This window comes from Indicator indicator, chromosome 8 (assembly GCF_027791375.1).
Source record: "Indicator indicator isolate 239-I01 chromosome 8, UM_Iind_1.1, whole genome shotgun sequence".
In the NCBI taxonomy this organism is placed as follows: Eukaryota; Metazoa; Chordata; class Aves; order Piciformes; family Indicatoridae; genus Indicator; species Indicator indicator.
Window position 1 is genome coordinate 34,747,997 of NC_072017.1, and position 65,698 is coordinate 34,813,694.

Consider the following 65,698-nt stretch of genomic DNA (forward strand, 5'->3'; position numbering starts at 1 on the left):
CTGTGAAGTATCAACTTTTGAAATAGTATTTCAGTCAAAGCATTTTCCATATTTTAAAAGAGACTATAGGAAATTCCCATTATAGGAAAGCTTTAGCCAGGGCGTCATTCTAAGACGTCATCCTATCTAGTGTTTTGTAATCTGCAGAAATGACTACAGCTTAATCGAGAAAATGAAAGAGGAAAAAAGCAGTCTGTAACTCTCAAGAGGCAGATTGTCTGTTTTGTAAATTTCCCTGGCTCAAGAGTTTAGCTGACAGTTATGCTGAAATATTATTGTCAGGATCTGCTGCAGAGTGTGGAGATTTCAAAGAACCTTAGTGCTCCAATAGCACAAGATCTATTAAATAATTTAAGCTGCAATATTAAACAGAAGGAGGGAGAAGCCCTTTTCTTCCCACCCTTTGTCCTTTTTTTAAAGTCAAAAATGTCAATCAGTGGTAGACTCTGCTAAAAATCAGATTACTTTCTCATAGAAGTAATAAATACACTTTGAGTAGAGGTAAGGTTGTAAAGCAGAATGGTTTGGATCACTTTGTGTCTTGTGCGTTTTTTAATAATAATGTTGTAGCAGATAAATTTCATACCTGTATTGACTTAGTTCAATCAGCACCTTGGTAATGTTTTTCTAGTGTGTATTTTTAAATCAGGAAAGTTGGTTGAAGAAAGAGTGTGCTGGGAGAGACACTGAGGAAAACTTGGGAGAGAGCAAGAAGGTAGAAAGGAAAACAATGATTGATTGAAAAACAGCAGTTTATTTCTCTGTTGCTATGTGTTTGACTCTTTAAATCAATTTTAATAATATTGAAATGTACTTTTTTTTTGCATTGGGTGGCACAGTGTGAATTCAGTAATGGATACCTGCAAATAAATATCTCTGTGGCAAATTTGCTAGATTGATAGATTATTTTTTGTAGTTATATATGTGTGTGTGTGTATACATATACGTATATTTTTTTTGTTTGCTTGCTTTAATGAAAACAATACTCCTTCTTTTCATCCTCACTTTTTTCCAAAATCTTTCCATGACCCTGTGTCATGAATATGTGCAAACTCCTGAAATAAGTGCAGTTAGGAGTTCATGTTACTGTGGTTATCATCGGTGAGTCTAGAAGGACAGGAACCAAGTTTGAAGGCATGCTGACTAGAAAGTTCAAGTCTCTCTCAGCAGTTAAATTTGTGCAAAATTATTGTTTTGAAGCTGGAAAGATACAACGAAAGACAATATATTTTTTATTACCAACTTACAGATGGCTTTCTGGTGTAGCTAGTGATGAGAAAATTCTGCAGTCTGTGGAGAGTCTAGTTAATTATTCTGTGTTTTCACAGATCACTTCAAAATGTACTTGTTAAAATCTCAGCTTTTGGTGTTGTGAATGTATACTAACTCTAAATTCAGAAGTGTTAGTCTTAAAATTGCTACTGATTTCCTGAAGCAAGTAAAGCAAACTCTTAAGTTAGTTTAATTTTTTTCCCCAACATGCTGGTATCTTTTCTTTAGTTTTTGGACACAAAATAACACAACTACTCTAAAAGAGAAGAGAGAATGTTTCAGGCAAGTAATGAAAAAGAAATTCCTGGTCTTGATCACTTTTAGTTCTGACGTAGGTATTTTAGAAGTGGAAGTTGTTATTTGATGTCCTTTAAATAACGTTTTATGAAGTTCTACATTGATAAGATCATAATTATGGTTATCATTAACTGTGCCCTTAAGTTGGGCACTAAGCTTACCTCTAATTTTGAGCATAAAAATAATTCAATGAGTCTTCATCAGGGCTTCCATTTAAACATATATATTTTGCTGAAGCACTATTGACCATTTCATGAGTAAGGTCTTAAAAGATTTTCAAAGTCTTAAGATAAAATCCTTTGTTTAGGTGGAATTGCAAACTGTGACTGGGGAGGAAGCTGCTATTGCTACTACAAGCTATTTCCCCCCTCCTGCCTTGCAACTTCTATGTTATTTTGAAAAGCAGTGCCAGATACATGCTAGTTTTGGGTTATTTTTCCTTCACCTTCTCCAAAATACAGAATTAGCAAAACTGAAGTATCTCTGTATTTGATTGCATCTTCCAAGCAAACTAGACTGGTATCAACCAATCAAGAGCAGAGTAGGTCTTGAGTTGTGTGGTGCTGGGGCTTGTTTTGTTTCTTTTAAAGATCATATTTCTCTCTGTTTAAACATGGACAGATTTTATGCACAAGTGAACTAAAACCAGAGTGTTCAGATGTTGTTTGGATCTCATTTTGTTGTGGGTTTTGTTGTGTCATAGCTTATTGTGGAAAAATAAACCTTAGTAACCACTTTGCACCTGTAGATTTAAAACCTAGGTGCTGTACTCAGTTCTGCCTGCTTGGTTCCATGTACTGGTGTTATTTAATTGACTCTTCCTGCCATGTTGCATTTTCAGTGGCTGTTAGAAACCAAAATGACACTGAGAATCCCTTAGCTCATTTCTGTGATGGCAATGGCAACAGCCTTTGCTATTTTCTGAGCCCACTTCTGGCATTGTTGTTCATGAAATGAGGGATAGTGTCTTCAGTAAGATGCCAGAACCTAGATGAAAGTACTCGGTGATAAAGCAAAAACCTTACGTGAAATCTTGGGTTTGCTTGTGATTTGGCTTCTCAGAAATGCTTTCTTTCCCTTCCTAAAAGGCTTACAAAATGGATATCCATGGTTTTTTAAACTTAAAATTTTACTTTGATGAATAACTTTGTATGAAGTAGAACTGTTTCTAAAGAACACTTGGCAAATCTTTTTAATGTTTAGGAAAAAAGTAACTGTTTGAACATAATACTCAGGTTAGTTCAAGTAACTTTTCCACCCCAGGTGGCTGAATACAGTGTAGTTACTATAGTTGTTTTTGCTATGTTGAACCTCAGTAATTTTACATATCCTTAGCATTACATATACACCCGAATATGCTTGCCATATATTTGAATGCTGTTTGTTACTTTGGTTTAAGTTGGCTTTGAATGTGTTTTAACGAAAACATTCTGACTTTTTTGTAACAATATCCTGGAAAAACAGTTTGCATGTTTATGGTATCTTAGTGTTTCCTCTTGTTATATTCATTCACTAGTTTGTCATTTGGAAAAAGAATAAAAGAAAAATTCTGTTTATGAAGATACTTAATAAAGCAGGGAGTTCAGTTATTCTCCACCAAGTGAGTTTCTTCATGTTGTGAATTTTTCTTCAAATGTAGCTGCTAGCTGGTGTAATAAATTTGAGTCCAGGTTGCCTGCACACAACCATTCCAATTCAGAGCATCACACTTAGGAAATCTCTTTAATACCTGTGATTGGTTTAATTTCCTAAATGCTCTGTAGTTTTTATACTGTTGTGCAATAATGCATCTACTCGTGGCTGAAAATATTAGAAAATTTTAACTTAAACAGTTGTGTTGGGGTTTGTTGTTCTGTTTTGGTTTGGTTTGTTTTTTTTTAAATTTAATTTTAAAAGTACACAGCCAAATCTCCCAGGTCCCACCCAACAGGAAATAATAAGCAGACTTAATTAATAACAAGAGGAGGCAATTTGTGTTGTTATATTAGAAAAACAAACAGTGTCATTTGGGGTTATGCAGTGTTGGTGCAGCTGCAGCAACTACGGGAAAGAAATGTCTGCAGAAGTAGTATCACTGATAAAAACACCTCTCTGCACAGACCTTTTCTCACTTGTACACTGAGAATCTATACTCAGATCCTTATGCGGAGAATAGATGTCTTTGTAATGGCTGAAGGGAAGTAAAAAATACTTTTTCCATATGCTGCTTTTCTGGAAATTGAACATGATTGAGTTTTATACTGAGAATGCAGTTTCCTTAAAATAAGCCCATTATATCCTGAGGTATAGAAGTCATGAATGGGAGAAGAAATCATAGTAGACATTTTGAAATTTGCCTTTAAATGTTAAATTTTAGTTTGTTTCATTACTGAGTTAAAATCCTTTCTAAAAAAGCCTCTAGTTGATGGGGCTCCTTGTCAATTTGAGCAACTTAGCAATCACATGGCTTTTAAAATGATTTTTCTTTTCCTGTTTGTGCTAAAGAGATCTCTGCCAATAATGTGAGTGGAAGTGTGCTTGATCTTCCCTTGATGTTTTGGTTCTGTTTACTTTGCATATTTCAGAATACTGTAGTTGTTTAGCAACTCTTATTTCGAATGATCCTGGGATTTACTGTCTGTAGCACCTATTTCTCTTTTCCTCTTTAAAAAGAAAAGCACGTGTGTATGTGTATATATAGCTTGTGCTTTCCCAGTTTTTTCAAACTCTCCATCAAGATAGCATTCATCCAAATGATAAACATTTGGTCCAGTCTTAACCTTTGCCCAGGGACTTCAGAAACAGTACAATTTATTTAAATGATTGCAATCAAAATGAGCAGTTGAGAACAATGTAAATAAAATAACCATTGATAAAACCTTTTCTGTGTTCAAAACACCAGCAACTGTTTGGAATCCTGCCTGTACAATGTTTCCACTGTTGTTATGTTTCTTTTAGCCAACCTGAGATTTGTTTTTCTTGAGTATCTTTTAATTAATAAAAAATTAAAGTAGTTGGAAGGACATGCACAACTTAAACTAAGGAGTTGCCCATATAACTACTATAGGTTCATGACCCAACTTGTGTGTGTCGTCTGAAGCAGCAGAAGACCTGAGCTTGTGTACATGTATCACCTGATGTTTTGTGCAGAGGTAGAAAACAGAAGTTCTCAGACTTCCCTCCCCCTGCTTCTCTAAGAATATGTTCTGTAACAAAGATTTTTTCTCTGGGGCTATGCTTCTGGTGCTTTGGGAAAAATAAGTAGGTTACAAAGGAAATGGAGTGCTGGATGAAGTTGAGAGAAGGTGGCCCAAGCTAATGTGAAAAGGCCAGGCATTGAAAAGGATGGGCAACACCTTCATTTTGAAGGCCCTCCAGTGATAAAGGCTTGAGATTAAACATCTTGGACAAGTATCTGTCTTCCGTCAGAGCGGCCCTCTCTGTCCTCTAGCCAAAATCTCAGCAGCTCTTGTCCTGCTTCCAGCCCTGACCTAGTAACTCACAGCATCTATTGCACAATACATTTCCCAGCATCTCCATTTGGGAAATGCTGATCTCTAAAACAATTGTCTCTGTATGGATACAGTTTATGTTCTGCAAAGGATGGAAGGGTGAGGCTCAAGGATAGATAGTTGCCATGAAAAGCAGTAAACAATACCAAGTAAAACATATTGTAGAGAGTGTAGGGTACAGCAGTTACTGTTCCTTCCTCAGCATTTCATTGCTGCCACAGGATTTGAGAGAGCTTGATGCCATTCCTAAAAACATAGTTCTCTGTAATCATATAGCAAAAATATAGTTAAATAAAACACAAATGTCTTTTCCTGTCTTTCGTCCTTATGCCTATCTATTTTAATAACCAAAATGAACAGGCTAAGAGCATAATCACATTGAATGGCATTACTTTCATTCTGTGTCCAGTTACAGAAGTTTGCTTTTAATAGGTGAATTCCACTGAAAGCCAAGTTAAAAAGAAAAACACACTCCACTAGAAAACTTAAATGAAGAACTCTGCTTTCAGTATATCAAGTCAGCTGAAGTCTAGTAGTGAAGTGTGGCAGTGGAGTTTCTTATCTTGAAGCTTGCTTTCTGAATCCCAGCCTTGAAAGATGAGAACAGGTTGATAGGAAATGTCTCATAAAGACAGAGATGCATGTTCTTCAACACAGAATCTTATTTGAAACATCAGACTGATTCCAGTTCACTCTGGGTAATGAAAGATATTGTCAGTATATCTTTTACAGAATATGTCTTAATTTCCATCCTGTTAAACTGATCTGTGCTATAACCAAACCTTCCATCAAATATTAATCTGTCTTTAACTCAGACTTCCTACTGAACTAATTAAAAAAGAGCAGACAAATTTTGGAAAACATGAGTTGATTCTCTGTACTGTGAAACACAATAGTCTGCATATAACCTGATACTAGTCTTTTGCATCCATTTTCTGAGGATATTATGTGCATCTTGTCATGTCAGTTTTTTATGCTTTTATTTTGTTCAGTTGGCTTGAAGTACAGAAAGAGATGAGTAATTGATAGGAGTTTCTACCTGGCATCACTCTCTTATGATGAGGTAGATCTTTGTGGGATAGAAAAGTTAGTGATACTGTTCATTCTTCATCTCTATGAATTGTTTGGGGTTTTTAAAAAAAAAATTAAAATCAAAGAATGTAGATGAAAAGTAGAACCCTGCTTACCATGTCTCTTTGAAGGTCTGGGAAAGGAAGTATATGTCATGTTTCATTGTTTTTTTTTTTTCTATAGTCTTACATGAAATGTTAACTTCATCAGTAAGCACACTGTAGCATTTAAAAACATGATTAAATAGACTTGAGGTACTGAAGATCTTTTTTTTTTAAAGGCATGCAGCTGCTGGATGAGATGTCTCAAGTGTTTTCAGAAGTCACTTGATTATTAGTATATGAATTAAACATTAAAGCTTGATTCCTCCTAGGTGACAACATTTGTATGGAGTTATGATTGTCTGTAGAAGGGTAACAGGAAGAAGTCCCATTGCCTGTTTGTAGGTATTGGCTTGGATACTGCTATCAGAGAGGAAAATGGTTTACATTATTTTTAGAATTCCATCTGGCAAGTTGAAGAACAACAACAGAAGTAAGGATCTGGACCCCAAAAAATCAAGGGACTTAAAAAAAAATTGGTTAGAGAAACCTATCTTTGTTTTTGGAAGGTAGTTAGGTATAGTGGATAGTAGAGAACAGCAGGACAGAGATCTGAAATCAAAGGATCAAGATAACAAGAAATGGGGATTCTTGTTCCAGGATGAGAGCATTCCTACATTAATTATGTTGTTTCCATTTAAAATGCCTGATCCTTTAGAGGCTTTGAAACAATTACTCTGAACACAGTAAATGAATTCAAGTTCTCCCAGCTGTGTCTACTTGTACCTGGTATTATTTGGTTATTAAGGAGGAGTAGTGCAGTAACTGACATTGTTTGCTTGGTTGGCTGGTGCAACCCCATCATCTTCCATATATGTGTACATATCTGTATCTTCCTAGATTATTTCTTTTTCTCCTTTTTTAAACCTTTTTCCCAGTGGCAGCTGAACCTGTGGAGAGAGAAAGGAATGCTGCATGCATGCGCGTAAGCACACACCAGCACACTTGTAGTCCCTCAGTAGGCACAGCTGTGTGGTTTAGGACATGTTTAGCTGCATTGGATGTCTTCCCATTGTGCTATCAGCTAAATGACATTTCTTCACTCACTTTTAAATTTTCACACTGAAAATAATACCTTAAGTTAAAATGCTTAGTTTCCTATGCCCCATTATCTTAAAGACTCCAGACATCTCCAGTATGGAGACTGCCATGGATGATTGTTGCCTGTAGGTGGATTGTTGATGCAAGTTTGGAGTACAGTTTGTGGGAATCAGAGGTTATGTGGGAAGCAGGCATGTGTGGTAACACAAACTTCCATAAAACACTAATAATCCCAGTCATCCTCAAATGAGAGAGAAGGGCTTTGACTTGACTTCTCTAAGATGCATACAGCAGCAAATACAGCTTGGACAAAACCAGTATCTGCCCCAAAATATGAGTCATGTAAGGAGAGAATGAACAAAGCTACTCGTGGTAGATGCTAATCTTACCACTTAATGCATGTAGGAAAGGTGCTTAGAAACTCAAGCAATAAGGGAAGAAGCCAATTAAAAGTAATACAATTAATGCTAGGGTCTGATTTTATGCAAGTGTCTTTCTGATGTTTTAATTGTGTTACTGACTCTCTGGCTTTGTCCGTGTTTTCTTGTAAGAAGAGGATGCTTAGGGATTTGTTGACTAAATAAATCCTAAGAAAACAGTTTAGCAGGTAGGGCTCCTGGTTTGTCATTGGTTTGGCTTTGAAAGAGAACAAAACATATAGTGAAACCGAGAGTGTTTTCAGTCTGGGTTAAGTTTTGTCTAGGCTCTGAATCAAGTGTCAGTTTACATACACAAAGGCATATGTTTGCACATCTAAAGCATCATGTGTTTGTAATGAACTGGCTTGGCGCTCAAGACAGCAAGAGTGCCTTTAACCTCTCCCACAAACACTGCAGGTGACTGGAACACAAAAGATCTCAAGTAAGAGACACTTGTACTGCTGTGAGAAAGATTGTGTTTAATACCTGGTTAGAAATTCATTAGTACAGACCCACAGCAACTGGTTGGTATATGGGTAATGAGCTTGCTTCTGAGTATAACATTCATCTTTAGTGACTCCTGGTTTGGTCTTGTGACATTGTTCATTGCATCAGCCAAAAAGCCAGAAGTGACCAATTTGATTACATGAAATCAAAGGACTGATTGAGAGATACATAGGTTTTATTTCTATATGGGTTCTAATTTTTGTACTTTGTAGTAATTTTATTACTTTAAATGACAAGTTTTCAGTAATTCTGCCTCTGTGGTATTTTTCCACTTGGTTGAAGTCATAGATTGTAGATTGTAGAGCTGTAAATGTGTCCAAGATGTATAGCAGGTGTGAAAAATGCCGTTCTTCCACAGAGCTCTGTTGGAGTGAGGGTGATGCAGTCTGAGAAACTAGAGTCAGGAAAGATGATAGAACATGCTGCTAAACCTATCCTCTTGGGCTTACAGAAAAAGCTGTGAGATGCTTTGAAAGTTTTGCAAATAAGTATACATCTAGCTAAAAGGCAGGTGGGCAGATGCAATTCAGAATCTTTTTTATTTTGAACAAGTTTTATTCCAAACAAGGATGAACTTTGTTCAGAAGGTTGGACTAAATGTTCTTGCTTTCTAGCCCCTGTCATTCTGTGATACACCATGTTATCTGGGTGCTTTAGGAGTTTTGGAATGCAGTTTTGTGTATGGCTCATGAAATACTAAGTGATTAAATATGAGAGATGAGAAAACAAGACTTTTATGAGCGGTTTTTGCTCTGTTTATGCAGAAGTCTGGCATTTTGCACTTGCAGTTACCTAATTGGTGTGCATCAGCAGGGTGGGTATGTTTTCTGACACTTCTTAAAAAATACTGGCTGTTGAGATCTTCAGATTCTTTTCTGTAATATCTCACCTTTAGCTGGGAAGTGTTTGCCAAAAACTGAATTACTATGATTCAGTGATTTCAGTAACTTGTCAATTGATGTTATTATTTCTATGGAATGTCAAATGGAAACATTTTAGTGAAGTTTATTATGTGCTGCAGGTTTAGTTATACCTTGTATGTTGATTCCCCCCCCCCCCCCAATAAAAATTAATATCGTTATTGTTGAAAATAATGCTTTGCAGAATGTGCCTGTGAGATAATGTCATTTACTAGCACTTTTTATATTGCTGACATCCTGATGTGTTAGGTAATGAAGTACAGCATGGGTGACTGTGGCTGCTTCTTACATCTGTTACTCAATTTTGGCCAAAATGCTATGACCAGGTACTTGATATTTGCTTAAATATTACAAATAAATATTATCCAGTAAACATTTTTCTAAAATAGAATTACAAACAGGTGACTACTTCGATTTTCTACTTTAAAAAATACTTTTATCAACATGGACCTCCTTTTCCTGGAAATCATCTGTCTTAAGTGTCTCATTCCACTGCTTTCAATTTTCTTTCATTTTCTATTTGTCTGGGATGGATGGCTATTATGCTGTCTTTGGAGCTTGTTAACAAGATGAGCTGAGCCTCCATCGAAGTGAAGTACCCAAGTACTTCCAATTTTTAAGTATTCCAGGGTTGTTTTTGATATTTGCCTTTCTTGTTTCTGTAGAAGCTACACAGTGACTCAGTTTTTCTTTACAGGTTTACTGGTTGCTTGTCACTCTTTCATCAGGCATCAGGTTTTCACAAGGCACTTTACTGGGAAACATGGCTCATCTTTATTGTGGTGGCATATGAGGGCCAGTGGCATGTTTCTATCTATTTTTAGTTATCAACCATATTTAAAGGGTCTGCTTGTGTGCAGACATGAGTCTCTTGAAATAGTCGCTGTAGTTATTTTCCCTTGGAGTTGTGTTTCCTGGGAGAGCCTTTTTTTAGTAAGAGCAGCATAAGTAAAATTGCAGTGCTTTCAATAACATCTAGATGAAAGGAAATAACACCAGATTTTTATAACAGACCCAATAAATTCCTAAGAAAATTTCCAAGCTCTGCTACTGACTCCATTAAAACTAAGCCAGGATAAACTTTCCTATTGTTGAACATTACATGTAGACATGTGATAGAGGATTCGGTATGTTGTAGATCCCTAATTGTTGTTATCAGCAGTGAGTTGCTGTGGGTAGCAACCATTTGTGGACCTCTGGAAATAAAGTTGTCCAGAATTACTCAATGTTTGGCTCCTGGTTTTATGTAAATAAAAAATATGGCGTGTTCATGCTTGGGCATCTTTATCTTGCATTTAGCAATACTTGACGAAAAAGCCATTAGGGTTCATTCATGAATGCTCAGAAGTCTTTCTATTGTATAAAAATGCAATGTTCTGTGCGTGCAAAACTTTGATAATTGTTTTGTCTAAACTCTAACAGCAGAATAGTCAGAACAAATGAAGGAACAAATTAATTGCTGATTTATTAAATTATAACATCAAGACTTCAAATGTAATTTTTAGTTTTTTGGGAGCAGACACTGAAAAAAAATCTTAGCTGTAGCCTATCCTGTCCTTATCCTACCCCTTCGAAATATTAAGAAATTTTAAGAGTACTTTAGAAAGCATTATTAGGAGTAAAATAAGAAAGGTCTAAGATGGGGTTGTAACTTTAATATTTTTCAAGTTTTCTTTTGCTGCACATTAAAAAAAAAAAAAAAAGGAAAGAAAAGAGTTCTGATCATGTTTTTGTGTTTCAGGATTTAAAATGGCAGGAGAAGACTCCTATATTATGGGAGTGCCTGATCCCCAAGTAAGTAAATTTGTGTATTTTCAGTATCCCAATATTCTCTCCTAGCTCTCCGTTTTGACGTCCTCTCACTTTGTAGGCTTAGCAACATGGAGATGTAAAAGCGTTCTAGCTATTGGAGAAAATCAGTTTGGGGGAAATCTAGGGTGATCTTTTTTTCTCTAAGGTGTTTTTATGTGATCTGCAAAGTGCCTTGCTACTGGTGAAATGGCGGAGAAGAAAGGAAAGCTAGACCTGACGAAAGAAGCCGTTGAAAAAAATACTCATTTTTATGCCATCTTTCTCTGACTCTTGTTCCAAAATGACTTCTGTAATGGACACTGGACTTTATATCCAAGTAAAGCTGATTATGCCCTAAAAGGCCCCTTTGTATCACCTTTTGTGAAATTTACAATGAAATTGATGACTAAAATGTTCCCTCCCTCACAGAGGTCAAAAGGCCTAGTTCTTCAAAAGCTCTTCCTGACCTCATTACGCTATTTCACAATTCATTTGAATTGTGAGACTGATGCGTGAGTGAAGAACAGATCATTTCTACTCATTTTAATTTCCAAAAAGAAGCTATTTTCTCCTTTATCCTTGCTCCACTTTGGAAGAAGATAGGTTTAAACCTGACAACAATTACAGTGAGTAAAAACATGTCAGTATTCAAAAAAACCCCAAACAATTAAACTTTAACCTGGGTACACTGTTTTCTTGCATTAAAGCTTGTAAGTGTATTTACATAAAGAATGTAGTCTGGTGGGGTTTAATCACGGAAGTGGAAATGAGAACTCACAGGTTCTCTGTGAGGTGTTGGGCAAGACATCTATGGTCAGATTGTCAGAATTTACTCTGTAAGCTCCTTTGACTATATATCTGTTAGTGCACGTAAGCAAAGCGTGTGCTTAGAAACTGTGCTGAGCTCATGATACTGCTGGAACTTGGTCATCACTATTGGCTTTGCTTTTACATTTTGCCAGCAAAATTAAAGTAACTATAACATGTTTGCATACTGCAGCAAAGTGTTTGTAGTCTCAATATTTGCAGACAACTTTCACATTCTTTGCTGATAGATGTTTTATGAAATAATGCCTATCTGTAGTAATAAAGTGTGTTTTCTTTCACTATAGATGTTTGCAATGGATCAGCTTATAGGAATGAACACATTATTTAATAACACAAATTACATCACTTCAGACATACCACTACGAACAGGTAGGAGCCATTGCTGCTGGATTGTACTCTTGTCTTGCTCTTTTTTCCAGTTCATATTTTTGTGGAGTTCTTTTTGTTTGCACTTATTTCATTATACTAGATTCCAAAGCTGTCAGCTAGACTTTTTATTACACCTTTAGGCATGTCTTTATTACCTTTGTGAAACTTCTCAGTTGTGAGGCAGATCTGATTTTCTCTTGGCTTGTACAGAAATGGAGTTTCAACTAGTTAAGCGGTTTCAATGACCAAAGAGCTCTGAGTGACCTCTTTTTAGAAATTATTTCATATTTTTTTGTAAACATACAGCTTCAGTGACCTTCATGTTTCTATTGCCAGATTGCAGAGTGCAGTATGTGTTTGTTTTTTTTTTTTTCTCCTTTTCAGCAGTGTTTCATTTGTTGTAGTAATTCTCAAGGCAGTTGTTTCTCACTAATAAAATGCAGAGTATATTCAACTTCCTGTATCATTCGAATCTGTTTTTCCTTTTTGGTGGCTTCTCTGCTTCCTGTAAAGTGTCAGTCTGGTATTAAAAGTACCTGACAATTTCCTTAATAATAACACTAGCTTGGGAAGTTCAGAGTCAAATTTTGCAGCCAACTGCTGAAATTAGGCAAATGGTATTTTGCAAATGTCTGATATGCATTTCTTCCAGTGTGGTTCTAGAAGAGGAATGCCAAACAGAAATGTGTTGTATCTCAGCCAGTATCAAAACCTTGATCTGGTTTTGCTTATCAGATTTCTTGATAAGTGTTCATTCTTGCTTGAATTTAGAATACTATTCTCCTGTTTTGTTTATTAAAATAGCTGCTATGAAAGGAGAAAGGAAATAAAAATTTATGGAGGTGTAAAGGTTTTTTTTTTCCTCAATATATATCTCCAATAATATTTCTTCACTATAGCTAATAATGTCTTTTACCATGACAACTTTCTGTTGTTGATCTGGTTGAGTATTATAGCTGGTTGAGTATTATAGCTGATATGTTCTGTATTGTGATTGCTTGCTTTTGTTGAAAAAGCAAATCACTTTTATTTGCAATATGTGATACAATTGACAGCAGTGAGAGTGTGAAGGATAAAATGAAATAAGTGATTAGCTTTTTACTTCATAGGTAAAATTCCAGCCTAAAGTAACAATAAATGCTGGTTGAAAAAAATAAAAATTAGGTCATGCTTATTGTTTCAGTGTTTAAAACATAAATTCAGTTTTCTTGACTGAATGAATAGTAGTGAAGAAGGCTCAAGAAACACACATGGTACCGATAATTTTGTTTCAAGATAAAATGTTCTGATGAGCAAAGCTTTTGACAAACATGGACAAGCATCCAACAAATTAATAATTTTTTTGCAGTGTACTTTTATTAAGGCAGATAGAATTGTTCAGTAAGATTCATCTGTGTAGGCTTAAAAGGCTTCTGCATTGTGCAACAAGAGGTTTTTTTTCTTGCCATCGTTCTTCCAGAATTTCTGTGGAACAAATAAACTTCTTGGAATTTTGATTTCCCCATAATCTCTCTTACATGTGTCTGTTCATCTTACTCTGTACTCCTTATGCCAGATTCATTCCATACAATTTGTTCAAATATATAAACCTGATTTTCAGATATCTGTGTCCTGTCTAAACTAGAAAACAGCTGCTTTTAAAACCATGTAGGGGAGGCAAGAATTCACTGAGTTCTGCATTCACAAAACCCCCTCACTCAGATAATCTGAGCTCTATCCTTAATTTGCAAACGTGCTTAGGAAAGGACTCTGTTTTAGTGGCACTGCTCTTGTCTATTGCTCCACTTACAGGTGGCAAGTTCTCTGTGTACAAAATGGGATTTAATACAGGACCATGGATCTCAGGTTATCACAAAAAGTCTGGTGATGCCATAGTGACTTTGTTTCTTGAGCAGTATAACGCTGACTTTCCCCTTTGCTTGAAACTGTTGTCATTCCTATGGACTAGCTCTTCAGTTATAAGGTAATATAATAATGTATATATTACACTATGCTTGTTTCTACACAGCAAGGCCAGCTAAAAGTTCATGCAGGATTTTCCAAAAGTACTTCCATCTGAGGTAAGAGGGTGAAAGAAGTGTTCTAAAGAGTACTTTTCTGTAGGACAGTTGGCTCATTTAAACAGAAAGAACCAGAGACTTCAGTTGTTCTACATGATTTGATGTGGTGCATACATCTTTCGGTGTCTGCATTCATAAATGCACAATGTCAGACTTACTACGTTGGTAGGCAGGTTTAATATGTAACTTTGGATTGCCATATCATGCCAGAATAGCTGAGTCAACAAATAGCTGGGGAATTTGGGGACTTTCTGATGATAGGTGTCCTGCTGTTATGTTAATATTTACAGTAATAGTAGAAAACCTTTTGAGACGTCAGGGAAGGGATTTTTCTCAGTGAGGTTGTCAGTGCTCATGTAGCTTTGCTTGCTTTTTCTTTCTCATGTATTTCAGGTGTAAGTAAGCTTGGTTATTTTGTCTCTAAAGCTGTAGTAGATGGTTCAAGTTTTATGTTCCCATCTAAATGTAGAAAGAGAAGTAGCTTCTGTGTGCCTTTGGTGAGAAAGGGATGTATCTACAGCAAGTGCCATAACAGTGCAATATGCAGGACTGAGCTGTGTGTTTAGAACACCATCAGCAGCAAAGGAAGTATGTCACAAAGTCAGCCTCTTCTTTGGCTCTTTGGGAAATATCCTGCCTTTGAGAGTTAGGCGTTGGGGATGGAGGGAGCATTATCAATGGCACATATTTAGGCAGTGTAAAATCGGATACCTGTTAGTGTCATGTCCTTTGTGTAGTGGAGGGACAAAGTGATGCCTTAAATTGGAGAGGAAATAGGCAGAACTCTGAGCAAAGCATTTTATAATTTTGTGTGTGTTTCTTACTTCCTCCTGGTTATACAAGGCCATGTCACTTAGCAATCTGTGTTCTACTTAGAGATGGTTTGGGGAACTGGTTAATTGTTTTGGGCTTTAGGGGGCTCTGGTCTAACTAGCTGTTGGCATGAAGGTGGTATGGTTTTAAGCCTGTGAAGCTTAAGCAGGGCCATCAGCAGCTGAATAATATTACCTGGAGACTGCTAAAATTCCAGTTTTCTCATGTTTCTTTAACCTCTGCCTAACTCTCTGTGATGCTTGTTGTTAAGAAATGAGAAGGGCATAGAGGGAAAAAGGCCCTTACAAAAAAACTTTATTTCTTGCTTTTTCCAGAGAGAGAAAATGTTAGAGATTAAGGAAGCCTGATCATCACCAAAAATTAGTTGTTTGTTTTCCCTGTCCCATAGCAGTGGTCCTAATCCTCAGAAGCATGAGAAGCCTTGCATATACTGCTTGTGGTGGTTTCTCTAGATCTTCCATGTTTTTATTTTGAAGAGTGAACCAAGGGAAGAGAGAGGTTATGCACAGCCCATGTGCTGCCTGCTTTGAACACTGCAAGAGATAAGATGCAAGAAAGTGTTCTGTGCAGGTGAATCTCTGAGGGGGAGGACATATGAATGCCCCTTTTGGGAAGGATAAGACACTAGATTTAAAGTTTGGGTGTTTAGCAACAAGGTACCACTGCCAGGATAGAAATAAGGGTTGGTGGTGGATTTAGCAGTCGAAACCTAGATAACATGAATGAAAACATTCACATCCACAGAGCAAGCTAGCACACAGTGAAAAGGGTAAGATGCCTGTTTTGGGGACCCACTAACAGGAGGTAAGGCAAAGACTTCACAACAGCTGGTGGCAAGTTAAATTGAATGGTTTCAGGTACTATGGAAGCTCTTAAAGCACCTTTCTAGTCCTATGGTGCTGCCAGGCTTGCAGGGATATCCCACCAACCTCACAGACCTTCTCTTTTTTCTTGGCTTTGTTTTAATGGAAAGAAAGAACCACGAGGGAGCCTAAGATGGGTGCTTCTTTACGTGTGTGCAGGGTAAGGCCTGTCAAGAGGAAGAAAGAATCTAAGTGGTGGGAGTGTCAAGATACAGGAGGGCCTGTGACTCAGGCAGGAAGGAAAATGAAGAAATGTAGCACTTGAAGAAGATGGGGGAAGTGGGACTGTGACTCAGGCTGGAGGGGAGGCAGTGGGATGCAAGTTGGCCTGTGGCAAGCGAGGCAAGAAGGCATAAAAGGAAGCACTGAAGCATACCCAGGATGTGGCAGTCTGCACCAAACCCCCTCCAAGGCCAGAGGACTGCATATTTTAGTTACGGTCTTAGCCCTCCTGACTGCAGCAGTGCCACACAAACTACGAACAGTGCTCCTGTCAAAACTTGGTTCTTGGCAGCCGTGAGAGTCATCCTGTGTAGAGGCCAGCTCCATGGCTGTCTGCTGCTTCAGCCTGTCTGTAGGGCAGAAGTGAAAGCTAAGCTACGCATTCAGCAGCTTCCCAGCCTAGAAGAGAGGTGCAAAAGATCACAAATCTCATCATTATTAGTTCTTCTTAGGAGGTGCACACCTTAAGGTTCCTGCAGTTTGATTCTTTAGACCAGGCATGCAAGTGATAGAAACTAAATATTAAAAAAGCTTCTCTGTGCAGAACACTAAACATCTTTTCTGCGTGGGAGAGGATGAGAGAAAAAGAAGGACCCACATGTAGCCAGTGTTAGGATGTCTGTCTAATGCACCTCAGGGAAGTATTCAATTTAGTGAAAAGAGTTGTGTGAGACCTTTCACTAAGTAAAATCTTTCTTATAGTCAAAATAATATGGCCTTTATGCTTGGAGGTTATCTTGACTATTAATGCTTTATTTTAAAATAGCATTTCAGATGTAATTAAGTGGCTTCTCTGTACTATTATTTGGATCTGATTCAGATGCTGTACCAGAGAATTTGTTAGTCATTGTAAAAGAGAAAAAATGCTTAGTCACAAAACCCCAAAGGTTGAATTAAGACCTGGTTTAAATATGTTGGGTATGATTTATATAATCTGGATTAAGGATAACTGACATATAATTTGCTTTTATACACTTATACTGCATGGTTTTTATACTTTCCTAGTATTAGTGTGTAAGGCACTTCGTTGGTTTGGTTTGGCTTGGGGTTTTTTTTTGTCTGCATATTTATATGCTTTTTATAAGCTTATTCAAAGGGGGCATAAGAACCACAGTCCCAAATTTCCCATTTCCCTGAGTTTTCACAAGTACCACGCAAGGTGAAACCATTTCAGCTTTCCAAAGAACTTTCCTTGAGCTTTGCAATATTGCAGTGTGCTGTATATCGCTCTCTTAGGAGCCTGAGTTAAGAATCAAGAATCAAGAAGGTTGGAAGAGACCTCAAGGATCATCGAGTCCAACCTGTCACCCTACACCTCATGCCTATCTAAACCATGGCACCAAGTGCCACGTCCAATCCCCTCTTGAACACCTCCAGGGATGGGGACTCCACCACCTCCCTGGGCAGCCCATTCCAATGGCCAACCACTCTCTCTGTGAAGAACTTTCTCCTCACCTCCAGCCTAAACCTCCCCTGGCGCAGCTTGAGACTGTGTCCTCTTGTTCTGGTGCTGGTTGCCTGGGAGAAGAGAGCAAACCCCTCCTGGCTACAACCTCCCTTCAGGTAGTTGTAGACAGCAATGAGGTCTCCCCTGAGCCTCCTCTTCTCCAGGCTAAACACCCCCAGCTCCCTCAGCCTCTCCTCATAGGGCTTGTGCTCAAGGCCTCTCCCCAGCCTCGTTGCCCTTCTCTGGACATGCTCCAGCAATTCAACATCTTTCCTAAACTGAGGGGCCCAGAACTGGACACAGTACTCAAGGTGTGGCCTAACCAGTGCTGTGTACAGGGGTACAATGACCTCCCTGCTCCTGCTGGCCACACTATGCCTGATGCAGGCCAGGATGCCATTGGCTCTCTTGGCCACCAGGGCACACTGCTGGCTCATGTTCAGCTGCTGTCAACCAGTACCCCCAGGTCCCTTTTCACCTGGCTGCTCTCCAGCCACTCTGACCCCAGCCTTGTTTCCTAATGCTGAGGGGAAAGTTGGACCCTGGGTTCTGCAGCATCCTGGGGGCCAGCTGTTGAATAAGAGCATTTCATTTTCTGACTGTTGAGCAGCAAGCACAGGATTTTGTGTCGTTACTGACCCAGCATACGTGCTTTGAAAATGAATTCCTAAGGGGAGCAGCCAAAGAACAATTACTTGGCAGGTTCTGCCCTGGAGGTTTGGTTTAAAGTTGAACTACATAGCTGTATTTTAGGTGCATTGTTTCTGCCAGTGCCCAGAAGATGTGAGGCCTCTGGACTACAAAAGTGTAAAATTTTGAATGCATAAAGCTTGAAGAGGGTTAGAGGTCTGTGAACAGAGGTTCTTAAATTTAAGTGCTGATAAAATGTTTAAACACAAAACAACTCATTTTAACTCTGTATTACAGACAAAAAAATGAAACATAAAACCTCACCAAAGGTAAATCTGACTTAAAGTTTCTGAAGTCCAAACTTTGTTCCATGCTTTCTAATGTAAGAGGATGTGTATGTGGTCAGGAGGCAGTTTTGCATGATGTTAAGATTTTTGCCTGGCTTCAAGATTTTACACAGGAAGAGTGTCAGACTTGAGAAATAAATGTTCTTTCTATGTGAAATTGTTGTGACTGACATTTGCAATATAACTTTGGCATGAAGCTAATTCAGTTGCTGAATCAGATAGTTTTAACATCAAAATAGTAATTCCGTCTATAAGCATATTTATCAGAATTTCCATTTTGAGACAGGCTTCTTTACTTAAGACCTGTGCTGACTAAAGATGTCAAAGTCTGTTTTATTGCAGTGAAGTTGTATTGAGGAGCTGAGAAGAATGCATGTAGACATACTACGAACTAGAAATTAATTAATTTTTAATTGTCAGTGAACATTAGGTCTATTGGCAAATTAAAGTTGGTGCAAGTACATAGCTCCCTGCTGAAGCCAAGTACTACCTAGCAGCAGCTGGATGGCATGGTACTTGCAGATGATGCAGTTATTCAGAGGCAGATCACACCTGGATGTTGGCAGAGCATGACATGCTTTGCTTGCAGGCCCTGCTACATAGCTGGGGCTTTTCTGCATTGGAGGTTTCACGTGTCCCAGTGAGCTTGCTTGGTTCCTTAGCATTACCACTTTCCATAGAGTATAAGTGATGGTGCATAATTCCTTCAGGAATATAGCTGGCAAAATATTGTGGGGATATTCACAGTGAAGCTGTTCAGGGAGTGGTGCAAGACTGAATTTTTTTTAAGGAAGCCTCCTTTGAAAGACACAAATACAGTTTTCGTAAAAGGTAATCCTGTGTATTGGCATCATGCTCAAAGATGGATCTCAGTATAGAGTCTGCATCTGTAGTCAAACAGATCATGTTCAGTGTTTTTAGAGGCACAGCAGAACAGTATTTCAAAGTGTATCTGAAATTATTAAAAGCATGCAAATTGTTCAGAACGTATTGAGAAATACCAGTTGGGTTTTTTTAAAGCAGTTTTGACTGTTAAGGCTTGTTGAGACAGCTTAAATTCCTCCCATATTCCCATACCTGAGAGCTTCCCATTGGCTGTCTCTAGACTTTCAAAAGCACCTATTCAGTAGGAAGCCCTAGGGCCAAAGGCTTATGAGTATAGTCTTTAGAGCCCGAGGGGTTTAAGTACAAAAGTTAACCTTAGCTCAGGAAGGCCAGGCTACTTGTCAGTGGCAAGGGGAGGATCTTGTTCTTACCCTTGCGAGTGCTAACTGAGAGATCAGAAATTCCTCCCATTTAGGCTCTCTGAGCTAAAATTAACTTTTTTTTTTTTATTGAGTTAATCCTTCCCTTCTTACCATGTTGGTCTTAGGGAATGTTGGAAATGACAGACTGCCAAGTGATTAAATTAGTTATTTTAGTTCTGAAGATGCTTTAGGGGCTTTAAAAATCTTTCTCTCCAGACATTCAAGGACATCAATTTTAGCCTTGCAATTTATGTCATAGTAATAGTAATATAATTTCTACTGACTTTTCTTACTTTTATATTAGCAGATGGACCGTATCTTCAAATCATAGAACAGCCAAAACAGGTAAGAACACTATGTTTTTAAAATCTTAAAGGTAGCTACGTTGCTGTATTCAGCTTTGACTAAAATTGTGGCTTGGGATCAGCAAAAAATTGAAGACTTTGAACTTTCATAACAAATGCAGCACTTAACCATGAACAGTTTTTCCTCTCACTTTTGTAGTTAAATCGTTTCCTGTTTTGTTCTGTTTTCATCTTTTTGTCTCTCTGGAAGTGTCATCAGACAGAAAAACCCTGAGAGTTACAAAGAAAAAAAAAAAAAGGGCTGGACTCTTCATCTTAGAAGTGACTCTTACAGTACCTCAGTGTTTTGAAACAAATGATTAGATCATACATGGAAGATTTTAGACTTTGTTTCATCTTTCATGAAGCATATGAAAGAAAAAACAAAAACATTTCATTTTATTCTCAATCCGCAGAAACTTTTGACTTGTGCTTTGTCATCCTAAAGAAATTCTGTTGTCCTTAGAGATTGCTTTTGTGGTGGTTGGCTGCTTTGAATAACCCAAGAGAAGCGAAGATAAATACTCATATGTAACTCTTGTTGTGACTGTGCAGCAAACTCTCACTTAGGCTCCTCTGATGGTGCTGAAAGTCATCCCAATGCACTGGTTAATTTTCATGCAACTGACATACAAAATGGTTGCTGGGTGAAGATTGTCTTGAGGTGTGCCAGGGTACTGCTCCCCTTTAGCTGGTGGCTTCTTCCTGGAGCTAATCACAATACAGAGAGCTCTTTCCTGCCTTTCCTAATTACTTGCATAAAATCCTACCGTATGGAGCTGTTAAGTAGACAGAGGAAGAGAGTGACTGAAACCTGTCCCATCCTCTTCTTGGTCTTCTGCAGAAGTATGCTGCAATCCAACCTTTCTGCTAGCAGTCGATAGAGAACATTTGTTTCAGCTGCACACCAAAGGCATTTTTGTGCTTGAGCGTATTTTCAGGAGCAGGGGTGTTTCATTGGTGTAGATGAAACAGCAGTGTGAAGTCTTGGAAGAATACACTGCCTCTTCCTTGTTGTGGTTCATGCCAGGTCAGGTTGTGTCTTTGCCTGGTGGAAGCCTACAGTGTGCAGTACCAAAGGTGAAGCCATTGCTTCCACATATGACTTACCAACAAGCATCAGTAAGCTTGCTCATAATATTTTTGCTGGAAGATCTTTTAAACATGTCTCAAATGATGTCTACATTGTTTCACTTTGCAAATATTTAACCAGTACCTACAAAGGAAAAATAAACTTCCTGAGTCAAACAAGGATAGAAACTCTAACCAGCCCTCCTAGCTGACAGCTGTGAGCTTGCAGCTCCTATGATGGTGTACCCATGTGGCAAGCTGGGCAATAGTTTATGACAGGGTGATGAGGATGATCCATCAGCATAGTGCTGTACTTGTGATCATTCTTAGAGCAAAGAGACAGTTGGGGGTAGTAGGACTGTGCATGTGAAAATAAAGCCAGGATAGCAAGAACGAGAAGACTGGGGAATGCCAGACAGGTGGCCAGTGGCTCTGTTGGATCGAAGGCATGGAGGAGAGGAGGGATTGAGTTTTCTCGTTTGTTGTGTCTGCAGAGGTTGCTTTGCCTTTTGCGCAACTTCAGTTCATCATAGCTCATCATGGCTCATCACAGCTGACCACTTCATTTGCAGTAACCTCAGTCACACAGTTCACCATAGAAGGGCAAGTACGTGCTTAAGGACAAATTACATTGTCTTGGCAGTATCTGAATGAAAGTCAGATCTGTACATTTGTTTTTAGACTGAAAAGGCTTAAGTGAGAAGCTAATGTTTACAGAGTAATTTTTGAACTGTCATTCACTGTCAGCTAATACAGACTTTGAATTCAGAGTTGTCTAGTATTAGAAGGAGGCTGAATGATTCTTTACAGAGGATACAACGTTTACTAGAGCTGTTTGGACAGACACTGGGAGCTATATATGAGATGGGAATTTTGCCAGAAATTGCAGGACTGGGGAGTAGATCTGAAAATACTTAAAGTTGGAGGCCACATGAAATAATACCATAGAATCATAGAATGTTTGGGTTCCATCTGCCTTGCCAGATGGCATCTTCCACTAGACCAAGTTGCTCAAGGCCTCATCCAACCTGGCCACCAGGGGAGGGGGCATCCACAACCTCCGTGGGTAACCTGTTCCAATCTAAATCCACCTTCCTCAAGCTTCAGTCCCTTCTCTCTCATCGTATCGCTACAAGCCCTTGTAAAATGTCCCTTCCCAGCTTTCTCGTAAGCTCCCTTCAGGTACTAGTGAAGGTGAGTTAGAGCTGCCAAACACATTTGCTTACGAGTTGCATCTTTTGTGCCTCGTGTATTACCCTGGAAAGGAGATGTTGTTTCCTATAAATAAAAATCAAGTAAATGGACAGATGTACTCTCGGGTGGTTACTGATATTTTGTAGTTCCCTGAAGTATGTTCAGCTATCTATTTATGTAGCTGAAGTTAAAGCCCAGCCACTCAAAGTTCCCTGAACATTTTGTGCTGTTTCTGGACTCCATTTGAAGATGAGGCTTTCACATGTTCTGTCCAAAAAGAGAAAGCATATTTGCTTCATCCCTGTTCTGTTCTTTATGATGCTTTGGACTTCATTGATTATTGGCTTCAATTCTCTCTACCTAGCAGCAGTCATGGGAGAGAGTATCTGCTCTTGCATTCTCTAATTTTTATACTTTTAGAACAAGATAGAAATTAATTAGATCTCTGCATCAAAGTACCTTCATTTAGTGAAAGAAAAAAATCATGTTGCTGCTGTGTGTAAGACTGAGAATAGAAATTTCTGCAGGGCTCGAATTCAGTGGTGTTTCATTAACCAGCACTCAAACACTATTTAAGGAATGAGCAGTTGTAACTTTTTCTGTTTGTGGGCTGTTTGGGCAAGTCATGTTAGTGTGTGTGCTCTGTTTTATTTTTGTTTTTCAGTTTTGTTTCTAAACAGTTCTCAAGTTTCTTTTCCTTTATTTCCACAGAGAGGGTTTCGCTTCCGATACGTATGTGAAGGACCTTCACATGGTGGACTTCCTGGTGCCTCTAGTGAAAAGAACAAAAAATCATACCCTCAGGTCAAAGTAAGTACAGAAATCATTAACTGTGCAAAATGATTGCTAGTGTCATTTGGGTGTGTATAGGACCTTACTGCACAGCAACCTAACTTGATATGAAATTACTGAAGACTGCCCACATTTCAATCCCAGCTTTCAAAATGATTTTGAAAAGGAAGATGTTTTCAGATCTGTGGAGTTATTTTGGCGTATTTATCTGGAGCAGATGAGCAGTTAGCTTTTCTGCATTTACAACCTCACTGCCCTTCTGCAGACTGATAGAGCTTTTTCTTAAGGTGTCATTTGAGCATAAAGCAAGGCCTGAGCTACTCCGTTACTCTGCTTCCAGCGTACTGCAAAGCACAAGATAGGTTATTTCTTCCACTGCAGGCTAAGATGGTATTTACCAAGTTTTCCTTCTTTTTCTGCTTGTGTCATTCTTTATTCACAATCTCTAGGATACTTAGTTCTGAAGGACTTAATTTCTTTAAGTCAACTCCTCATCTCCATAGGAGCAGCATTATATTTAGATGCTCACTAAATAATTTTTTTGGGGGCTTTATTTTTCCCTGGAAAAAATTCAAAGATGTTAGTCAAAGAAACATTCTGTGCTAGCACAATATGAAGATTATAACAATGGTGATTAATCATTCTAGGATTAGAGGAGAACTGTCTGCCTACAATTCTTGCAGCAAATTCTTTTTCCATGGAAGTGGGGAAAAGATACACTCTTCCATATGTTGTAAACTTAGTAAAAGTCTTAGTATTGCATTGCCTCTTTGAACTGCTGTGCTAGAGATTGTCTCACAAGGAGTGGAGTTAACATTTTAATTATGGTTTTATCTTTTCATGTATTGTAATTCTGGTTTTATCTCTTACTCTCTTCTTCACTGGATGGGGCGGGAAGAGTGGAAAGCAGTCGGCCTCTGTCTTGATGTGTGCCACTCCTTAGCTTTCTCCACAGTATGCATGTAGTTTTTTTTGCAGTTCTTGAGAAAGGCTGGAGTTTGGAACAGTTACATCTCTTGAATGAATCAGTATGAGCATGACTCAATGGAAAATAATCAGCATTGGCTGAGATAGCCTAGGGTGTTAGTCTCACAAATTGAAAAGAGGCTGGGAAAGCTGAGACCTTATAGTCTTGTAAAACTCCTATGAAAAATTACTAGCCTAGGCAAAGGATCTACTTGCTTTTCCCTTTGCTTTCCCTTTTTCCCTTTCTTGTGTTGGTAAAGATGAATCAATGAATGAATTTTCACTGGTATGTTAAGGTATAAACCAATTTACTTCAGTGGAGTCAGATCTTTGGATTCCCATCTGTATTGATGATAATGCAAACGACACTTTATAAAGGTATGATGGTTTGCACAATAGCATGATAAGGAGATAAGCAATGAGGAGTTATACAGGAAATGGAATTTCTCCCTGAGTAAACTAGAAAACAAAATGTTGTTTGGCTTTCCATAAAACCTTCTCTTTTCATTGATCATCAGATTTTATTTTCATCTAAAGCTTCCCCACATGTGTGTGTCCCTTCCTCTCCCTCCTTATAGTTCTACTGTTTGCATCTGGGTTTTTTCTAGTTCAGATCCTCACATGGCAACACCTGCTGGGAGAGGCTGGCAAGGGAACACAACATTAAATCCCTCAAGGCCATTGCTTGTTAGTGCCTGTTCTTGATTCAAGCGGTGCCAGTAAAGATAGAAGTGTTTCACACCTTTTCCTGTAAGCCTCTTCTGTGTTTTGTCAAAGGGTGCTCACCTTGTCATAACTGAAATGAGCACAATTGAAGAGTGCTATTTGTTTGTTGTTGTTGCATTGGGGTTTTTTTGTTGCTGTTGCTATTATTACTTTTCTACCAGGGACTTCACCATAAAACCTCGATTAGTTGATCACATTGCTGTGAAAGGACAGTAGCGTGAGCTTTGTACTGTAAAAAGGAGGTGTTGTGAGAGCTCTTTAAACCTTGCCCATGGTGTCATCTCTGCAGCTCTCATTGGGATCTCTCTTCTGCTTCACCAAGTCTCCATAGAAAGCTGATGTAATTTACCGTTAGCTACCATGGGATGTCCAGAATACAGATATCTTCAGGGCATAAAAAAAGAATTGCAGCCTCTCTACTCCCTTGTTTTAGGATTATGGATTGAAGGTTGAAAGAAAACACATTTAATTGATGTGACCTGTTGCTTCATGTGGATTCTTCAGCTTTACCCTTATAGGTGAAGAGGCATCTTCATTGAAAGGCTGGAGTGCTGAAGACTTTTATAATGTCTAAGCAAAATGTTTTGGTAGTTATTGTCATATTCAGCCACCTCCTGTGTAGTGTGTTAGGAGATGGTGTAGGTCAGCAGTTCTGCAATGCCAGTCTGTACACAAATCTGTACTGGCCAGCAAGGTGGAACTGATTTTAAACCTGTTGTTTTAGCAGCGCAGTCATGGCTAGATAACAGCAGTATTTGTTCTGTAATATCAAAAATTAGATAGATTAATTTTTTAGTTTATAGAATGATATTCCTTTATTTAACCCTGTCTTTGCAAACAGTAATCCTAATGTACAAAGCATCTTCTGTTTTTTGGAGCAGTTCTGGAGAGCAGAGAAGTTGTAGACACTGAGCATGTTATAATGAAGTTACACTGAAGGACATTTTTCGTGATTATGGTAGAAAGCTACCTAAAATTCTTAATTTAAAATCCATTTTCATCTGTTCGGTGTAATACCGCATGGGACAAATTTCCTATCTAGAAGAGTTGAAGCCAAAAGCTCCTGAGCTGCTTATATCATTAGCTTTTTGTCCAGGGGAAAACTAGGTTACTTAACTATCTTTTTATTAATAATTTGCTTGTTTCTGTATGTTTGAAAAACTATGAGAAAAGTTGTACAGAAAATCTCCACTGGCCTTCTTACATGTTTACCATGTGTGTCCTGATCTTACATACTGATGTTAGTGTGGGTGTATTCATGGTTCACTCTGAAGTACTTGATCCTATTGTGGCTGTGATAAGAATTTGCTGCAAATAGTGGTGTGAAGGAAATGACCTGAATTTTCATCTTCTTGGGAGCAAATCTGTGTGGGTAGCTGCAAATTTGAGTTGCCTGTTCTATGTGAGCTGGTTGTAAATGAGCTGCAGCCCAGAAACTGAGTGACCAGCTGCTGAGAGGTGTGCCCAAGGTGATGAGCATCATCTCTTTGCTGAAGAGTTTGGATGTTGTGCAGTTTAACTTGTGACTGGAAGTTGCATACCATCTAAGCAGCCCTGAACCCAGACACAGGAGAGCTGCCCAGCCAGTCATGTCCTGGGGCTATCCTAAATTATACCTCAATTCAGAGATAAGCATTCTTACTGAAATTGGGGATTTCAGCACATACCTCAAGTTTGGGAGAGGAACTTAAGGAAAATTAATGAAGTTACTTTGATGAGCCTTCTTGGTGAAGAAATAAGCAGTTTATTTGTTCCCCTGCTACACCACCCCACCCCATAGGAATGAAATTGTAAAGTGATTACAGATTACAAGTTAAAAATGCATTTAACAGATGAATTAGGGAATAAACATGAGACAGGAATGAGCAAAGGTTTTGCTGTAAATGTTTACCCATCTTAGAAAGCTGTACTGAACCAAATTCAGCCAAAGCTGAATTCAGTAAGATTTGTGGTTTTTACTTTTCTGGTTCATTTGTGTGAATATGGGCTACCAAGTCCCTTTAGTTGGGCTCCTAAAGCAGAGCATCTAACTCTGGTTTTGGTATGGGAGTAACCTCACATTCAGAGGATCAGAAGATCTTCAGCTCCCATTGGTTTAAATTACATTGCTTATTATTAGACTCCTAAGTAAGCAAATTATTTGAGGCACATCTGAAATATTTTCTCTTAAATTAGCAACTGGGAAAAAAAAAGATGCTGCTCTGAAAACATGCTCTTTATAGAGTGAGTGATGCCTGGAACACCAGAACATGTTCCGGACATGCATATTTTGGACAGCGCTAGTCACACTCTGAAGGTTAGGCAGGATTTGGGCTGTAGTTGCTGTAACAAAGTGATTAGAAAGAGAAATAGGTATTGGCTTTGTAGGCTTGACATTGTCTTTCCCATCATTTCCTTTCTGTCACTGATGAGCTGGTTTCACTTCTTGCTTGTAAGAGTAATGGGAAAAAACATCTTTGAAGTAGGAAAATGTTCTTACAAAGTTTTCATGGAGTTTGGTAAACTACAGAAAAATGGCTGGGGTCTGGATTGCAGGAGGATGTGAGACAACTGAAAACATTCAACTTTTGTTTTGAAATTGACTCAACTTCAAGTACACAGGGTCCTTTTAATCAGACAAATCTCTCTCAAATAAGAAGAGCAGATAAATGTGAGCCTGCAGCATTTTAACTTTATCAGATTACATCAATTGAATGCTGCTTCAGTACAGGATGTAGTCAAGTTACAGCTACGTTCTTCCCAGGAACTCCTTATTTTCTCTTTTTCTCCCCTATCTTTAATTTGAAGTTCAATAGTGATTTTTTTTTTTCAGGTCACAGCTCTGATTTTAAGCAGTACAGCACCCACATGCTATCTCCCTCTCATACTGAGTATGTTTTTGTGTCGACACCATAATCCTTAGGTTTCTGTAGATACTCAGCAATGTGATGTACTGCCTACCTTTCAAAGCCTTTGACAACATTTATAAAGTTCTTACACCAAGATGATAGATAGGTGTGTATCTTAGACAATGATTCAAAGACACTGACAAATAATTTCAGAATATTTAACCACTGAGGCTGTTTTGCTAGGCACCAAGATAACCTGCATATCTCAAAATCAAGTAGGAAAGTCTATCTGTAAGAAGTATATTCAGAAGCATTTGGTAGCCTTTGCAGTTTGTGACATCAGGCTGGATGACCAAAGTAGTCCTTTCTTGCAGGGTGACCTACATAAGGTACTATGTTTGAAGAACTCTTGATTTTCCCCTGAGAGAGGCTGTAAAAATCATACTGAGCTGAGTAACAGGGGAGATTGCCATCTGGTTACCACTGCAGTTGCACGTTCTGCTTTCAGAGGCTGGAAAGTCCTTGATGTGCAGCAGTCCTACCTACAGTTTCACTGTGGTTTCTACAGCTGATGGATTGTCTTGAACTTTCCTGATGCGATACCAGAGCATGCATGTTACTCATAATGAATATAATGCTACAGATATGCTGGGAACTTCATAGCAGGGAGAAAACAACAACAAAAAAAATAAAGCTCCCCCCTATTTCCCCCTTGAAAAGTTAATTGCAGTGGTGGTGGTGACCTGTAGCAGCAAACACAATCACCTTTATTTTCGTATGACTTTGGGAAAGTTACATAGGGATCTCTGCATTTTCCCACTGCTGGTGAATGGTGGAAATGGTGAAGCTGTGATTGTTCTGCATCTCTGTATTTGGATCCAGGAGGGACTGCTATTTGCAAACAGGAGGGAAGCATGAGTAGCCCATGTTTTGTATTTTAGAAGCTGCTGCTTGCAAAACGCACATCAATACAGTAGTTAGCTAGCAGGCAGTGTGTAATGAGAGGAGTTTCACACACCTGTTCCTCCTGGAACAGCTTTTTCATAGTTGGGATGTTTTTTTGCTTTTAGCAGTGAATGAGAAGATGAGGAGGGCATGGGTTGTATGTATGCAGAGTGTTTCAGCTGTGATGGAATGAGTTCAAGAGAGGGGTTAACTGGAGGGAAGGAAGCTAGGAGGACTTAGTAATGTGGTAAAATCATGGAAATCCCTTGGTTATCAGCATTTTATCAACAATATAACCTTAAGTATTCAGTTCATCACTAATTCTTCACTTTAATGTTTATCGTGAGCCTTTAATACTTTGGTTGATTAGATCTCTAAGCTGCTGTAACACAAAGAACTTTGCTCAAGGCAAATTAGAAGAAAAATTAGAAGAGGAGGGGAAAAAAATCCCAACAGTGATAAAAGGGTTAATTAGGTGAGTTGGAAGAGAAGGTAATGTTTGCTTTTTTAAGAAGTGGGGTGATTTTATATTCAGCATAATATGAAAGTGGTGCATAAGCCATAACTGACTTGGAGAGGATTATTTGTGAGGAACTAAAATAAAGTTCTACCTAATCTTATGTAAAGCAAATAACTTACTGATATGTGATGTTACTAGTAACATTAGGTTTGGTTTTGAGGCATTACTTGACATCACAATGTTAAAAGCTGTTACAAAGTGTGTGGTGATTAGAAACTGTAGAAGGGAAGGTAAGGGGAAAAAAAAAAGAAAGGCAAAAGTCCTCCAGAGTTGGCTATGCACCCAGTTTATCATAGTTCCAGTCCTGCAAAACCTTAGATGGGGATTTAGCAGTATCTTTGTATATGCTGAAGGGAATATTTACTGGACTGGGTAATGTGTTAATGGAGCATATTGAACTAACAAAATGCCTATGAATGTAGATGTAATTCACTGTAAAATCTTTACCTGAAAAGTCATTCTAGTAAGACCAAACTGTTTGCAAATAGTCATGATGTTTACAAATCATTTTAAGTGTTTTCAAATTGAGCAAAGTCACCCAGGGGTTTTGATAAAATGTGGTTTCTGTATGCTTCTTAACACGTGACATTATGTGCTATGAACTCAGTGTATGGATTGAAATTGAAGGAGATAACTGGCAAGAATGTAAAATTGAGATTCATGATTTGGGAAATGAAAGGTTGCTTTCCTTTAGCTTTGTTTTATTTCTTAATTTTCTTGGTCATTGCTTGTCATGGTTTGAGACTGGGTGCCTTTAAGAAACCATAGAGTACAGGCCTCCAGAGGCTAGAGAGGTCGAGGAGGTGGACCGGAAAGTGTAATTTTTGTTATTTCATTTCCAGAATGCCTGCATCTCCCATTTATAAGGGGACAGCCCAAACTATTCCATCCCTTTTCCCCCTTTCCCTCTCTTTCTCATTCCCAATGCTGCTCCCTTATCTTTGCAATGTGGGGAAGTGACGTCTTGTGTGAGCTTAGCAGGGGCCTGAAGCTAGCGAGATGAATTTTAGCTGGTTTAGTAATGAGGGTGCAGAGAAGCTTAATATGGTGGAGGGACATTTGAGGCCTGGATTTTTGGCCTGGTTGGGTGGAGGTTGGGGAAGCCCATTAGCTTAATGGGCTTGTGTTAAGCCCAGACTATGGATTTTGTGTATTTTATATGTTTTCCACCATAGCACATGGTTTATGAATAGCACTTCTATTTAAACTTCCAATAATATTCTGTATTTCTATCCAATCCTGTGTGGAGTTTTTTTTAGCTGCTTTGAGAAGAGTTAGAGAGCCTGTCTTGCTCCTTAAATTGAGACACTGCTCATGCCGTTTGTGTGTCAAGTTTAATTAAAAGAAATAAAGAAAATTCGGCTTTTCCTTGTGATGATCTGGCACAGTTAGTTTGTCCTTTGTATTTCACGAGGAAGTGATAAACATTTCTCCTATGTAAGATGACAGAAAATACTCAACTAGAATCATTACTTGTTCCGTTAAACTTCCAAACAATACCACTTATTTTATTCTTTTAAATATATTTATTTACAGATCTGCAATTATGTTGGACCTGCAAAAGTAATTGTCCAGTTAGTTACAAATGGGAAATATGTCCACTTGCATGCTCACAGCCTGGTGGGTAAATTTTGTGAAGATGGAGTATGCACAGTTAACGCAGGACCTAAAGATATGGTTGTAGGGTAAGTCTTATTGACTGGTTTGTAAAGCTGGGTTAAGGGAGACAGAATCAAATGTCAATACTGTAAGAAGCAATATGAAAATACTACTAAGAGGCAGATAAGTGGAGCACTGGCCTTCTTGCTCTGCTCTGTGTTTTGTTTGTGTCTTAAACAGAAAAAAATAAATGGGGTTTCTGTTTACCTTTGTAGAATTTGCCCCAAGCAAGCTAAAGGTTTAAGCAAATAGTTTTCACTTAGAATTTGCAGTTGCAGTCTCTTGGTGTGCAGTCCAAATTTGTATAGTATGCCCATTCTTTCAAATGTAAACAGTTTTGATCAAAGAGAAGGGAGTGTAAAATTACTGGAGAAGAATTTTTGTTACCATTTTGATCGATATTTTACTTTTTGGTGGAATCTGCCAACAGTGAATACAGTGAAGAGAAAAGCTTTAAGAAAATAGGGTTAGTAAATGTGAAATTAATGCAAGACATGTATAAGCATGAAAATACTAAATGAGTCAAACTTTGAAAGTTTAAAGCAGTAAGATCGTAGTGAAATGGTAGTTGGTCTGTTCTTGTTTAATTTAAAAGAATAATTGTTTATATCAGTAAATGGAGCTGAGGCTCCTGTCTACGTTTTCAGGCTTAGATCAGGTTTCATGCTGGCTGTGAGTTTTAGTTCTGTGATCTCAAGAATGTCTTTGTTGGTGAAGAAGATGAAGTTTAAAAAGCTGAGAAGGTTGAGAGAGAGAGAGAGAGATTCTTTTAAACTGTAACTTTTGATGTCCAAGCCCAGTGCACTAACTTTACCAAGCACAACAATTTAAATAGCTTTATTTGAAATGCTTCTTTTCATCTTGAAAAGTTTGGCTCATTTCCTAACCTGTCTTGTTTTTCATCAGATGTTTAGAAACAGCTTTCCTATCCTCAGCTGACCCACATGAAAATTGAGTTATTGTCTTGTTTTCATACTTCCAGATCTAATTGATTTTTAAATGTGCCAGGAGATTTTTACAAAAGCAGATCGTTTACTATGGAAGTTTTCATTTAAATAGATACCTGAAGTGTCTTGCTGAATGTTCAGAGCCTTGCTTAGAACATATCTTTGGGGAAATGTTGCACTGTTTTTAGCTTCTTAACTTGTTCTCCAAATAATTTTGAATGGATGGAGCTTATTCCGAGCAGCTGCTCTACATAGCAGCCATATACAATGACAAATTAAATGTCATTGCCAAGACAGAGCAAACAAAGTGTGTCCAACCAGATTTGCAAATGTTTTTTTGAGTTGTTTCCACAGTGTTAATTCTGAAACCTAACAGATTACTGAGTATGCCATGGGAAAATCCCCTGTGCTGATAGGATTGCTGCCATGTAATGGTGCATGTTTTACATGGTTTGTAAGCTTGGATGGGTTTGGATTTTTTTTTGTTTTGTTTTGTTTTGGGTTTTTTGTTTCAGGTTTTGTTGTTTGTTTTTTGGTTTGTTTGAAAAATTTGCCCTGCAGCATAAGTTGTGCTTACGTCCTTCCATTGGCTACAGCATCTATAGACTATAGAGAAAGACTGTCAAGTCCTTCCGTTTACATCAGTTGTGTCTCTGGTAAGAGAGAGTCTGCCTGCTGCAGGTCTGGCAGAAAGCATTAAGAAAATGTTTCGGTCAAAATTGGGCAGGTTTGCAAATCTTGGAATACTTCATGTCACAAAGAAGAAAGTGTTTGAAACTCTGGAAGCACGCATGATAGATGCTTGCAAAAAAGGATACAACCCGGGACTCCTGGTGCACCCTGAGCTTGCCTATCTGCAGGCAGATGGATGTGGAGACAGACAGCTGACTGGTATGTAGAAATGATGGTCTGATTTTAGTAGACCTTCTACTGAAAACAGATTTAGCTTCCAAACTCACAGATTCTTAGCCAGAAAAAAGATCTTGACTCTGTGCTTTAAGAGGTGATGTGTTGCTGCCACGTTTTAGGGAATCCAAAAGAAAGAGTCTTTGCTGTCAGCACTCAAGTGAGAATGGAGCAACTTACTTTCATAGTTGCCTGCACTCACCTTTGCACCTGTATTTCATTTTATCTTTGTTAATACGTGATAAAGAGAGCCATTTTGCAATACTGCTGCAACAGGTGACGTCCTTACATAATTTGGGGCCTTTCTTATGGGAATTGATGAATTCAGCTTTATTTCATCCATATCCCCATAAAACCTATGGTCCTCATTGCTTTTAGGCACTGTATTTCTATACAGGGCCAGCCTTCTCTTTATCACTCTACTACTAGGCATTCAGCTATCCTTAGTGGCTGCCTTTGCCCTTTTCTCAACCTTTATAAACTGAGAGCAGAAAACAGTAAATATTTAAAAATATTTTTTATGCCTTAAATAACATCTGATGCAAAAACCTTAAGATGAATGCAGTGTATTGTGAACAGCTCCTCTGCTTAAAAAGAGAAAAGCCAGTGGACGCTAAATTAAAGGAGACGCTTGATCTTGGAAGGAAGTTCTTCACAGAAAGAGAGATTGCCCACTGGAAGGGCTGCCCAGGGAGGTGGTGGGGTCGGCATCCCTGGAGGTGTTTAAGAAAAGACTGGATGAGGCACTTGGTGCCATGGTCTAGTTGATTAGTTAGGGTTGGGTGATTGGTTGGACTTGATGATCTTGGAGGTCTCTTCCAACCTGGTTGATTCTGTGATTCTGTGATTTCCTTGCTGTTGGTGTCTTTTGATAGTAAGGTTTGGAGACTGTTCTTTCTAGTTTGTTATGGGCCCCCTACCTGCTGTGTTAATTCTTTTGTCTGCTTGTGGGTTCCAGAACGAGAGAGGGAAATCATTCGCCAGGCAGCGATACAGCAGACCAAGGAGATGGATCTCAGCGTGGTGCGCCTCATGTTCACAGCCTTCCTCCCTGACAGCAATGGCAGCTTCACGCGGAAACTCGACCCTGTCATATCAGATGCAATATATGACAGCAGTAAGTAGATTTGGCTTTAATTACTTCTGGGATAAGGGGCAAGCTTTTGTACGTACAAAAACATTCTGTAGGGCTTGCCTGTGCACAGGCTCATCTAGCCCTGCTGCTTGCCTGTTACTGGATTAAGAAGTAAGTAGGCCATGGATAATTTGCCTCGTGTCTATCAAGTACCCATGGTATCGTGATTTGTTCTAGATAGTGAGATAAGCCATAAAGAAAGATATTATTTTGCTGTTACCATGTTTAATCCTGCCACTTTTATTAGGAGGGTTTTGTAAACTCTTGTTAGATTCAGAAGGAGTGTTTGAATTTTGCAGTTTTCAATTGCTTTCTATGCTTTCTATTTTGGATATTAGGAAGAAGTTCTTCACCATGAGCAGGATGAGACACTGGAACAGGTTGCCCAGGGAGGTGGTAGAAGCCCCATCTCTGGAAGTTTTTAAGGCCAGGCTGGATGGGGCTCTGGGCAACCTGATCTAGTGTGAGGTGTCCCTTCCCATGGCAGGAAGATTGGAACTAGATGATCTCTGACGTTCCTTCTGACCCTGACAATTCTATGATTCTATGACAAATCCTTGTCACACTGGATGTCAGGAAAAAATTACTTTGCTTCAATCCTTTTGAGACTTTGACACTTTTCAGTTTTGCTGGCCCTCTACTTGTCCTTGTTTTGTGAGACTAACACAGCCAGAGTTCTTACTTCCTTTCCTTTAGACTTCTCAGTATTTTTTAATAGTTCTGTTACATCCTTCTATTTGTCTTTTTTTCTAAGTAAATCTTTTCACTTCATATTTTCCCTTGTGCTTTTTTGGTTATGCTTACTTATCATACCTGAACCATTTCTGCTGCCTGAGTTTTCCTCCCTGTAGCTGTGGATTACAGTGTTCCTGATAATCATTCTGTAATAGCTCAGAAAAAGTGCTTTTCTCTTTTTCTTTTTTTTCCCCTCTTTTTCTTTGCACAAGTCATGTGTACATCATCACGTTTTAAGGACAAAGTCTACTTGGAAAAGTATTAAATGCAACTGTTCTTAAGAAGTCTGTGGGTCACTGTTAACTGGGAAATGTAGTGATGTAGTCCAGCCTTGCATATCTTGCAATCTATCTTGCATATATTCATTGAGTGAAAAGGCAGGATGTCTGCTGTCCTTATGCACGACCTGCATTTTCTGGGAAAGAAAACAAAACGTTTTCGTCTGGAGGCTGAGGTGAATTACCAAGCAGCGTCTCTAAGGACTCTTGATTTTCATTAGAAACAATTACAGATTCCATTACTTTACCTCACCCCTGTGTAATGATTGAGAGTATTTGTAAAGGAAAGAGGAGGAGGAAGACAAAGCATCAACAAAAGCAGAGCATGTATCAAGCCATACGTATAAAACCAACTTCCTATACTTCCAACTTACCGAAACTCCAGCCAAGGAGACAGAGAGGAAATTTTGTATGCATGCTTCTTCTGATGGTTTAAGTTGCTGCCTAGATATCAGTTACTGGTTTCTGAGATCCCACAGTGAATTCTTGTTTGTTAGCTACTACAAGCATAGTATCACAAGCTTTTGCTTGTGAGATGATAGTTCTGTCTTGAGGACCAATAGGTATTGGTTGATGCTTCTACTAAGATCTGTGGAGGGCAGACAGTGCTTTCAAATAAGCTGCAGTGTAAAGCAATGTGCTGCATACTGCATTCAAGTAGTAGGATACAGGAAGTGTCCCACTGTCAAGAAAGCAGGGAAGAGGAAAATAAATTGTCTTGTGATGTGCTCTTGTCATCAAGTTAGTACTAGTGCAGAGTGCTGATGGCTATTTACTGCTGTGCTACTTATTAATGCAGTGATTGTGCTGGCATGGCCAGGGCCTTGTGTTATAGCTCACATTTCAGTTAAATCTCAGAAAATAACAAAATTATGCCTTTCATGTAAAAATTGTTGATTTATTCATCACAGTATCACGGTATATTACAGGTTGGAAGGGACCTCAAGAGATCATCAGGTCCAACCCCCGTGTCAAAGCAGGATCACTTAGGGTAGTCCACACAGGAATGCATCCAGCCAGGTTATGAAAGTCTCCAGAGAAGGAGACTCTACAACCTCTCTGGGCAGCCTGTTCCAGTGCTCTGTCACCCTCACTGTAAAGAAGTTTCTCCTCATGTTGAGGTGAAATCATCTGTGTACAAGTTTGAACCTGTTGTTCCTTGTCTTAATACTGTGTGCCACCAAAAAGAGCTTGGCCCCCTCCACTTGACACCCACCCCTCAGATATTTATAGATATTGATCAGATCCCCTTTCAGTCTTTTCTTCTCAAGACTAAATAGCCCCAAGGATCTCAGTCTCTCTTCATAGGGGAGATGCTCAAGTCCCCTAATCATCCTCATGGATCATGCTTAACACAGACAAATTTAGGTAGGTTGTATTGGAGGCTTGTCTTTCTAATGCATTTCTCTGTGTTGTGCTTGAGCTTTTTGCAATCTAAAACTGCTATGAAAGTGGGTTTTGTAATCTTTCCTTTCAATAGAAGCTCCCAACGCCTCCAACTTAAAAATCGTAAGGATGGACAGAACAGCAGGGTGTGTAACAGGAGGGGAAGAGATTTACCTTCTCTGTGACAAGGTTCAGAAAGGTAAGAGCCCTGTGAGGCATTCCAGGGTGTTCATCTGGAGTACACAGGAAGCCTGTTGTGCTGCCTTGGTATTCTCCTGCTCTGATAACACAGCAGGATTTGTAAGCACCAAGGCTTTTGGGAAGTCAGGCCAGAAAAAGACTAAATCAAAATAGTCTGTTGCAAAGCAAATTCAGCTTGTGTTGCCACTGCAGAGACCATGTGATCATTTTTAGTCTTCCCAAATTTCTGCCTCTGTCTGTGCTGGGGGTTTTTGTGGGTGCTAGGTGATGTTTGACTCTGTGAACTAGCACGTGCCCTGAATTACTCTGAAGTTTCTGATTTATTCTTGTTTGTGATGAATAAAGAGTATGTCTGAGTATTCTCTATTAACCACAGATGTGAACTGAATGTATGTAGCACTGCTGCTGTTAACTTCATTTTTATGTGTATGCTAATGGTGGAGATTACTCTGTGTAAACAGATACTTCTGCAGACTCATTTTGATAATTTTCACTCATGACTGAGTGTGTCAGGGTGGATTTGGGTGCTTTGGTGTTGGACAGGAAGATAACAGCATGGTTGGTTGTAGTATTTGGGATTAACTGAAAAGGAAAAAATGTGAGGAAAATGTGCATTTTTCAGTTGTGGGTAATAGCTGGGACTCCCTGGTATAGATTGCTTGGTGGGGCTGGTGCCCCTATTCTTACCTGTTCGGAATCAGTCCCTGGATGTGTTAAAATCACACTGATGTTTTCTGCTAATTCAGGCTGTGCTTCTCCACCACTGTTTCTTGCAAATTTTCTACTGCTTAGGAAAGAGAGAAGTCTTTGAGGGGCTTTGAAGAACCAGTTTTCCTTTGATAATGTAAATATACCCTCTGCTGTCAGGAGGGCTAAGATGAAACATAACTCTTGTGCATGAAATAAATAAATAAACGTCTGACTCAGTGGAAGCCCTGAGGTGGGGTTTCCCCTCAGACAGATTGGGGTTTCCCCTGACCTCCTTGCTCTCAGAAACCTCCTGCTTGAGCGAAATTGAGCGTACAGGACAGCAGGACTGGAAGTGGTGGCTCACAGCCTTGAGACTAGCAGGTGGTGGATCAGGGGAAGCAGTCTGCCTGCTCCAAAAGCCTGTCCTGCTGCATCAGTCAACTTTTTCTAGTTTTCTCTCCCCAGGAGTGCTGGGGAGGGAATATGCTACTGTCATGATTTCCCTGCTTCTCCTGAAAATATAAACAAATAAATACAAAGAGAATGTAAGAGAATTTGTTTAGGGGAGCAGAAGCCAAATCTCATGTTTGTGGCCTGTGCTACATGCTGGGGGTGAGGCATCATTGCTGACAATGTTGCTCACTCACAGCTTTGAGCTGCAGCCCCAAAGTGGCACTCTGCCAGCAGCAAGGGGAACTTGCACTGTGGCACTTCAAGTTTTGCTACAGTTTTTTGAACTGAAACTGTTGGAAGAGAGAGGGTGGCTTCTATGTTTTGAGCTTCAAGTTCTTCCCTCCCTGCATGTTAGGTCCAAATAAAGCTCCTCTGGAATGTTTTGTAACCCTAGAATAGGAAGAGGTGTCGAACCTAGTTCTCGTTTCACTGCTCAGTAAATAGAGAGCAACTTCAGTGAAGTGTTAGAATTAGGCTGATCTGAAGCTGATGTGAAAAATGAGTTATTCATGATTTGATAACATGGATAAAGATAGTTCATGTATTATTCATCTGCTGTCATCCAGCCAAAACATAACTCTGTTGATTTCTATCTGAAATACTTAGCCAAAGGTTAAACAAATGCACAAACATCCCAAAGGTTAAACCAATGTGTAGAGTCTTTAAGGTGTTTCTTTCACTCTTTGCAGATGATATTCAAATACGTTTCTATGAAGAGGATGAGAATGGAGGCATGTGGGAAGGCTTTGGAGACTTTTCTCCTACAGATGTACATAGACAGGTAAGTAATAGCATATTTGTCAGTTGTTAATGATTTTTTTTTTTCATCTCTGTAGACCAGTATAATTAGTAAATTAGGTGACAGCATCTATATCCTGTGCTACTTGCTTCTTTTGTTGGTTACTTCATAACAATAATACCATCCTAACTGTTCATGAAAGGTGTATAATAGGTAAGTAGGCAGGTTGTTAGGAACACAGAGTGAGGAAACTGGGAGATAGACTCATTGTCTCAGCGTGCACCAGTGGAAACTGGAGTAGGGTCTGTACAAAGCTCTTAGAGCTCCTGTGACATGCTGGGAAGGCCACAGACTGCATGGTAAATGATGAAGGAGCAAACAGTGCAGTACTAATGTATGTAGTGTGGTGATACTTTGTTTGGAAGTTCTATCTCTCCCCAAAGGCTTTGTGATTCATCCTCAAAAGTTCAACTAAAAACTAAAGTGGAAGCTTATTGTAGCAGCCTTTTGCTAACATTTTTTGTCCCGCCTTGCCCCGAGCTGTGAACCATCTCCTGCAAAATAACAGGAAAGTAAAAGCAAAGTTGTCAAAACCCATGCTCCATGTTCATGTGCCTGTCACTGTTTCCTTCACAGTTTGCCATCGTGTTCAAAACACCCAAGTACCGAGATGTCAATATCACAAAGCCAGCCTCTGTATTTGTACAGCTGCGCCGGAAATCCGATCTAGAAACCAGCGAACCCAAGCCTTTTCTTTACTATCCAGAAATCAAAGGTAATTCACCAAGCATGTGTCCTATGTTGGAAGCAGAAACTGCAGGGTCCCTAGGAATGCTTTTAATGCAATAGGACTTGTTTGGTGAGGGATTCCCCTCCTCCCCCCCAGTGTTATTTTGAGAAAACAGGACACTTGCCTCCTTGTTTTGTGCAGAGCTAATTTCAAAGCAGTAGCTGTGTAATGAGCTTGTAGGTTTGCTGTTAGACTGACAGGCAGGACAGCCAGGAGTATCTTCTTCCTGGTGCTTACTCCCTTCTAGGTTCTTATATGCACACATGCCTGTTGACACAGCAGATGGCACTCTCTTCCTCTGAGCAAAATAATATCTGAGGGTATTTTACTGTCACTGCTCTCAGATGAAACCATAAACCAAAGATCGGTTGGTATCTGGTGGAAAAAGTGTGTAATTTGCAGTTCTCTTCTTTTACTGTCATGCTTCACAACAGCCCTGATGGGTTTGAGTTTTCCAATTGTCTGCACTAATTAAGTAAACCCAAGACACTTCTAAGAGCAGGGCAAGTGCTGTTTCAATCTCTTGTATTAAAGTGTTTGGTAGTCACTTAGCAGAAGCAGAATAGTTGGCATCAAGACCCACTTCCAAAGCCATTAATGAAAGGAAGTTTAACTAGCAGGTCTGTGCCCTTTAAATGTATTGGATGTGAATGGCAGCAGCAATCATGACTTTAAATATCATGATATGGAAATCCTTTGAGGCCCAAGTCAGCTTTGGTGTTTCATTGTACTAAGACAATAATCTTCCTGCTTAACAGTTACCTGCAGGTTATGCTGTTAAATCATAATCTTACCTGTTTTCAGAGCTTAGCTTGGAGCCCTGTTGAAATCAGTACCCTGTTGAACTCTAAAATGTGTGCATCAGTGGTAATGGACAGCTGAGGAGAGCAGGTGGCGGTTGATGTCCAACTGAATCTACTTTACACCTATTAGGATAAAATAGCAGAAAGCTTGGATTCATAGAAACTTCGAGAGCTCAGAGGGTTTTGTATTGGTAATGATTTGGGGAATCTCTTGCACAAGTTTTCTGGCAAGTGTGCAACTGCAGAGTAGGATTGCCAGCTCCGAAGCAAACCTCTTTTTCGTGCCTCTGAACAGAGTACAATTAATTCAATATTATGTGCATGTTTTAATCCCTGTCTGGCTGGGGACTTGACACCAGCTTGTTTCTCAAAGCAATTCTCACTGTTGCATTACATACAAAGCTGTTCTGCTTTCTGGAGCTCTTCTAAAGCACTCTGTATTTTCCTTTATAAACTGGTAAACTTTAGTGCCTACTGTATGCACAGCCTGTTCTGTATGTGACCACCAGTAAGAGCGACTCTCTATCCCACCTATTCCTTCTAACCCAGATAAAGAAGAAGTGCAAAGGAAACGCCAGAAGCTCATGCCCAACTTCTCTGATGGCTATGGAGGAGGTGGTAGCGCAGGAGGCGGTGGCATGTACGGAGCGGGAGGTGGTGGTGCTGGCTCTGGTAAGGCAGCAGTTCTGGGTGAGGAGGCTAAGGGGTTCTGCTCTGAGAGCAGAACAGATGTTTACTTTGGTTTTTTTAAATGGGATGAGGACTTCATTCCCTAGATAGATAAAACCTGACTTTCCTGCCTTTACATAGTGTTACCCATTTTGGTCAAGCCTCTCCTTGTTTTCTAAATATTTCATAACTTCCTTTGCCCTCCTACTTAGATAGAGGGCTCCTGGTGACTTTTTTTTTGTTCTCTGTATGGATAACACCTCTCTGCTTGAGGGAGTCTGAGTCAGGAGTCCATCATACCTTAGCTTTGTTGCTTCTTAGGACTTCAAAGGCACTGAAGTTCATGAGGCAGCTAAGCTAAGTACCATCTTGGGTACTTTAAACAAGCTCTTAAGTATTTCTGGGACCAGGAGTGGAATTTGACAAGTTAACCCTGTTAGTGCAAAGAACTACTGAAAAATGTGAAATACTATATAGTAAATTTTCTCCTATTTTCCATTTTTTGAAGGCAGAGCATATCTAAGATGCATGATCAGAAGAGATTTTCTTTGATTCTCACAGCAGAGCACTAAAATCCTGTAGGCCAGTAAATGTCATCTGAACCACACTACTTTTGCATCCCTTTTTTTAGAGCAAGAGACAGAGCAGCAGTCTTTAAATCTTTGCACATGTTGCTAGCAGCACATCTATAACACACACCACAATACAAAACTATCGTACTCACAAAGATCTGAAAGCATAAGGGGTAGCTGGTGAATTCTCAGTTGGGTTTTAGACAAAGCATGGTGATACTACTTTTGTGTGGTCTTATGGATGTTGGAATAGATAGTGTCACTAGCCAGGCATCCAGAATTTCTTTGGATTTATAAAAGGGTTGGGGCAGAGCTCACCTTCACCCTGGAAAATTTATTTTAATCGTATGGCATAAAGCAGAAGATTGTGGAAAACAGAATTTCAGTTCTTTTGCTTCAGTGTTCTTACAGGTGGTGTTTTCATTCCTCTAGGGTATATTCTATTTAAACCTTAATCTCTTGTTTCTCTTTAGGGTTCAGTTATCCTTCGTATGGATATTCAGCTTTTGGAGGGATGCATTTCCACCCTGGCACAACAAAGTCCAATGCTGGAATGAAACATGGTAACAGTAAAAATGTTGTTCTTGCAACAGCTGAATTGAGTTTGAGGGTCTGTATTGTACAGAGGAGCAAATGTGTCACATGTCTAGCTACGTGTGTTGGGAAAGGCTATTTTTTTCCCCCTAAAATCAGTTTCTTTTCTACAACCTCTGGCAGCAGAGGGGTTTGTGCAGCAGATTATACTGTCTTTGCCTCTCTTTTATTCTTTCCACATCTACCCTAAGAGCTGTGTGCATGTTCCTTTTTACTGCTAACTCCTGAGCAGCTGTTCACCAACACCCTTCCACGTGCTGCTGTATACGTTTCAAGCAGCAGCCCTCTTGCTTGCTTGAACATGCCAATTATAGGTGACCCAAAAACTAGACCAGAGGAAAAGGGATCTTCCTTCATTGCCATAGGCTGGTACTAACTGCACTGTGGCCCTGAGAAATAACTTAAAAGTCAATGGAAAAGATTGTTAATAATAAGGGCATTCTTGGCTCCTTAGGATAGGGAAGTAATTTCAAATCTACTCATTGAATACTCTGTAGTAATATCCAAAGTCTCAGGCATGAAACCCAAAAATAATCGGAATAATTTTGGTAAATTTCCTGGACTTGCATTCTTGTCATGTAGAAAGAGAGGTATATCTGTTGTTGTAAGTTTCTGTTTGGAGCAGAGGCTGTCAGGAGCATCACTTTAGAGCAGGTCACATTGCCATGTCTGTCCGTGGGCACTGGCGTCTAGAGTATTATGGTTCACAAGTGCTTAATGATAACTCCTCCTATGTCAAAGTAAATTTTGGCATTGAGTTCTTCAGGGTTAGGTTTTGGCTAGTTCAACTTTATCACTTGCATAAAAAAGCACCATTACTAGACACTGATGATACTAATTTTTGTTTGAAGGGCTATCAAATAGCACAGCTGAACAAGATGGGAAGTGCTGTAATAAACAAAGTGACAAGTGCGACACGAAACATGATGTGAAAGTGGAAACTATGGAGAGGAGGGAGTACAGGACCTCTGGTGATAATGAGAAGGAGGATGCTGCTTCTTCCTGTACTGAAGTAAATGAAGCAGATTGCAGGTGGCAGGGTAAGTGAACAATTAAATGTATTCAGGGTAGATCAAACTGCAGTGTGGGCCCTGAAACTCCATAAACTTCTGCTTGCTGTTCTCAAAATAGGATAATGCCTCCTGGAGGAAAGAGGAGGCATTCCATTCCCCCAAATCTGAGATAACCCTCTCAGTACATAGTTCTGTAGACAATCTTCCACCGGGTAGCTGAGCTGCTGCTTATCATGCAAGAAGAGATAGCTTGGCCTGCTGGGCAGTGAAGGTACGAAGACAATTCAGCAGTTGACTTGGCAGGCCTTAATGGATGAATAAATGGATGTTGGAGTGATTGCTGCGGTAGTTCTTCCCTGCATTTTAATTGTGAAGCTGCATGCCAAGTAGCATCAAAGGTTTGCATTTGAAATGTAAATGTGCCTGTTCCCATGTGGCAAACACACAGTAAAATAACTCTGCTGGGTAGCCAAGGCTCACACCTCAAACAAAAGGGGAGGCAGGCAGGAGCAGGCAGTAGAAATGGTTTAGCAGCAGAATTGTCAGATGTGTAAAGACTGCAAATCATCCTTTCCCAGGCAGTAAGATGTCTTGTTTCCTGGGCTGTTTCTTTAAAAGCTGATGGTCACTTCTTAAAAGGGTTTGAGTAATCCTGCTTCTTGTAAAATTTAAGAACCCCCCCATAGCTGGACTAGAGAGACATGGTAATGGTAAGGAACCGAGCAGGAAGGGATTTCTGTTCTTGGCTTCTACCAAGTGCAATGTGAACACTTCTGTTGGTCTCTCAGTCAGGGAGAGGGCGTGTTTTCCTCTATCAGCCCTCTGAGACACTTGGTATTGGCTTGGGAAACCAAAGTCATGTAGTAGATGGATTATAGTTGTAAAAACCTCCATGGTTTAACTTCTTGTGGTCTGAGAAACACATATTCCTCAGTTTACTCAGGAGTACCTTGCTGCTTGCAGCTCTTGGGATAAATCACATGACTGATTCAGTGACTAAAATCTGCTGGTATGTGAAGAAATCATGTCCATCTAGTGGTTGCCAAGGAGAGGCCTGAATTCTGAGTAAAAAAAAAACAAATTGTTTTCTAAGTAATGAACATTGTAGGCAGGACTGTTCCTTTTATTTGTCTGTTATAATGACACAAAAAGAGGCCATTTCAAGCTCCAGATCATATGAAGAATACAGTGCAGAGGAACAAGCTCCGTGTTGCTCTGGGCAACCTGATCTAGTTGAGGATGTCCCTGCTTACTGCAGAGAGGGTTGGACTAGATGACCTTTAGAGGTCCCTTCCCACCCAGACCATCCTGTGAATCGCTGAAATAGCGACTGCAGGTTAGAACATTTGGATATTAGACTAAAAGAGGCTGTCTGGTAGCACTTTGAAGGATATCTATTATGTGTGCTTGACAGGGGAAAGCAGGGAGGTTCAGCCTTCAGGTTTTCTGGTCCTTGGAAATGTCCCTGTTGAGAAAAGGGTGAATAACAGCCTGTACCCTAGATATGTATCCTGGACGTAATGTCTGTTTACTGCTGTTACTTAGTGTTAAGAGATAAATAGCAAATACAAACACATCAGCCTGGGCATTTAGTACAGGAACCTCAGTGGTGGATTGGCTAGAACTAGAACCTTCATGGGTACCTGTGTAGATCTTTGGCTTACAGAGGCCACCACAGGCTATCAGGGGTATGGTTCTGACCCAGCCTTCATGCCTGTTGTTTGTGTAGCTGGAATCCCTGGGTGTGCTCTCCATGTGTGTGCTTTAAATTACAGCATCCATTTCAGTTGTTTGCTCTTTCCAGTTTCTAACCTTGCAAAATTTTATAGCAACATGGCACTGTTTGAAGTGCAGGCTGGTCTCAGGTGCTACTGCTTCCCAGAATGCCTGTGGTGGTTTTGAAACTTCACGTTTCGTTTTCACTAGTAGCTTGCTGATAAAGAACCACAAAGATATTGATAGAGCGACCCAGAGTGACTTTTTAGCCTGGAGAAGAGAAGGCTCAGGGGAGACCTCATTGCTGTCTACAACTACCTGAAGGGAGGCTGTAGCCAGGAGGGGGTTGGTCTCTTCTCCCAGGCAACCAGCACCAGAACAAGAGGACACAGTCTCAAGCTGTGCCAGGGGAGGTATAGGCTGGAGGTGAGGAGAAAGTTCTTCCCAGAGAGAGTGGTTGGCCATTGGAATGGGCTGCCCAGGGAGGTGGTGGAGTCACCATCCCTGGAGGTGTTCAAGAGGGGATTGGACGTGGCACTTGGTGCCATGGTTTAGATAGGCATGAGGTGTAGGGTGACAGGTAGGACTCGATGATCCTTGAGGTCTCTTCCAACCTTCTTGATTCTTGATTCTTTTTTTTTTTTTCCACAACTGAGTTTCTTTTCTCCCCTTTTCTCCCTTTTGCTTCCCCACCATGACAGCTTTTTGAAATCTCAGTGATTGTACATTTTATAAATCTAAAATAGGATGCTACAAATCCTGAGCAATATAAACACTGGAATGTTGGTAACAGGCAAAGAGACTCTGTGCTGCTGTAAAGCAGGAAGCCTGCATGTTGTGAGTCGCAGAGGGAGTACCAAGCCCTGCCTGTGTTCTATAGCTTTGCCATGAGTTTCTATGCAAGGTCACTTAGGCTTCTTGTGCCTCAGTTTCTTCAAATCCAAACTACTCAGAACTGCATGGGAGGTACCTTGAAGTGCTCTTTGGACAAGAGTCCTTAGATGTCTTTTGTTTGTATCTAAGCAAATCCGAGGTCCTGTTCCTACAGTCTCTTCCACACAAGTGCACAACAATGCAGTTACTTTGCTGCTACTCAAAGGTAGCTTCCAGGATTTGACTGTTCTCTGGACTCCTGCTGCCTGAACTCTCAGGAGGCAGATACTTTTTCTTCCAAGACACTCATTCCCTGTATCCTTACCTCTCATGAGTAATGAGCAACCTCTCTCAGTGAGTAAGACTTGGTGGGTCTGCACTTAAGCACAGATGCCTCTCAAAAGAAGGTAATGTTGCAAGGAAGACAGCTGAACTGATCAAGACAAAACTTTCTTTCAGATGGTCTGTTCCTGGAGAAGGCCATGCAGCTAGCCAAGCGCCACTGCAATGCTCTCTTTGATTATGCTGTAACTGGAGATGTGAAGATGCTGTTGGCTGTTCAGCGCCATCTCACTGTGGTCCAGGATGATAATGGAGACAAGTAAGTTGGCCTGTGCTTACTGGGTTGAAAGCCACTTTTTGGGTGGCAGAATGGTGCAGTACCCTGTGGGTGGCAATCACGGATGCAGCACTGCTCTGATCAAATAACTATTGGTTTCCTCTGTGCTGTTTGGGAGAGGTACAGCTGTGGTTCAGATATTTTCATTGCCTTTGCAGAGCAGTCACTCTTACCAGACAGTTCCTTGATCCAGTACTTGTCAGAAAGTAGCCTGGCCATTGAGGGGTGTGGCGCTTGTGAGGTGGTTTGCCTTTACTTACAATCTTGACTGACTGTGAAGTGCTGTGCTTGCATCATGACACACAGTTGATGGGGATCCTCAGCTTAGTGCTTGAGGAGAGTGCCCCTGCTTTTTGTTCCATAGGAAGTTTTAAGTTACAGATGCACCAGGAGATGTAGAAACAATAGCCAAAGGATCCATGCACTGACACCAAGCTCATCCCAGAGACTGGTATTTTGCTCTTGCTTACATCAGTACTATGCTGTTACCTTCCAAGAGATTGCAGGGATGTTTGCAGCAGACTTGGCTGCTAACATTTGCTTCTATAATTTGAGCTGAAGTAGAAATCCCCTCTTGTTCCTCTACAGCTATGCAGATTCTCTGGGACTCAGAGTGAAATACAGTGAGGAACTAATGATGAGTAGTCATTTAAAAGCAAATACAATGGAAGTGGCTCTGAACTCATACAAAGATCATCTCTTGAATAAGCAAGTGACATGATCACATCCTCACTTACCAGCTCACAGGCTTTGGTCTGGCCCTGTGCAATCACTTGCTTCCTGAAATTCACAGAATCACAGAATTATCAGGGTTGGAGTTTGAAATCTCAGTTCCAATTGAATCTAGTTCCAATCCCCCTTGCCATGGGCAGGGGTGTCTCACACTAGAGCAGGTTGTTCAGAGCCCTATCCAGCCTGACCTTAAAAAGCTCCAGGAATGGGGCCTCCATCACCTCCCTGGGCCAACCTGTTCCAGTGTCTCACCACCTCATGGTGAAGAACTTCTTCCTAACATCCAATCTAAGTCTACCCACTGAATCCATTCCCCTTAGTCCTGTCACTACCTGACAGTCTAAAAAGTCCCTCCCCAGCTTTCTTGCAGTCCCCTTCAGATACTGGAAGGCCACAATAAGGTTTCCTCAGAGTCTTCTCTTCTCCAGACTGAACAGGCCCAACTCTCTCAGTCTGTCTCCACAGGAGAGGTGCAGTCTTTTGTACAACATCCATATGAGCCTTAATGTGTCCAGCTGGTTGGAAAACTACAAGTGACTGAGACATTCTGTCCCACTGCTCAATTACTCTGTGAGAGGCTACCACTTTAACTCCACTTTCACTTTTCAGTGAAAGTAGCTCTCAGATTACTGATAAAGGACTGCAAAATCAGAGGGTAGCTGATTGCTTTGCTTTCCAATTGGCAACCTAATGTCTGCTTTGAGGAAAGCAGGAACGTGAACAAGGCAGGAGCTAGCAACAAGATCTGCTAGCACTGTGGACAGGACAGCTTCTTTGTTAAAAAACCCACAAGTGAGGAGCAGAGGGAGTATTGAGCAAGTAGAACCTGCATTTAAATATCAACGGTGCCCCACAGACTTGGACTTGCAGAGCATTTCAACAAGTTATAGCAGGTAGTTGCTTTCTTCCTGATTCAAGAAGTAGCTGCAAATATGTAAGGCTCAAGCCTTTCTCCTGAGATGGATTTTAGTTAGTGAGCATGTAATACATCTAAATTACACTGCAGCTTTTTAACACAATAAAGTTTTGGTGACTGTCTTCCAGCTCCCTCACAGGAGCTGGTTAAAAAAAAAAAAATCAAACCTCATAAATCAGTTTCCCTAATTTTCACTTTAATCACTAAAATTATATGGCAAAAGCTATAATTTATTTTTTTTGCTTAAGCCTTCAAAGAAATGTTGCTGTCAACAACTTTGCTCATCTTTCACCAAGGCAGTATGTAAGGAATCAAACAACTTTAGGAGTTGGTGTTGTGTTTAATGGCTTTAAGACTTGTGATTGGTACCTGTGTTCAGTGGGCACTTGGTGACGCCAGCTGGTACTGCATCTCATCGAATCATAGAGAGGTCCAGACTGGAAGGGACCTCCAAAGGTCATCCAGTCCGACCTCCTTGCAGTCTGCAGAGACATCTCCAACCAGATCAGGTTGCCCAGGGCCTCGTCCAGCCTCACCTTGAATATCTCCAGGAGAGGGGCCTCCACCACCTCCCTGTTCCAGTGTTCTACCACCCTCATAGTGAAGAACAACTTCCTGATATCCAATCTAAATCTGCTCTTCTCTAGTTTGAAGTTATTGCCCCTTGTCCTGTCACTGCAGGCCTTTGTAAACACTCTCTCCCCATCCTTCCTGTAGGCCGCAATCAGGTACTGGAAGGCTGCTATTAGGTCTCCCTGGAGCCTTCTGCTCTCCAGGCTGAACACCCCCAGCTCCCTCAGCCTTTCCTCGTAGCAGAGGTGCTCCAACCCCCTGACGATTTTCATGGCCCTCCTCTGGACCTGTTCCATCAGGTCCATGTCCTTCCTGTATTGAGGGCTCCAGACACAGTACTCCAGGTGAGGTCTTAACAAAGCAGAGCAAAGTGGCAGAACCACCTCTCTGGATCTGCTGGCTATGCATCTTTTGATGCAGCCCAGGATGTGATTTGCCATCTGGGCTGCAAGATCACACTGTCTGCTTGTGTCCAGCTTCTCATTCATCAGCACCCCCAAATGCCTTTTCACAGGGCTGCTTTCCAGGAGTGCCACCCCTCTCCAGAAGCCCAATGGTGTTAGGGCCCTGGGCTGTGCTGGAATGCATTTTGTCCTGTAGGACTGTGTATGAAATGGAACCAACTGCCCTCTCACTGACATTTGTGACGCTGAGGGTCATGGGTTAGCAGCACACTTGGTAGAGTTCAGTTAATGGCTGGAATCAATGCTCTTAAAGGTCTTTTCCAGCCTGAGTGATTCTGTGATTCCATGATGGATAGTTAGCATGTCTTCACAGCACCACTGGCAGGGCAAAATTAAGATAGGCACTCTAGGAAAGAGAACTAAAGGCAACAGAGGAACAAATTTATTTCTGAAGGTGAGATTTGGAAATCAAATGTGAGCATGAGAGCTTAATAAGAAGCATCTACCAGAGAGCAGACAACCAGCTCATTTATGTTAGTGGTGGGACTGTTAGAACAGTACAGGAGAGCTGAGGGAGGGAAAGTGTTACGGTATTGCCTGTGGCAGTACCCTGTCTATGGCAGGACCTTTGAGGGTGAGTTTGGTTTAGAAAAATTTTAATTTTTTTTTTCCCATTTTTAAAATACTTCCTGGTTTTGAGTGTCTCAGTCTTAATTTCAGGATCACTCTGTGCCACAGCTGGCAAGGAACTTTGTTTTCTTTGTTTTATTTTTCTGGTGGAAGTGTAGATGTATTCAGCAAACGCACCACATGTCCTGCATTGATGTTGTGTGTCAGCAGAAATATGCTAAAAAGATGAACCCAGAGGTTGGCCAGCATCTGTAAAAGGGAGAGCTTGCCAAACATGCTTCAAAAAAAAAAAAAGGCATGTCTTGGAAATGAGATCTGAAGGGAACCAGAGAAATGGAGCTCTGCTGGGGCAAGGTGATGAGTTTAACGACCTGCTTTTTTCATGGTGATGCTTGCAGTAACAGCCACTCTGCTCTGGAGAAGAGCAGGGGAAAGGCCATTGCATTAACCCAGTAGAAGTGGTAAAGTGTCCTGCTGTGCGATGGCTTATGCCCCAAACCAGATTTTTCCTTTGGCCACTGCTGCAGATCCTGTGGCTGTTAGTCACAGAGCCTGAGCCCTTACTCATTTTTCTGCCTGAAAACGAAGAAGAAACCACAGATCTGGGGAAACCCCCAAGGGAAAATCTGCTCTGGTGGCAGAGAGGCCTGTGGAAATTCTGAAGGAAAGTTTTGACAGGAAGAGGCCTTCATGTGCTGCAAAATTCAAAGCATGGGAAAAAAAGCAAACCAGCAAAAGAATCTGGGGATTTCAGTGAGTTCTGAAACAATTGCTTTGTACTACAAATTGTTAGACCAGCAGTTAAGTTACTCTCAGGACCAGCAAAAGCCATCCTGAGCTTGCTTTTGTGACTGAAGGGTGAAATACAAGTTAGGACCTGAGTACCTTTTTTTATGTTGGGATTCGATTTAGGTGCTGATATTTAATGCTGAAACATGACCAGTTGATTAGTATCCAATCAGATCTACAGCACAACCATAACATTTTTATAGTAAGTTTTAAAATAATGTTAATTTTTTTTTTTGTTGTTTCAGTGTCCTTCATTTAGCAATTATCCACCTTCATACTGAGCTGGTGAAGAACCTCTTGGAAGTGATGCCTGATTTGAATTACAATGACATCATTAACATGAGAAATGACCTCTACCAGGTGGGTAGCTGTGGTGGGATAAGTGGTGTCGATTGTTCTGCCGGTTATGAAGAAATTGCACAACTTGCTCTCTGTTTTACTTCTCTTAGTTTGACTAAGCCCAGATCAGGCTGCAATGCAAAGCAGTTTAGAAGCACCATGAGACGTTGTAAGGTGGTGGAAGAGCAAGGACATGTTTTCACTGGTTTAGTTTGTAACTGCCCTTGATGTTAACAGGTTTCCATGGGTTAATCGTTAGAACAGACTGAAAATAAGAAATTCTTCAGTTCGTGTCTTTGTTATTTAGCTTCCCTGTTATGAAATCAGCAGTGTGGATTATGGTGTACCAACTGTGGGCTCTTTCCACCACATGATAACTCAGGATCATGAGTCAGTTGCTGCATCATCAGTTCTCTGTAGGCCTGTGGAAGCCCTTCCTGTAGCCCAGAATGGATCTGTGCCAGTCACATCAGCACCAAGATTTCCCTTTCGTTTTTAGATTCACGTTTTAGCAAAACAAAACCAAAAAATACCCCATTCCCATGCCTTTTACCTAGTAGGAAAGAACTCTTAACTACCAGGCACAATTCTGTCTCATCAGCCCAATCTATGACAGAGCCTGAGCTTTTTGTACTGTAACTCAGGCTTTAAAAAGAGCTGGGGAAACCTGCCTGGAAAAAAAAGTCTTTTCACCTGTGCACACCCTTAGGCTATCCCAAAGGTAACCAGCAGGACATTACAGGCAGCACTCTGGCACATGGGTTGTTTCTGTTGCTGTGAGCAGCAAAGGCAGGTTTTTAGCCTACACAAGTAATTCCAGAGGGTTTAAATTATTGGGGTTTTGTTGTTGTTTCCTTTCACGTTTCATTTTTCTGTTAATATAAAGCAAATTTGAAATGTAAAGGCTGCTGAAAGCCACCAGAAGGTTCTGAATTGAGTTCTGTGCCCTTTGTTGAACAGAAAGAGGAAGCAAAGCTGTGCTCCATGAAAGAAATAAACCTCTAACCAGGACCGCTACAGCTGTCCTGCCTTCTGCTTAAGCTAGTGGTGGGAGGGACGTAGACTTGGGCTTCTCTACATGTGATCTGAAAGCTGACTCTTACATGGACCTTATAGATTCAGTAATTAACTGCAAATATGTTGACAGATTTATTGACAAGCACAAGCTCATTGTGCACAGCTGGAATTAGTCAGTTTTTATAGTCCTCTGTTAATATAAGGATAATGAGGTAGAGATGGAATCTTGTGCCATTTTTAGATTTAGAGTTGAAAGTACAATTTCCCAAACCTTACTGGAATGCTTACTGTTTCAGTACCTTTCTGAGCATGTCGTACGTGATGCTGTTCAGTGGGAAGCCTGTCTAGAAGTAGCACACAAGCAGCCTGGGGAAACCTCTGGGCCCCAGAGCTTCTGGGTGCTGCAGGTGTCCGCACAAACCTGCAGAAGATGCAGATAGAGTCTGCTGGCTGGACACACACTGCCTGAGTGCATAAGTGCAGGGTTTTCTTCTGGGCAGTTATTCTGAAGGATAAGGAAATCCTAAGGCCAAGGCTGCAAACCTCCCACTCTGGAGCAACACTAAAGTACAGTCCAGTGCCAAAGGCAGTTTGAGCAAGCCCTGGGAAGTGTGTGTGCTCCCTCTGTGCCATGAACTTGGCTGTGGGGCAGCTGGAATCACCTTGTGATGTCTGGAGGGCACAGGGCTTATCTCATTCTACAAGTCCCCTGCACTACAACACTCAAATAGCCAGATGAGTGCCCTGGCTTACAGAGTAGGCAACATCTTTAAAGGTTCCTCTTAAAGCCTAACTGCTGACACCACCAAGGCAGCTTTTATTTCCTTCTTAGTCAGTAGGAACCCTGTTTTGCAGTGTGCAGTAGCAGAAAACGTGTACACACCCACAAGCTTTTCATTTGTTAGCCTTCTTGCACTGGCAGCTTCTGTGTGCTTCAGTGATTTCTGTAGAAGAGATGTAGCTCTTGCTTATCTCATGGTTTGCTTCTCTCCCTTCTAGACCCCCTTGCACCTGGCAGTGATCACAAAGCAGGCAGAGGTGGTACACGACCTGCTGAAGGCTGGAGCAGATGTCAGCCTGCTGGATCGCCATGGTAATTCTGTCTTACACTTAGCTGCTACTGAAGGAGATGACAAGATTTTGAGTCTGCTTCTCAAGCATAAGAAGATACCTCCTATGATCAACCTTTTCAATGGTGAAGGTATGGAAAGATAATGGGTATAAGTTTACACTTACCTACTGGACAAGCACATCTCCATTCCTGACAACACTGTTCTACACAGGTAGACACAGACCTTGGAAACAGCATCCTTCCCTATTTGTATGTGCTGCCTTGGGTTTTTTATGTCTGCTGTTCCAGATGAGAGAACACAGGTGTGTAGGTTTTCTGGTCAGACAAAGTTGGTCACAGCACATGACACAGTATGGATTTGAATTTTTGTTCCTGCATATTGCCTTCAATCTCACAAATAGGCACTGGGCTCCTCCTGAGATACTTTATGCAACCACTGCAGAATCCCCCAGAAGAAAAGGTTTCCTCCCCTCTAGTCAATGAAATCCCCTCAAAAACAATTTCTGGACCAGTGTTGAGTTTCATATCTGATACTTGTCACCAAACAGAGCCTATGAACAGCCACAAAGATATGATTATCCCATTTTTAGTGGCACAAAGGTCATCTGAATTTAGTAGATTGTAAAATGTCTGACCTAAAAATGTCATTATGGGATTCATAAAAATTGGGAAACTCCTCAGGGAGGGAGGATTTTCTTTTAGATTGTTTGGGACAGTTTCTGTTCGGTTGCTTCTTTTTCTAAATACTAGGCTTTATTGCTCTCTGGAGCTAATGCAGATGACCTTTGAGGTGATAGCCCAGTGTGACCTTACAGGAAGAGGATGCTAAAATACATAATTATTCCCCAGACTGTCTCTAGAAGAGATCTTCAGTAGCAGATGGGGCCAGTGCAGGGTACTAAACCTACTTGTTTAGTACCAAGATGCAGATTTTTTTTTTAAGGCTACTGTCCTTTGAGGCAAAGAGATGTTCCAGGTTAGCTCTTCAGTTCCTGCCTTGCCTTGCACCTCAGAAGAGGTTGATTGATTTGTTTCTGAAATTTTTGTAAATGCATTGCTGGGACTTGTCATCAATGACACTAGTTCAAATTTCTGCAAAAAGAACATTTTTATTAACACAAGCCCAAATAAATCACTTCTGCTCAGGAAGCTACAGTAACTCTCTCTCATGGAACAGTTCTCATAAATGCAGCCACTTCAGAGCTCGTAACTTTGACGTGTTTGTCATGTATTAATGCACAGATGGATGGGTTGTGTTTTGTGCAGGTCTCTGTGCAGTTCACATGGTGGTGATGGCGAACAGCCTGTCCTGCCTCAAACAGCTGATTGCTGCTGGCGTTAACGTCAATGCTCAGGAACAAAAATCTGGACGAACTGCATTGCATTTAGCTGTGGAACAAGAGAACATCCCTTTGGCAGGCTGCCTTTTGCTTCAGGTAAGGGTAGAATTTATTTCTTCCAGGTCTTTCTATTTAGACATTTAAAAGCACTTGAAAGTCCTTCAGAGGACCAGAAGTGTAAGGGCTTTTCCTGTTTATTAACATGATTACTTAAATTGGTATAATGGCAAAATTATTGCTAATGTTATTCATTACTTCTTCACTGCTGGGGAACCTTTTGACAGGGTGAGGAATTTGCAGTCTGTGACCCTGACCGGACCACATGTGCTGTGTTTTAATTTGCCCTGAGTAATCCCAGCAGCCAGAAAAACCACTCATGAACAAGTTAATCACTTCATCTCCGTGAAGTAGGATGTGCATAAAGAGATATGTATATATCTATAAATACTTGACTCACCTCTTTAACACCTTAATCTTTGTGTGCTTAACTCTACACACCCACAGCTGGCTGCAGTAGTTTTCCTCTGCATCGCTGCAGGGACATGCCAGCAGCCTGCCTGTTCTGCAGTGCAGCAGGGGCAGACTCCTCTCTCTGCACACCAGTTCAGGCTGTTGGTAGAACTATGACACAGGGTGCAGTGTGGCTTTTACCCTCCTAATCTGTTTGAGTCTATACGCTGTGACACCCTCTGTTCCTGCAGCAGACAGTTTGGTTTCCTTTCCAGTTCCTTTCTGTTCAGACAATGATTGGAGTTTTCATGCACACAGGTGTGGAATGGTGCTTATTTGCACATTGGCCATGTTTGTGCAGCTGTACTGTATAGATGAGGAGCACTTTTCTTTTTGTCATTCAATAAACAGGGTGATGCAGATGTGGACAGCACTACATATGATGGGACAACTCCACTTCACATAGCAGCTGGAAGGGGCTCTACGAAATTGGCAGCAGTTCTCAAAGCAGCAGGTACGAAAATAAATATTTGCTGGAGAGCTTGCTTTCACGGGGCTAATTCAGATTAGAAGGCTGCAAGCAGAGAGGAAGGAGCCTGTGCTCTTGTGTGATGAGCAGGAGAAATCAGCTGTTGGAGCTTGGTGCGTTGTGCTCAGGATGTCCTCCTCTGGTGCCCTTTAGCACCATCTACTGGCTAAGCCACCACAGGGTTAGTCAAGGAAAAAGCACTCTTGGAAGTTTTTTGAATATTTCTTGTGTAGTTTTTTTATAGCCAAAGCAGCAGAGAGGAGACCTTGTTACATAATTGGGATAAGTGTTGGGCTGCTTTAAAACCAGGGAAAAAAAATAGGTCACTGGAAGATGAGCTCATTAGTGTCTCCTGTTTCCTATCATTGTGGAAGAATAAGTTTTGAATATTTATGAGAACATTTTGTCAATGGTATTTAGATCTGGTTTTTTTCCCTTTGAAAACAGAAATCCAAGCCTCCCCTTCATCTGGTGCTGTGCTTGGTCTTTTAATCACACCCTCAAGTTCTCTGACAATATAAAAAGAAGGAGCCCAGCTCAGTTCATCAGCTGCATGCTAGGCTGAGTGAGAGCCCAAAACAGGGCGGAAGTCACTTCATGTGGTCATAGCTCACTTTCTGGGCCCTAGCTCTTGACCTCCCATTCTTTCCCTCTTTATAACAGAGAAGCAGCATTATGCAGAGATGGGACAGCATTTAACTTTTATTGATTAAAAAAAAAGTTATTCCCTGACTTAGGCATAGATGTAAGATATAGTTTTGCTTGAGTAGCTAAATTAGCAGATTGGCCATTCAGAACTTAAATACATATTCGAATACTGAGAAAAACAACTTGCAAATTTTTTTTGCACACTTGTTTTCTAGGTGCAAATCCCCACATTGAGAACTTTGAGCCATTGTTTGATCTAGATGATGTGAAAGATGATGATGAAGGGATTGTGCCTGGAACAACACCCCTGGATATGGCAGCCAACTGTGAGGTATGGAGTCTGGGTCTTTTGGGTTTGTTATTTTAATAGTAAATGATAGTTCAGCCACTTCCCTTCACTGCATCTAGTTATATCACTGCTGAAAAGTTACACATTTCCTGTCAAAAATGAAACTAATTCAGCCACAGGAAGCCCCCAGGAAATAGCAGTGGAAGAAAGCTCCACTTAACAGACTGCTTCCACTGAACTGGACTGACCAGGCACATCTTGAAACAGCTCCACTCCAGCTGTCAGTCTGGAAAAGTATGGAGCTGATGGGGCAGCTCATAGTGGAAGGCCCATGCGAGGGGACACTCCCTAGTGGTTTCTTTGCTGCATCTTCATCAGAATTGCAGACTTTGGGCATAGGGAAGATATTCTTGTAGCCTGCAGAAATGGTGGTTAGGCTGTACAGTCCATGCTTCTCATGCTGATGCTGGGAGCGTATGGTACAAGTAGTCAGCATCTCTGATCACATGGAGCGGGGGAGTGGTACCAGCTTTTGGTGAAGATCTGTCTCCAGCTTTGTTTTAAATCCCTAGCTGGAGACAGTATCTTCTCCCTTAGCCACTGCTACTGCCACTTACTGCAACGACTTCCTTCTGTGTCTTGAAAAACAGTTGCCAAGTGACAGAGATAAAGGACAAGGAAGATTAACTTCAAGATTTCTCCCTTGAGCTTCGTACAGGTCTTCTACAGTATTTTTAGTCATACTGGTCTCAGGACAGGAAAAACTGTCCCCTTAGAGATGGAAGTAGGGTTTTATACAATACCAAGACTTGTCAGGATACTTGAACACTGCTAACTACTGACTTCATTCCTTTAGGTGTATGACATACTCAATGGCAAACCCTATGAGTCAACCGTGGGTTCGGAGGACTTACTGAAACAAGGTAACAGCTCAAAGGACTTGGCAGTACCCCTCTACTAATTGAGTACTGAAAGTGTACTTACAGAAGACATTGCCCTGCACTAGCTTGGTAACTGAACTGAAGAGGGGAAAGAGATTCCCTCCTGCCCCCTTGATCACAGAATGACCATGATCTTGCTAAGAGGCAGGTCAGAAGGAGAGGGAGTATATTTTCAGTATTGCACCAATACAGCAGTAAGCACTGACACTGATGGACACTAAATTGCTTTTGTATTTGGCTTTGTTTCTGCTTAGAAATGAAGTGGTACATGATTTGGATAAATAATAAGCTAACGTAACTCTGTTCCCCAGGACGCTTAAGAGATCTGAACGAAGGTTACAAGATGCAGCTGTACAAACTATTGGAAGTGCCTGATCCAAACAAAAACTGGTCCACTCTAGCACAAAAACTGGGTCTTGGCATACTGAATAATGCCTTCAGCTTGAGCCCTTCCCCGTCAAAAACCCTACTAGACAACTACGAGGTAATGTGGCTGGAACAGCTTATAAAGAACACTCACACGCACAGAGGATGCTATCGTCCTGCACAGTGAGACAGGCTTTAGCCTTTGTTTAGCCATCATGCATGATGGTGAGCATCCGCTGTCTTCTCTCCTAGGTTTCTGGTGGCACAGTTCAAGAGTTGATGGCTGCTTTGAGACAGATGGATCACACAGAAGCCATTGAAATCATTCAGAAAGCACTATCCCTCTCACAATGCCCATCTCACCTGGAGGACAACACAGCAGAAGCTCTTCTGTCATCATCACCATCACTCACCTTTGCAAATGGAGAGACAGGTAAAATTGATAGCAAAACATCAAGAGCTAATTACTTGAAATTTAATTTAAAATTTTAGATTTAATGAATTTTTGAAAAATTTAAGACTTGTTTTTCAATGTTTACACCCTTCTTCCTCCACTTTTGAGTGCTGATAGGTCACACCTTCTTACACGGAATGCCCAAGCTGCTTACCTGTTTCAGAAGTTCTGCAGCACCACTTTCTCGCTGTAGATGTTTGCTAGGCCTAGAAGAGAGGGGGAAATGGGCCCCTTGAGTCAGTAGCCCTGCACTGCAGTATTGATAACTGCCTCCCTTTTCTAAACCAGACATCTGCCACTGACTGCTGGCAGCTCCCTGGCTGTACTGGGGAGAAGTTTCAAAAGATCAGCTAGGTGGTGATCTCCTAGGCCTGCACAGGTGCCGTTACCTTTTGACTTCCCCCAACCCCCATATCTGGATAAGTAAAAATGTTTGGGGTTCATAAACTTCTGGGTTAGAGTGGAGTATTAAATTTCTCCTTCTGTGGTGTGGCACACCAAAATGGCCCAGGGTTCAGCAGGCAAGAGAAATGGGGTATGGTTTTAGGCTACAAGAGACCTCTAGCAGTCACACAGTCCCAACTACCTCCTCAGAGCAGGACCAGTATGACATTACCTGGGGTTGCCACTGTCCTTTCCAGTTGAGTTTTGATCATCTTCCAACGCCAGAGGTCCTACAGTGGCTTTGGCCAGGAGACCCCAGCAGAAAAACAGAGGCTGTGATAAGGCAATAAATTATCAGGGATGTTCAGTCCTGCTGGACCATGTTAAGTAACAAAAACATCTGTTTTATCCTGTTGTCCTGTTCAAACCCCAGTAGTGCTGCCAGCACCATAATGTGGAAACTTACAGCCTAGTGAAAATAGTGTAGATATTTCTGGAAAGAGAAGTAGAGCCACCACAGTAACTCCAGCCAGTTTAGTCTGTTCAGTCACAGAGTGAGTCTTTGTACCTATCCAAATGTGCTAGTACATGTATCACTTCTTCAGATCAATTTTGAAGGGTAGGAGAGGTTCTGCTGCTTAACAGCATGAATGGACTGCATCACATCATTTATTTTAAGATGGTTGTTTAGGAAAATGCTGATCTCAAATATTCTGGGCACTGCTCTAGTCCCACTGAGCCCACATCCTGCCTTCAACCCAGATCCTGTTGTCTTTGTTGATCTTGCACACACAACAGCTGTTGCTGACTTTTTTGTGTTTCAGACTCACTTTACTAGGTGAAAATTGTTCAAGTACTTGTCTCAAAAAGAAATTTGTAAGTGAAATAACATGAGAAGGTTTTAGGAGTCTCATCATGAAGGTGTCTGCTTGCACAGGGCCTGAGAACTGAGAACCTTTCGCCCTGCTGCTGCCACATTGTCCTGACTCATGCAGTGACAGTATTGGTGGCAGCAGATCACCAGGCTTCTCATCCCATCCAAGCTCCAGCTGATCCCTGCCAGCAGTGCCTCAGATGCCTTGGTCAGCTGAAGACATTCCACACAGCTTTTCCTGTCATGATCCATGAAGCTGGAGTTCCTAGAGAAAAGCTTCATCCCTCAGTGTGTGTTCCTTAAGCTCTTTTGAAAGCAGCATCGCTGAGGCAACACACATAATGCATTTTCCTTTTCTTTCCCCCTCAGGCAAGCTCTGTAACAGCAAATTTCAAGACAGTGACAGCATGTGTGACAGTGGTGTGGAGACCTCCTTCCGCAAACTGAGCTTTACTTACTCAGACTCTCTGAGCAGCAAGTCAGCAGTGACACTTAGCAAAGTGACCCTGGGCTACAGACAGGAAAGCTCAGTGCAAAGCAGTTACATAGCCAACTAGTAACAATCAATTAGGAACGTGCAGTCACAGGAGCAAATGTGACAACTCTATCAGTGTCATCCCAGCCAGAGGGAAGTGAATTTACAGCCAAAAGCACACTGGAAGAACCATACATGGACCTGAACCAATGGCAGCTTCAGCAGAAGCCTCCTAGCCATTGCTTCCTTCCACAAGTACACTTGACTGTATTCCTTTACAAGCCATAGCCAATAACCAGGGCTCTGCTGCTGCAGTAATACCCAGGTCTGGATGCTGAGTGACTGATGGAGCCCTTCTGATTTGACAGGATTTTCTCTGATAGATGAAAGTCACTCCCTATTAATGCATAATACCAGCTCACTTCATAAAACAAGGTAAGGCACAGAGCAATCAAAGGACATGTTCTAGCTGCTCTCTATGATTTTTGCAGCACAGTTGCATGAAAAAAAGTTCATAAAATAGCTGGCTAAGAAAAAATCAATACTTTAATCACAACAATGACAACTCAGAAAAGAGAATCCTAAAGAAAAAAATCTTGTATATTTCAAATAATGTATTTAAACTTCACTTCAGTGCCTCTTAGTCAAAAAAAATTTCAAGCTTGACATTTTCTTATTTGTAAATAGTAGGGGGGGGGTTTAATGTCTGTTCCTTAAAAGTGCTTTTTAAATGCTTATTTTTATTTTACTTTTATAATAAAAAGCCAAAATTAAATCTTGCCTACACTTGCTGTAATTTTTACCTAACTTTCAAGCAGAGTTATTGAAGCTTTAGGCATTTATAGGAAACTGATGCTGATATGCAGTGCCAAAGGCACATGGATTTTTGTTCAGTTAATGCATTTGTGCAGTGTTCTCTTCACATTCCAGCTGCAACAGAAACAGGCAAAGGTTCTCCTGTTCTGGAGGTGGAGAAGCTTTTTGAGCCCTCACAGAGCTGCTGGCTAAGTCAAACACCTGCTGCCACCAATTCCAGCACAACTGCCAGAGGGTTGGCAGAGACTTTTGTTGAGGTTTCTACAATCCTGCAGGCCACCAGGGCATCCTGGCTGTTGATTCACACCTTTTAGCCTTCTTTCTGAACAGCTCTGCTTTTAAACTACCAGAAGACACCTGGGTCTGCATTTTCTTAAGCTCCTCCTGACAAAATGCTGGATAATATCTATTCATCAGGTTAGTGATGATGCAAGGAACAGCATGACAATGCCCCCTAGGACCTGTGTATTCAAGTGCTTTAAGTGGCAGTCTGGCAGCTTCTTTCCTTGCAGCTTCTCTGTTTCAGTCTATTCAGCAAAAAATATTTTGGTCTTTTCTTCTCCCCCCCTTTGTTTAAAAATGGAAAAATACTAATTGAAAAAGTATTCTCACTAATTCAAACAAGAACACCAAGTTTTCTCCATCTACATTAACCCCTAGCACCTTAAGTATGATGTAACTCAGTCCTGGGATTGCTTTCAGCACAGGAGAGTAGCATGTGGGCCTCACTACACCTTGTAGCACAAGGTATTTTTTCCGTATTCCATATCATATCACCTCTGAGGAAACAAAACTGAGAAGGGTATTCACTCACCAAGTTCTAAAAATTGGGAATCACTTGGGGTTATTTTTAAGATCTATGCATGAACAGCAGCAAGAGTTTCTGGAGGCAAGTTGTTTTGATTAGAAGTTTCAGGAGAAGTTGTCCAGTAAGCTGTCAGGCTCCTATTGTCTCAGAGCAGGACATCACTTCCTGGATGGACAGAAGTACTTGCTAGACCCACACCACACCAGGCTCTTCTAATGCACTGTGTCATACTGCAGGAAGCCTACTGCATGTTTGAAGTAGCAGTTAAAGCACTGGGTCAGGAGGCATCAACCAGCAACCTCCCACTGATCCTTACAAGCTAATGTCATGGTTTTGTCTGAGTGCTAGCCATGCTTGCCTGATTGCTTTGACACTGCACAGGTTTATCTGGAAGCACTTGCACTATTCAAATGGATTAATACTAAAATAAGAAAAAAAGTTACCCAAGTATGCTTTTTTCTTTTCCCCCCCTAGAATCTAGCCTTTGAGCATCCTCAGTCAAGTTTAGTATTAACTTTGTTTTTAATAATTTCAAACTTGATGTGCACTTGCAGAATTGAGCCCTTTGCATTGTTTTGCTTCTGTACTGCAGCAAGAACCACCAGGAATTTGTGAAATGCAGTGGCACTAACCTGTGACAACAAGATTCTCTCCAAGTGATGTAAAAAGGATTATTCAAAAAGTTACACTGCTTTTGATTTTAGATTTGCTGCCACAACTGTAAATTTCTGATGTCATCTTGGAATGTATTTACAAAGGGGAAGTTCGAGGCAGCAGTCAGAGATTTTGTGGACTGCAGGAGGGGTAAGATCTTGCCTGCATGTGGTGGTGTATGAAGTGTCTTCTCTTCCCTTTTCTGGGCAAGTGGAAGGCTGTTTTCCTGTGTTTAAAGGAAAAAGCAACCCCCCTTCCCTTCCTCTGAGTACAGGAATGGCCCTGCTCATTGATTAGCTCAGTACTCACCTGCTAGCCACAGCTTTCGACTGTTCTGGAGCACGTGTTCTTCTCTTAGAGCAGAGCAGTTCGGAGGAACACCAAAGGCATGGGCTAAACAATTGCTGGCTTGAAAAAGATTCCTACGGCTACAAGCAAAAGACAGCACAAGTTCATTAAGAGTCACTTTTCTGCAGTCAGGGTTCAGAAGCAGTCAGATGCCTGGCTCAGAGCTAGGCTCCAGTACCTGCATGCATTGTTCAAAGCCTCCAGTGATATCCCCATGGATGCCTTTCAAAACAACTGCTATGGGACTTTCTCAACCATCCCTTTAACCTTGCTGGTTTCATGAATCAGAAGAGCTCTAAAAGGCCAGTGAGCTGCACACACTGCAAAGGAAAGCACTTGCGACTAACTCAACAGCAGTTAACATGTGGCCTCCAGTGGCAGTTGCCAACACTCCAGCTGAGTCAGCACAGGCCTGTCATGTCCTCTGTGTCAGCTGATACAATGCTTGCCAGAGAGACAGGAGCATGACTGATGCCTCACTTCACTTTCAGACATGCAGTCATCTCAGTATCTTCTTGTTTGCGGCATCCCAGGGAAGAAATTCTATATTTGGCTACAGTACAAACCAACAGCTGTGGCCAGAGCACTTCGAGACACTAGATCCACAAACCGTGTCACTGTCTCAAGCACCAGGCCTGATTCTTCATGTGACCTCCTCTGCTAGCCTCAGCTCCTCACCAGTGATCAGGCTGAGCAGCCCAGCGACAGCTTTCTAGCATCCTACCAGTACCAAGGAACAACTCTTGAGAGATGAAGCTTCTCACTCTCTCTCACTGGAAACCACCTGAGGGCTGGCACATCTAGTTGTCAGGGAATTGAGCCTGCAGTTCTACCTGGATCAGGCAGCTCCTCACTGGCCCAAAGAGCCTGGCTCAATCCACAGGCCAGCAGTTCTAATGCACATGGATTAAGTCCCTTCTACCACTGTCATCACCCTCCACAGCAACAACTGGGGCACCAGCCAGGCACAATGTAAAAAAAAAAAAAAAAAAAACAATGTGCAAAACAAGGACCAATCTGAACCGCTTCTTGATGGGCTCTCAGTGCAAAATTCCAATATCACCTTTGAAAAGCAGACCCCCAAGATCAGGTCCTGCCAAGCAACCAGACTCACCACCTTCTTCCTGAGTAGTCCTCAGAGTAGCAGGGATAAAAACCAAACCCATTTTACAGTTCTGTATCTTTCATTTCAGTTTTGTTTTTCCACCCTAAATAAATTAATTTGGGACTTGAAATTTGCTATGCTGTAGCATCTGACTGGAAGGCAGAGTTACGTAAACCCAATTCTTTGACTGGAACATGTCCTTAACCTTCCAACCACAAGTTCCTGGATGAGTCAGCTTACCCCTCAGAGGGTGAGAGAGAAAACTGCCAACTTGAAGGCTAGCTTGTAAGCTACAAAACCATAAACCTTTCCTTCACTGAGACTGAGAAACCCACTGGCCTGTTCCTCTAACATCTGATACTGCTACAGGTCACTGAGCTGGACTCCACATCTCCAAAAACAAAGGGAACCAATACAAGTATTGAAGACAGACGTGCCTCTGAAAAAACCGTCCCAGCTCCAAGATACAGAAACAGCAAGTAACAAAGCCTGACAAAGAGCTTACTTGGGAAAGGAACTTCTGATACATTCACACACTTCTTTCCTGGAAAAGATGCAGAAGAACTTGGAAAGGTTTTCAAGGAAGTATTCCAATAAACTGGAGCAAAAGAAGTCTTCCTTGGGTGGCAGAAAGTTATCAACAAAGAAATGCTCTCTAAAGCTGAGAGTAGTCTCTGCAGGTCCTGAATGGTTCAAAGCCAAATCTCTGCCAGAGACCAGTTTCAGGACAACAAATTAGCCAGTGCCCTGCAACTTCATTCCAAAACTGGCTCTTAAGTTCTGCTCTGGAAGAGCATTTGTCATGGCTCCCTGTGAGGGGAATTCTGACTGCTGCTTTTGCCATCTATGGAGAACAGCTCAGAGGGAGCCCAGAAGCAAACAAAGGCCATCAGCACAAGCAAACCCAGTGATCCCTCCAACAGACACTGCAAGACTACACCCTGAAAGAATACTGATGAGGCTGTACCCCTCTACTGCTGGCACCAGTAATTTAATGACCCTGAGGACAAGCACTGTGGCACTTACCAACTGTTGTGATGGTTCTGCTGCTGATCTCCTATCCATCAGATACCACTAGCAATACAGGTGCTGCTGAGTAGATGCAGCAACGCTCAGATGGCTACAGATGATGTCTGGACAGAAACAATGGATCCTCTGAAGAGCCTTCACTGTTGTGTTTCTCTCTTTGCCCTGATCCTACTAGGTAAAAGGCAGAAGAACGTAACCAAGAACAGCAGAGTATGCAAGGGCTGCAGTACCATGGAGAAATGGCTAACCAGGCAACATGTTACAGCCACTGCTGTACTGGGCAGAGCAGAAAACAGCATCTATCAACACACACCTAACTGCAACACCAGGAAACCTAGAGAACGTATGATTAAGACAGTAATTTAAGTGAGCTTCCCCATTAAATTCTGGTTTGAGCTCAAGCATTTGGCTTAAGCAACTCTAAGTCTTTCATAGAGCTGAATTAAAGCTTTCCATTAATAAAGAATGGATCCACTTTTTATGGAGCCTCTGACCTTCAAAAAACCCGATTTTTAAGTTGTCTGAACCTTTTTATGCCAGTCTGGTAACTGCAGAAAGCAAGAGCAAACCCCTCCCAACATTTTGTAAAAGAATGCTCTTCTGTGGGTCAGTGCTGGCAGGCACTACATCAGATACTGATTGTGGGCCACATCGTTTCTGTCATGATTTTGTTTAAAATTTATGACAGGCTAAATGAGGTCACAGCTATCCAAACTCATGGTTTGTGGCTTCTAGCAATCCAAAAGCTCTCTTCTACATGTTCTGAGATGCACTAAGAACAAGTATCATTGACCTTCAGACAGTCCTGTTGCATGTCTGTCTTTGACATAAGTTATTCTGTCAAAGCTTTATTTACTTAATACTATTAAGCACCATTTTGAAATTCTATCTAGATTTGGCTGGAAGAGACTTTTCTACATCAAAGGTAGGTATTAACCAACCTGCCCTTTCTTGACTACACTGCAGCACCATTTAGCAATCCTATTTTCTCCACATTTCTCCATTCTTACCTTACATTGACTGTTACTGGTTTGTTTCCACTTTGATTCCAGGATACTAAAAAAAACCTGACAGATATTTTTTGCATTGCCAGCTGAGGATGCTTCTCAGGTAACTTGTAAATCCCTGTATCAATATTTGCATTGTCTAGTTGTTTTCCAGCCTGTCATTTTCCCTGTTGACTTTACATAACCTATAAACATTACCACATACACATTTTGCTTACTTTTGAGTTTACTTTCAACTAGGGCAAGTTTTGAATCAGAAAAGCCCTTTTTACAATGGCAGTTAGCTGCTTTGGTGATCAAGTAAAGCATTTCGAGGCAACTTCCCTTTATTGCTTCTTGGCTCTTTCAGTTTGTCCTCTTGCTCAGGATTGTGTCACTTTTGGTTAATGCCCAATCTGAAATGCACCAGAGATGACTGAGCATCATCAGTCTTTGCTCACCTCTTTGCCCATTATATCTCCAACCACTGCAAGGAAATAACTCCTGGTTCCAATTTCTCCAGCTGTTCTCTCCACATGCTCCAGACCATCAGCAAGCATCACCCATCTGGTACTTTTAAGTCAAAGGTGGACATCAGCAGCAGACCTTGTTCAAACACCTTATAGTATTAACTGCTCATTCTGCTAAGTGCTTTGCAAGAGAATTAATACTTGCCTGGAATGTGAGAGAATCCCTGTGGAGCCCCAGCACGATCCCAGCTGCATTTCAAACCACATCTGACAATCTTGATGTTTAGCAGCCCACCCATGGCATGGCTTGGTGGCCTGGACTTTGTGATAGTTGAAGCC

General features: G+C 40.9%; 1 protein-coding gene across 1 annotated transcript; it reads left to right on the forward strand.

Moving 5' to 3' along the window:
* Nucleotides 1–10,868: 10,868 nt before the first annotated feature.
* On the forward strand, nucleotides 10,869–59,393 carry NFKB1 (nuclear factor kappa B subunit 1). Its single transcript, XM_054383276.1, has 23 exons — nucleotides 10,869–10,913; nucleotides 12,023–12,107; nucleotides 20,065–20,102; nucleotides 23,078–23,176; nucleotides 30,680–30,828; nucleotides 32,477–32,640; nucleotides 33,614–33,772; nucleotides 36,284–36,388; nucleotides 38,223–38,314; nucleotides 38,909–39,047; nucleotides 40,415–40,537; nucleotides 41,580–41,669; nucleotides 42,552–42,740; nucleotides 45,762–45,903; nucleotides 50,211–50,325; nucleotides 52,321–52,522; nucleotides 53,660–53,829; nucleotides 54,595–54,697; nucleotides 55,576–55,691; nucleotides 56,506–56,572; nucleotides 56,902–57,074; nucleotides 57,209–57,389; nucleotides 59,038–59,393. The coding sequence occupies exons 1-23, from the start codon at nucleotides 10,869–10,871 to the stop codon at nucleotides 59,223–59,225; spliced, it is 2,934 nt and encodes a 977-aa protein (XP_054239251.1). The 3' UTR covers nucleotides 59,226–59,393.
* Nucleotides 59,394–65,698: the final 6,305 nt, after the last annotated feature.

What these genes read in the sequence shown, in the direction of transcription:
- NFKB1 (XM_054383276.1), top strand. Translation starts at nt 10,869, where the DNA reads ATGGCAGGAGAAGACTCCTATATTATGGGAGTGCCTGATCCCCAA. An exon ending in TGGAGACAGACAGCTGACTG is followed by an intron (nt 32,641 to 33,613) that starts GTATGTAGAAAT and finishes TGTGGGTTCCAG; the next exon opens with AACGAGAGAGGGAAATCATT. An exon ending in GGAGGACTTACTGAAACAAG is followed by an intron (nt 56,573 to 56,901) that starts GTAACAGCTCAA and finishes TCTGTTCCCCAG; the next exon opens with GACGCTTAAGAGATCTGAAC.